Below are 72,089 nucleotides of genomic sequence, written 5' to 3' on the forward strand. Positions count from 1 at the left end.
TGAATAATTTAAAATGACAACAAAAGGCTCATTTTCCTTGACAGCAGGCAGAGAAATCATCTAGCCTGGCTTCTCAGTGTTCAGGTTCATTTTGCCAGGGCCGCTCCAACAGCTTCCTGCCCTTTGTTCTACGCAGAGACTGGTGGGCTGTGTCATGCCTCCTGGCAGGCAGGCGGGGCACTTACAATTTAGGCCACAGAGCTCTCAGCTCAAGAAAGGGCAAAAACTTGGACAAACCCAACGGTCAGATGATTACCTTTGGTTTGATTCCAAATGAGAATCAATGCGGCATGGCAGCTGATGGAAGGGGACGGCACAAAGCAGAGATAAATTGATAAGATAACTACATAATTTTGTAGTCATTTGGCGCTTGGCCAGGCCAGCAGGAGTCCCATGGTAAATTATGACTGTGAGACAGTCACTGCCTGGGAAGCATGTAAAAATTAACATTTTCACCCAAGCTCAATGAAGGTCTTCCTCTTCCCCCGCCCCACTCTCTTCCCTTCTTTTCCTCTCCTCTGCCCACTTCCACATGTAGCATGACATTTTCACAAATATGTAGAACAGCCCATGTGAAGAGACTCCGTTTTCAAATCGAAATGTATTCTACAGGAACCTCCACTGGTGTACCAATCCTAAAAATTTCATGATGCAGGAGTGTATGAGTAAGAGAGAGGTATGTGATTTACTTTTTGAATTCCTAAAGCTTTGGCAAAGGTGGAATAAAATCAAAATCTCTAAGGCTTTTAGATTCAGACTTAAAAAAATAATAAAGTTAAGACAATTTTAAATCTAACGCTGAACTTTGGCAAGTTTGCTGGCACTGAGTCAATAAATTCTTGCTTCATGATCAGAGAGTGGTTACCTACATCCAGTTAGGAAGAGTTTTATGGAAATACTCATCTCCCAGTGAACGGGTGGAGTATTTCCCACAAATCCGACCCTCAGTTGGGGAGATAGAGAGGTAGATGGACAAAAGTGGACGTGTGAAGCTATAAGAGGTTTGAAAGGAGAAAGATGAGCAAGAGATCTATGTATGGAACTCATTAGCCAACAGATTGGGTTGGATTGGAAGATTCGGTTACTGGCCTCATGTCTTGTCCATTCTTCCTATGGTGCCTTTGCAATGTGATTTTGCCCTTCCTCCCATTACTTCCCTACTGTTTGACTTTAGGCTCAAACATGAAACTTGCTTTGTCTAATGGGATGTTAGCAGATTTGATGCAAGTGGTGAACCATTGCCTGGAGGTTCACAGCGGTCTTGTGTGTTCTGTTCCCCCATTCACCACCTTTGTTTCTTTCCAGCCTCTTTTGGTGACTCCCACACCTTTAATTTCAGAGTTAATCATCTCTTTTCAGAATCTTCATGAGAAAAGTCCTTTCCCCACACTTGCTCAGTTGTTCATAACAGGACTTGAAGTCATCGAGCAACTTCAGTAGGTCCAGAACAACTTTTGGGAGCATTTTGTCACATCTTCTCACATATCCTTAAAAACACGGGTCTTAATGTTGAAGTGAAGTTACTTTAAAGAGCAGTGTGTCCCATGACAGATCCTGAGGGATCTAAAAAAGGTAAACTTTTTCTGTAAAGGGCCAGATAGTAAATATCTTATATTTTGCAGGCTCTGTGGTCTCTGTCATAACTGTTCAGCTCTGCCTTTGTTGAGCAAAAAAGCAACTATAAAGGATGCATGAATAAATGGCTGTGGTCATATTTTGAAAAACTTTTTTTTTTTAAAAGGTAGTACACAACATTTGGCAGGTGAACTACAGTTTGCCAATGCCTGATTTTTTTAATTTGGTTTAATTTTATTATGTTATGTTAGTCACCATATAATGTCTCATTAGTTTTTGATGTAGTGATCCACGATTCATTGTTTTCATATAACACCCAGTGCTCCACGCAGTACGTGTCCTCTTTAATACCCATCACCAGGCTAACCCATCCCCCCACCCCCGCCCCTCTAGAACCCTCAGTTTGTTTCTCAGAGTCCACAGTCTCTCATGGTTCATCTCCCCCTCTGATTTTCCCCGTTCATTTTTCCCTTCCTTCTCCTAATATTCTCCACACTATTCCTTATGTTCCACAAATAGGTGAAACCATATGATAATTGACTTTCTCTGCTTGACTTATTTCACTTAGCATCATCTCCTCCAGTCCCATCCATGTTGATGTAAAAGTTGGGTATTCATCCTTTCTGATGGCTGAGTAATATTCCATTGTACATATGGACCACATCTTCTTTATCCATTCATCTGTTGAAGGGCATCTCGACTCTTTCCACAATTTGCCAAAACCTGATTTAAAGCACAACCCAGTACTTTAAAAATCCTTCAAAATTCAAGTGAAGCATTTACATTTTAAATGTATACAAGAAAAGTTCTGCGGTAAAAAAATATATGTTCTAGCAACTATTTGGTCATTTCAAACTTCTCCTCTGACTGTAAGTTAATTTATGCATTTTATTCTTACATTCTTTTACTTTTAATGAATTAAAATCATCATTATTGGGGCACCTCGGTGGCTCAGTTGGTTAAGCATCCCAAGATTCTGGGATCGAACCCCACTTCAGGCTCCCTGCTCAGCGGGGAGCCTGCTTCTCCCTCTCCCTCTGCCTGATGTTTCCCCTGCTGTGCTCTCTCTTTCTCAAATAAATAACATATTTAAAATAAACAAATACATAAATAAAATCATCATTATTGAGTGCAGGTTACTATAAAAGAAAACTTGGGATCTTTGAGATTTATAAAGCAATTCATTAGTCCTAATGATCATGGCCTCCTAAAAATAAAAAATATTTTGAAAGTCATCTACTTTCAGATTTATACATTTTGTGAGTATTTGTTTCAATTTTGTCTGTTTGTTTGACAGCAAGGCATACTTAAATACTGCATCTGTTCTTAGGGATTTCACAGTCTTTCCAAGATGAAGATGGTAACTAGTTGCCATGGAGATGATTTACCAAAGCTCCACTGAGGTCTGTGGTTTCTGGTGGGAAATGAGCATCAAGAACAAATGAACTTTTTATAGCACTTTTAAATTTCAGAACTAACCTTTAAACTGACCCTATCCTATTATCACTGGGATTATCTAGTTATAATTACTTCTGCTGGTAATGAAAAGTTGTTGGGTATTAATACTACAGCTGAGCTGTATGGAACACAGAATTAGATATAGCCATAGGCCATATCCTAAATTCAAACCACAATTCTCTCTGGAGAGAGCAAGCTAGAAGAATGTCTTCTTAAGGTTTCTGAACGTTGTTAGGTATTTTTGTAAACGGAAGATAGGAAATAAAAATTTGAGAGTTTTCACCTCCTGATCTATCTGTACCAGTGATTTTCTGGGTAGACTGGTAGAAAGGAAATTGGGTTGGTAATTAAAATTAGGTTCAAGTATCTGTTACAAAGTCCCCTTAGACTAAGGTTGCCACATTAAGCAAAGGAAAATACAGGATGCCCAGTCAAATTTTAATTTAAGATAAACACTGAATGCTTTTTTAGTGTACATATGTCCCACCCAATATTATACTAAAAATTATTCTCTGTTTATCTGAAATTAAAACTTAACTGGGCACCCTGTATTTTATCTGGCAACTCTTTCTTAGAGAAATCACATACATAATCTTTCTGAGCCTAGTATTTTCCTATCATATTAATTTTTATCTAAATACCTTCTAGCTTTAATAGGATTTTTCAAGGTTAAGAAAGGCCAACCATTATAGCAAGTTCTCCCCACTTGTTAGTGGCTTAATACAACACGTGGTATCTTTTGCTCATATCACATCTAGTGAGGTTCAGCAGGCTGCCTTCCACATGGTGATTCAGGGATGTAGGTTCCTTTGTTCCTGGCTTTGTCATTTTTAAAATATGGTCTCAATAAAACTTAACGATAAAATATACCCCCCATGGTAAGATCCAGTCATGATTACCACCTGGACTCAAGGTGCTAGTGAATGTTATACTAATCATAGTGCCAGAAATAAGAAATAGGATCCATAGGTCTCTAGCCACATGCTCTCATTTTACTCTTTCATTCACTTATTCGTATCCCTGGCACTATTTTAGGCACTGGAGAGAGAGTAGTGAACAAAATGGATAAGATTTCTGCCTTTGGAAAGGTTGTTTTAGTGGAGAGAGATAGAAAACAAACAAAAATAAATATAGAATACATTAGGGATGCCTGAGTGCTCAGTCAGCTCAGGGTCTGACTCTTGGTTTCAACTCGGGTCATGATCTCATGGGTCATGGGAGAGAACCCCATGTCGAGGGCGCCTGGGTGGCTCAGTAGGTTAAGCGACTGCCTTCGGCTTAGGTCATGATCCCGGAGTCCTGGGATCGAGTCCCACATCGGGCTCCCAGCTCAGCGGGGAGCCTGCTTCTCCCTCTGACCTTCTCCCCTGTCATGCTGTTTCTCTCTCGCTCGCTCTCAAATAAATAAATAAAATCTTAAGAAAAAAAAGAACCCCATGTCGGGCTCTGCGCTAAGTGGGGAGTCTCCTTGAAGATTCTCTCCCTCTGCCCCTCCCTCTCCCTCTCTCTAGAATAAATCAATAAATCTTTAAAAAATATAGAATACGTCAGGCACATGCAGAAGAATAAAGCAGTGTACCGGGATAGAGTGTTCATGTGGGTGAGTATTAGACTTGTTAGGACCTCTCTGATAAGGTGATATTTGAGCAGAAACCTAGAGGAAGTGAAAACATGCAGGAAAAGAGGATTCCAGACAGAAGAGGCAGAAAGTGCAAGCCTTACGGCAAGCATTCACTTGTGTGAAGAACAGTAAGAAGGCTGGGGTGGCCAGAGCAGGGTGAGCAAGGCTGAAAGTACTAGGAGTACTGGTCAGAGATGTAGGCCATTATAAGAACTATGACTTTTACCCTGAGATGTGAAGCTATTGGAGTGTTTTGAGTAAAGGAGTGATAAAAAGTCAGGTGTTTGAAACTTGTGCTGCTTTGTTGAGTATATACCACAGATGGGCGAGACAAGAGCTCGATCACAGAGCTGTTGTAATATTTCAAGTGAGAGGTGATAGACTGGTGTAGACACAGTGAAGTTAGTAAGAATTGGATGTATTTTGATTGTATTTCAAAGGTAAAGGAGGGATTTACTGCAGGTTCCATGTAATAAAAAGGCAAAGACTACTCTGAAGTTTCAAGTAGACCAGCTAGGAGAATAGTCTGAACTTTATTGATATAAACAGTCTATGGGAGGAGCAAGTATAGGGCTTGTGGAGATCAGGAGGGTTGGAATTTGAATTAGTTAAATGTGAAATGTCTATTAGTCATTTGGGTGGAGAAATATATTTGGAATTCCTTGGAGAAGTTGAAGCTGGAGGTACACTGGGGTCATCACCATAGAGACTGCCTTCAAGCAATTGGACTGGATGCAAGTACCAAGAGAATGAATGTAGACAGAAAAGAAAAAAAAGAAGTCTAAAGACTGAACCCTGGCACAGTCCAACATTAAGGGGTCAAGGAGATAAGGAATAATCAGCCAAAAAATACTAAGAAGGTCAGAGAGGAAGGAGATGATTCAAGGACAAATACAGTTGGAAGCCAATGAAATCAAAGTTTCAATGCTGTTGGTTGGTTGAGGAAGTTGAGAATTCCCAAAGAGCCAGGGATTAAGCAATGTGGACGTCACTGGTGACCTTTCAAGCGCTAATTTGATGGAGAGATGTGGATGAAGTCTTAACTGAAGTTAGTTTAATAGAGAATAGGAGGAAGGTAGAAGCACATGTATAGGTGACTGCTTGAAAAGTTTTACAGTAAAGTAGAGAAGATAGCTGATTAGTTCTTTGAAGTAAGCCCAAGTTAGTCACTAATTTGTTTCCACTAATTCCACAAAAATTTACTGCATGTTAACTATACAAAAGACATGACTCTAGGTGCAATGGGTACTAAGATAAGTATAATATGATATGGGGGCGCCTGGGTGGCTCAGTCAGTTAAGCATCTGACTTCAGCTTAGGTCATGGTCTCAGGTCCTCAGATGGAGCCCCGAGTTGGGCTCCACACTCAGGGGGGAGTCTATTTGTCCCTCTCCCTCTGCTTTCCCTCCTCCAGCTCATGCACTCTCTCTCTCCCTCTCAAATAAGTAAATAAAGTCTTAAAAAAATACATATATATATAATAGGATATACTCCAATTTGCTGGGCACGTGGTTTTGAGGTCAGATCAAATGCAAATAAGAGATTACCAAGCAGTGTTAATAGAGGTCTAATTAGAGTGCTGGGAGAGCATGCTGAAGAATGGCCATGATAAGCCTTGGTGGGTCAGGAAACATTTCATAGCGGTGATGGGGGAACAGATCTTTAAAAGATGATTGGGCTTCATCATGTGATTAAGGACCTCAGGTCATTTCTGGTGGAGGATAGGCATCTGCAAAATCTGGAGAACTCGGTTCCCATCCCTAAGTGTGGAGGATATATAAATCTGTCCCCATGGTCTCCTACAGGCTGGCTGTAGACATACTCCTTAGTGTTTGGAATCCCTCCTTCTCCCCACCATGAGCATCCCCCCACACACCTGCCCAATATCTTTGTCAGTGCCGCTTGAAGTGTGGTCCTCAGAAAAATAGCATCAGTGTCACTGAGGAGCATTTTAATAGTACATATTCTTGGCCCCCATCCCTGACCTACTGAATCGGAAGTTCTGAGTATAACTCCTAGGAACTTGCATTTTAACAAGCCTTCTAAGCGATTCTTCTGGAGTTAAAGTTTGAGAAACAAACTTAGTGTCTTCCTTAACACAGTGCCTGCTGAGCCTTCTCCTATCTTCCTTGCGCCTCCCAGTACCCACCACGGCAAACACTTGGAATTAGGGCAACGTGTTCTCTAACTTTGTCTCCTCCTACCTTCCAATCAGAAATGATCTTCTTCTGAGTCCCAAAAGGATATTAGCAGATACTCCCAGAAAAACAACCAAGTCAATAACCAAGAATGATCTAGAGTGTTGTTCTTCAGGGAGTACTTGCTTTTTAACCATATTTTGAAAAAAAAAATTCTACTAAAGAAAGTTGAGGTGAGAGGTATTTGCCTGTGCATACATCTGGGAAAGGGATTTTACAGTAAGCCTAAGAACAACCCAAAATTTAGCATCCCACATCACTGACTGTTGAGTAAAACCTTGAGTCACCTGCCAGTTTAATCACTCACCTAGTGGGCCTTTACTAAGCACTTGATGGGTTCCACAGGCTGCTGGCAAGAAGAGCACAGTCACTCTCTCAAGTTATAAGGAATTCTTGCTCATTCCTATCATCTTTCCTAGGGCTCATGTATTCTACTTTCTCTTAAGATCATCTAGGTTTAAAATAAGTTTTCTTATATCTAATACTTCTGAAAAATGTCAATTCGGAGACTGAGCAAGACAAACTTGCATTCATTAAACAGGTTGATATTCTTTGGTAATTTAGAGATGATGCTGAAGGGGAATCAGGTCTGTACACTCTGAAAATATCCCCACTCAAAGTTGAGGATCATACAGAGCTGGGCTAACCTGAGCAGTCCTAGGAGGAAGGTGAACTATTTTCAGAAGCTTACATCTCCCTATGGTTATCCTCCTGTCCACTTCCTAGCTCGTCCACCCCGGACATGCCATACATCTCACAGGTATCCAGAGTCCTTATGTTTCACTCCAAATTACTCTCTGGAAAGTGACTAGCAATAACAATAGCTACTATTATCGCATTTAGTATACTCCAAGTGCTGAGTTAAGTGCTTTAGAAATGTTATTTCATTCAATCTTTGCAATGGTCCATTATTATCAGACTTATTTTAAAGTCTTAGAAAAGTTGAAAGAAACTTGCCCATACTTATCTGGATTGCATACTCAGGTCTATTGAGCTCAAAAGCCGTGATTCATTTCATTTCACAAATGCTGCTTCTATGACATGTCATTTTGCTGTTTTCCCAGGGGTATTTGTGTTTAACATAATCTCCAATGACAGAATGGTTTTGTGCTACCTTGAAGGGACTTGGACATTGATGAGCAGGTTGAGGCCATCTGATCCAGGGGCCATGGGAGCCTTCTGAGATGACACAACGGGCACATGAGTACTTGCCCTGATCCATGAAGGTAAGACTCACAGATAAATTTTTGAAGAAAACAGAGGCATCTTCCCTGCCAAATGAAACCTGCCTGTGGATCTTTCTCCTTACAAATCAAGGAATATCTGAGAGATTATTAGAAACCTCCCTTTTAGAAAGAAGGAATTCTTTGCATATATGCAAGTGTTGTAGCCATCCCAAATTTTACTGCTTATTTTAATTTTTTCCCCAAATTCTACTGTGTTTTCAAAGAAAAAATGTGTCTCTCCAAAAAAGTCCCCAAATACTCCAGCTGTGTACAGTTGTTGGGTCTGAGTGAGTCTAAGCATGTGTGAGACCCCTGGGCTTTAGCACACATGCTAGTTATACTTGGCATGTCAGATCATGGGGCACAAAGGTTAGACATTCAGGAGTCCAAATCCCAATTCTATAACTTACCAAGTATTTCTCTAAACCTTGGTTTCCTCATCTGCATATGAAGCTAATACATTTTAGGGTTGCCCTGGAATTCATACCTGTAATTCATACATGGGTTCTGTGTTGCCCAATTAATGGTAGCTGACAAGATTATGAGCATCAATGTTGACTTAATCCAGACATCTGTAAAATGTTGAAAATCACTTCTACAGACTCCTGGACCCAGAAAATGTGTACTGCTAGGCTATAGGTAATACTGTGATGTCAGTAGGTTAGCATAGAGACAAGTATGGTAAGAATTACTAGCACTTTTGCACATTTACTAACCTACCAAGTCCTGTGCTAACCACCGTACATGTGCAATATCTGATTTAAGCTTCACGATGACTCTGTGAGCTATTGTTACCCCTATTTCACAGATGAAGGGGCTGAAGTATAACAATAAGTTAATTGCTCAAGATCAGACAACTAGAAAGAGGTGGAGCTAGGGTTTGAAAAACTCTATGGATACCCATTTCCCTGATAAGGTCTAAGAGAAAGTATTTGTAGAGCACTTGCTAGAGGTAGTCTCTCTTTATTAATTTAAGGGAGATTTTTATTCTCACTTTTAGTCTTAATGTAGTTCTATAAAATAAACACTGAGTGTGAGCTGGCATCACTAAGATATTTTCTAGTGAGTAAAAAATTGTTACCTAGGCACTCAGAATAAAGTGTAGCCTCATTTCCATTAGTAATATGGGTTGTTGAAAGCTATTACTATGAAATCATTCCCAGTCCATTTAAATAGGACAGATTGTAAATGGAAGTGATCTTACTGTCTCCATTCAGATGATATCCCAGTGTTTAGTCAGGGGTAGGAGGTGAGTGGGGAAGGAGATGGTGTAGAAATGGGACCACTGTCTAACAGATAAATCTATCCTTTGCTTTAGCATTCATTGGCAGCTGAAAAATGCACCCGGAAAGCTATCTGGGATGTAAATAGGTCAGGAGTGGACAGACAGCTTTTCACAAATCTGCTATTTACCTAAGAGAGGCATCTCGTGGGTTAGCCCAGAGGAATTCACTTTCCTGCTTGGTTTACCATGGAAGGGAAGGAAGACCTTACTGAGCCCTTGCGTTTGCTCAGCTGTGAGATTCCCATGAACCAAACAGAGGTTCGCCTGGGCACACTGTGTGTTTGCACAGCCCGCAGTGGCAGCTTTTCAAGACCCACCGTCGTCTGGAAAGCCCAGCAGAGTCCTGGGTCCATAATAAAGTAAACAGTGCACATAGCCATTACTGCCGGGTTGTTTTTATAGCACAGCCTATGAATGTCATGAGTTGAATTAAATCTCAACAAGACCGAACACGATGCATTATAGCTAAAGGTGTTCTTGTACTTGTCGGCACATTAGCCACTTCCTGCAGGACACTGTCTCTCCACCAAGCAATTGGAAATTTGATTATAAAGTGCAGATGGAGAGAAATCCACTCTGAGTTTTTCTGAGGAAGTTTTCTCGACCTAGTTACCATATTTTCCCTTCAGACTTGGGATTAGAGGACATAGTAGGATGGTATCCACAGGCAGCAACTGTTTATACAGCCTGGCTTTTCAAAACCACTTGCCCACTATTTTCTCAGTTGCCTGAAACAGTATCATTATTATTATTATCCCGTTTTATTCATTAGACAACTGCTGCTCAGATGCATCAAGGATATTGTAAAATTATTCGTCTAATGAATGGTAGAAACAAGGTGCCTACAGTTTTGTCTCTAGGGCTTGCAGTCTTTTCATCTTCCTCTACAATCCTTCTAGATCTGTGTTACTCAAAGTGTGGGGCATGGAGCAACAGTGTCCCCATCAACTGGGCACTTGTCACTCAGACAGCATCTCAGGCCCTACCCAGACCTACTGAGTCCAAACCTGCATTTTTAACAAGATCTCCAGTTGACATTGAAGTTTGAGAAGCACTGTACTAGTGACTTACAAGTATGGCATCTCCTTTCTCCAACCGAAAATTATATTAACACGCGTGACATTTGAAATCATGTATGTTAAATGCCAACAGGGCAGCAGAGATCATGCCATTTCTTAAGCTATCATATGGGCCTAAGCTCTATAATTTCATCTTCACTTCTTGAAAATACCATTTTTAATACAAATACAACTGTATCCACAATTACCCCTTTGCCCACCACCTAAGCAAGGAAATGATGTTGTGTGTCTCTACCTGTGTGGGTAACAATGCCCCTTTTCATTAATGTGGTGTATTGTGGGTGTAAGCCATTTGAAGCTTGAGCCAGATATTCCATTAGGAGCTTTCCAGTTGATGCAAACTTTTAAATTAAATGTTCAATGCCAAGTCAGTGCTTGTGAAATTGCAGCCCTCCTGCCATATGGTGTGCTGCTTAACAATGGATTATATTTGATGTTCCTAAGACAAATTATCTATTGGAAATCAATGCTATGTCAAATAGCTTTGCTGATAACCAGTTAAAATGAGCTCAGATAAGTAATTTAAATGCCTTGGTTCTTATAATCCTTGCCCGTAATGTTAGATCAGGTAATCTCTATGTATCTCGTCCAAGTTTCAACACAGAATTGGAATTTTAAAAGTTGCTGAGGAGTTAGAGACGCTGGAAGAACAAAGTGAATTTGCAGCCAAATAATATCTCCCCCCACCCCACTGCATTCTTTTGTGAGTGGAATCTCCTGGGCCCTTCATTAATTACACTTAAGGTAACTATTTCTTTTCTTAACCCTAGCATGAAAGAGCTTCTAAAAGCTCAGCAACATAGTGCAACTCAGTCCCACAATGAAGTGTGCATGATGGAATGCCAAGGAGGAACAGAAGCTCTCTAAGGAATGAACAGTATAATCACAGAGCCAGATGCTGCTAAGGTAGGGCAGGTGGCCTGAGGAGGAGCTTGTTAAAAATATCACACAACAGCTGAAGCCGGGATCCTGCGAAGTAGATAAGTTTGCACTAGTCTTTTTGTAATAGTATTCCTTTAAAGTAAACTCTAGAAGAATAGCCCATTCTCAATGTTTAGATCTAGGCCATTTTATTCTGAGACCTCCCTCCCAGTTTCTTGCCCAAACATGGCCAGTTTGTGAACAGACATTTTAGACAAAACCCAGACTCCTGAGGTGAGGGGGGAGCTGTCTGGCTGGTGCTGGTATCTGAGGGCTGAGGGGTCACCTGCCTCATAACCTCAGATACCTGTACCCTGGGATTGTAATAAAGGGGTGTGTGTGTGTGTGTGTGTGTGTGTGTGTGTGTGTGTGTGTGGTGAGTAGAACTAGAGCGTGTTTTAGAAAGAGAACGCTAATCCCAAAAGTCAGGAAAACACTGGATAGGGTGAAGTCTAATAGTGTTTAACACAGGGCCTAAAGCAATTCAAAGGACATGTCTCTCAGTTGAAAAGCTGGTATAACTTTGTTTCCGTTACTGTGGTCGGTTCTGACTCTACACTCGTTTAGTGAACAAGAGTGGGGCAGGTACATGACGGCTCCAATGTAGAGAAAGAATGGGAAGAGCTCAGGAGGAGCCATGGTTGGTACAGCACCCTCAGGAAATAGGGGCAGGGTCCAGGGACCGCAGACTGGCCATGTGTCCTCAGGCCTTCTTGGGCCCTCCATTTCCCACCCTGGGATTACCTACTGAGAGTTTTTCTGGTGTATAAAGAGCCCTTAAGACTGAATGATGGTACAGCCATTTGCCCAGGTCATTCGTCTTGGAATTAAAAAAAGCACAGAAGTCTCATGATTTTACATGAATCCTAAATGTCAGCCTCCCTTCTGCTCTTTAATTTTTTTTCCAGACCCACAGTAGAAAAGGTGTTTTATCATATTACATACCAGTATGCACATGCATGCATATATACAAAACTGAACCAAAGTTTCATGAGATACTATCTCTCCTTATTATATGTGATATACTCTGATATTTTCTTCTCTACCTGGTTAGATCCTATTTTGTTATGAAGAACAGAGAGGCCAGCCCATAATTTCTTGTAGATTTGGGATGGAAGGGGGATTTTCTCATGGGTGCTCCCGGTCTGTCCACTTGGCAGTTGCTTTTGGGGATCGCATGCTCCTTCCCGCCACTGTCTCTGAAACCCTTTGCTGGCTCTGCTGCTGGCATTGCTGGAAACACTCTGAATTACAGAATGGCTCGAAGCAAAACTGCCACCACTATGCTGGTCTCATCAAAGAGATGAAGTAAACCAACCCCTGTTTCCTTATCTCTCTGTTGAGGTCCAGTCGACAAAAGAGAAACCATACCAGTCACTTTAATAAAGAGAATGTAATATAAGGAGTTGGTTAAGTATGTACAGAAGACTAAAAAGTCAAAAAGGGAAACCAGGCCATGCAGTTATAGTGACCATAGGAGGCAGCTGCCACCCCCCCGACCAGGATTGTGGGGATAAAGCAAGGGGATTGGGCTATTGGAAGCTTGGGGTTCAGAGCTCTGAAGAGTGGGCACTGTAGCCAGCACCAAGGCCTTCAGAGTTGGGAAGACGTCTCCTACAGAATCAGAACACAGTTCTCCAAGGTGGCAGCACCAGCCAGCTAATACTGATATCTTTGTTCGGGGCAGAGTGTTTCCACCATAGCTCTGATTTAGGGAAAAAGGGAAAAATTGCAGAGGGAACCCAACTGCTACTTCTTAAGCCAACCATTGCTGATGGTGAACCATTGCCCAGGTGACACAGAGAGGAGGCAGCAAAGAGAAAGAAGCAAGCCCTTCCTCCCTTCTCCAGCCTAGCACTCTCCCCGAATCCCCTATTGTCAGAGGCTAACAAGGAACTAGCTGGCAAAGTGGAAATAAGTTCTCAGCTGCAGGGCCATGGAGGGAAGGAGGGTATGAAGTCGAGAGATGATGGCCTGTTCACCAGCACACCCCTTCCTGCTTCATTCCTTAGTTCCCCACAGCACCACCATACAGGCCGTAGAAGGGTAATAGATCTAAGAGAACAGGGTAACCCACAAGAACTAAGGCACTGAGAACATTTACTGTTTACATTGGATTTGACAGTTCCCATAACTCAAGGAGAAATAATTCAGCAAAAAGTAAAATTAATTCTTCACCAGGCCCCCAGTTACCATACCTGGCCCTTGAATGGAGAACCAACCTTCACCTTTGTCCTCCTAGAATGTCTCCTCTTAAACATTTCTATAATGTGAAAGTCAGCCCTCACTTTACAGAAAACCATTGCCTGCCACCAGGAAGTCTGGCCCTACACTCTGTCTTCTTCCCTCCCAACTCCAAGCAGTATCATCTATAGATCACAGAGCTCCCCATGCCTCCCATGGTGTGGTTCTGAATGTCTGAGTGAAGTCTAGAATAACACATAGGAATGGGGCTTGAGGCAAAGGAGGCATTGCAGAAGAGAAAGCAAAGTGATCTTTGACACTCCAACCCAACAACTAGCTTTTCAAAGTCGTGAATCATGTGAAGTCAAGATATGTCTCCTCATTTTCCTGGTCAGTAAGCAGGTAGCTGTTTTACCAAACACACACACACACACACACACACACACCCCACATACATGAACACAATAATTTTCAGGGACAATAGAGTTTAGTTCAATGGTTCTCAACCAAGGGCAATTTTATCCTCCAGGGGACATTGGCAACATCCAGAGACAGTTTTGATCATCACAATTGAGGGTAAGGTGCTACTGCATCTATAGGAGAGGCCAGGGATGCTGCCAGACATCTGACAATGCACACATAGCCCAAACTACAAAGAATTAGCCAGCCCAAAATGTCACTAGTGCTGAGGTTCAGAAACCTTGGTCTAAACACATAATATAACTGACTCTGCAAAAAATTCTTACCCACAATGATGCTAATAATTTATGTCATTTTACAGAGGGAGGTGGGAGTCTCAGCATAGCAACACCAATCCTCTTTAAAGAAATGCTCCCCATCATTCTGGCTACCTCTAATCTCTTTCTAGGATGAGTTGGATGATCCCTTGTGCTTCAAGACTGGTTCTTGGGTAGCTCTTTTGCAGTCCTGCTTTAGTGGTCTACCACCATGGACATGTTCACACTCTGATACTTCACAGTCTTCAAAATAATGTGAGGCCCATCTTTGGAAGTGTTCAAGGGACTACAGGAGCATCCATCAAAGAAGAAAGTAAGGAGAGTTCTTCATGGCCTAACGATTCCCTCCAAACTCCAGGAGTTTCTGATTGCATTCACAAGACACCTATGAAACAAAATGTACATGAGCCAGTGAGTTGGAAAACCAATGGTTAGAGACCGCAACGTTGGTTGACTCTTACCAAGGGAATAGAGGCTCTCTCTTCCTTGGTCCTACCCCCACAGCACAGGATGACCCCCGAGTATAGGAGAACTTCGGCTCCTGGATCTAAAGCAGCAGCACTGTGCACCAGAGAGCGTGTTTAAGCCTTGGCAGGACTCAGAGAAAGGTCTTCTGCTAAGCCTGCCTGCCTGCTGGCCGTCCCAACATTCCTGAATGTGTCCCTTTATCCTTGCCAGTATTTCCTGGGCATTAAATCAAGAACATTTTGAGATGGTTTTGAGAAATAGCTTTGAAACCAGCTCTGAAGAAATCCAAAGCTGGTGTCTCTCTGAGTGTGACATTCACATGAATGAACATTATCTCGAAGGTATCCACCTGCCTCTAGATCAGGGGCTAATACAGTGAAACCCTGTTGGCCAGTTAGAAATCAAGAGAATCTGGGGAAGAGAGGAGCCTTGTGGCTACATTGTAGCCCTAGGTTGCTTTCTCTTATTTTATTTATCTAGAAAATAGTTGAGGTTGGGGTGTGTTTTGTATAGTTCATGTGGAATTCAGCATAGAAGGAGAAAAATGCAGCACTTTAATATGTTCCTTACGTGAAGGAATAAATTCTACTTTCTCTACATATGGGGTGGGCAGCCTGTTAATACACTGTGGGCTGACTTACCTTTGGCTTAAAACATCTAAAAGGCAATAAATTCAAGTTTCATCGAGTGACTCATGGGAAAGGCGCTTTCCCCTTCACACACTACTTCTTTGGTGTGCATCATCATCACCTGAAGGACTATTAAACAGCTAGATGGTGGGTCTGGGTGTGGCCCAGGAATTTTCATTTCAGACAAGTTCCCAGGTGATGCCAATACTGCTGGCCTGGGATCACTCTTTAAGAACCAATATCCTATATTACATGATCAGAGTTATTGTAAAACAAAGATTATTCATGTGAAAAAAAAGAAACATCCATGGACTCCAGTTACTTACTGAATAAAGTTCATCATCTTAGCACCACTTTCAAGACCGCTTAAAATCAACCCATTTACCACCACTCCTTTCAAGCTCTATTCACACTGGCTTATAGGGCCACTTCCCCTCCCCAGAGTACTGTGACCTTTCAGGGTTGTGACCCTTGTCATACAATGTCTTCTTCCACCATCCTTGCCTGCGTACTACAAACGATTGAAGAAAGAGGCCAAGCATCTTCTCTCCCCCTACCAAACAGAAACCCTGGTTTCATCACACCCATTGCTCTACCCCCTTAGCAGTTTGCTCCTAATGATAACAAAGCTCTTCTCATTTCCTTTAAACACACACACACACACACAAGCACACCCTGCCCTGAGACCTACTTTATGCAGGACAATGTGTCAGGCAGTACAGAGTCAAGAAAGCAATGTAGGGGAAAGAGCAAAAGGAGCACGCTCTGCAGTTGGCAGAGTTCTAGTTAAATAATTCAAGTGTGCAAGACATATCACATTTCTGTATTTTTTTCTAGGTTTCCAAGTTTAATTGAAGTCTAACATCAAGCCTTTACTAAAATGGATAAGGAATATAAAAGTGGGCATTTTAGAGCCTTTCCCTTCTCTCAAGCTCTCAACAGGATCCGGGAGGTTTCTGTGGTGTGTGGACAGCAAGAGCAGGATTTCTAATAGCCCAGTTCCCAAATGCACTGACATCCTTATTATCCAAGCCACAGTGGTGGATCTCTGCTTCCATGACAGGCTTGAAATATGGGAATCATCACTGAAGCTGGAAACTTCCTGCCCAGAGTCCTGCCTCCCTGAAGTCTATTTACCACCTTGTATAACTGCCACAGTGTGGTTCCTGAGTCACTGTTGCTCTTGGAGCCCCTAAACCTCCTCTGTTGAAAAACTTTCAGAAGTAAATACAGAGAGGACCTACTTTCCTGTGTAGTTTCCCTATTGCTTGCTTTATTCTCCATGAGCTCCCCCCAAGCAATAAAGAAGATAGCCAATAGGCAGCTTCAGACTTATCTTCTACCAGATTTGCAACCCAACTGGAGACTATTGGTTGCTCATTGGCTGACTGGAATCATATGTTAACCTCTGAACCAATCATCATGATTCAAGGGATTTGGTATCCTGACTGGCCAAGCCTGGTTGATACCCCAGCCCTGGAGCCAGAGGTGGGGTCTGCATCCTACAAGCGTCCTGGTGGACAATGGGGAAGATGTGGTTCCCCAAAAGGAAGGGATGAGTTGTGTTAACAGCGGAAGGAAAGCTGGTCAGACAGTAACACACATGTTTACTTACAGTGTGCCAGAACTCAAAGACTGATCAATTTATAAAATCTTGACTAGCAAAATGGTGAAAGAAGAGTCAGTTTCCTCTAGGTGCAGTGGATAAAACTGTAATGCACAGAGAACTTGAGAAACTTGCCCAAACTTACACAGTAAGTTAGAGGAAGAATGGTCCCACCTTTGTTTTTTCTCATGCTTCCTATCTGTTCTAAGTCCTCCATTTTGGGGGACTTGCCTAAGCCTGTCTTGCTTGCCCCAAAGTTCAGGACAGGTTTGTTTTACCTCTCTACAATCCTGTTCCCTTCATCAGGATTGATGCATTAGGGAGTTAATTTGGGCATTATTTGCATATATATGCTTGGATAGTCTTCTCCAAAAATGTAGTAACTAAAAATACTTGATACAAAAAATAAATAAATAAATGTATAAATAAAAAAATAAAAATACTTGATACAGTGATGGACACTTCAAATGTTGTTGGCAAAGATTGCTACTTCAAAGCAGAAGTACTCTCAATCACTACCATACACTGGTCATCTAGTCAACCTCTGCATAGCATCTGTTCTTGTCAAGGAAGATATTGGCATTTTTGAATAAGTGGAAAAACATTCATGAAACATTATTATGTAACAATAGTATTTAATAAAATAGTATGTGTCATATGATCTTATTTATATATGAGTATATACATATATACGAGTATAAACACAGAGAAGGAGATGTTTGGAAATACATTTTAAAATGATAGTACTGTTGGGACACCTGGATGGCTCAGCCAGTTAAGCGTCTTCCTTCAGCGCAGGTCATGATCCCAGGGTCCTGGTATTGGGCACCATGTCAGGCTCTGCTCTCAGTGGGGTGCCTACTTCTCCCTCTGCCTCTGCCACTCTCTCTCTCTCAAATAAATAAATAAAATCTTTAAAAATAAATATAATAATAATACTCTTTATATTTGAGTGTTGAGATTATGGCTTTTTTTCTTGATACTTTTGGGGTTTTATTTTAGGAAATTTTATAATGAGCACATATTGCTAACACAACATATGCAAGCATTTCCTGAATTTTAAAACATCATTGATTGCCACAGATCTGTACTTCTGAAACAAATAACGCAACATATTTTAAGAAAAAAGAAAAAGAAGAAGATAACAGGAGAGGAAGAAAAGGGGAGTATGTCAGAGGGGGAGACGAACCATGAGAGATGATGGACTCTGAAAAACAAACTGAGGGTTCTAGAGGGGAGGGGGTAGGGGGATGGGTTAGTCTGGTGATGGGTATTGAGGAGGGCACGTTCTGCATGGAGCACTGGGTGTTATGAACAAACAATGAATCATGGAACACTGCACCAAAAACTAATGATGTAATATAAGGTGATTAACATAACAATAAAAAATAAAAAAAAAACATCATTGATTGTAAGAGTACCATAAAGTTAACAGCTTCTTAGTTAAAAAAAATTTCACTATTATTTTATTACTATATATTATTTTTTATCTCAACCAAATATATGATTTGTTCTTGGAGGAAATAATAAAAGCGTAGGTATTTTTTTCAATAAAAGGGAGAAGTAATAATATGAGATCATACCTTGGTTACAAGCTAATGATCATTTTCTACACAATGTGGATGTGTCAACATTTTAAAATTTGAACTTTAAGATGGACATCTGCCATTAAAAATAAACAGAGATCACTTCCCAAAGTTATAAATCCACAGACACTGAAATAAATAACCAAAAATGAATATGTTTAAACACTGAAGTCTCTCAACAATGTTCATAGACCAACCCAAATGCCAAGTACAAATAATGTGACAAAAAATGACATCAGCAGCTAATTTGCACTTCATTTCTTCATAACATGGGCTGTCTGGTATTGCACATGGGAATTGCAAAAACTAATGACAAATCACTTGTAGTAGCCAAGATCATCAACAGAGAATCTTAACGATATGTACAGAGACCAAAAAATTCCCCAGTCTGATTTTGGGTGCCAGAGTTTGGGTCCCCAGAAGCAGATGTGAGGCAAGAATTCAGTGTAAGTAGTTATCTGGGAGTTGCAGGGAGCACTAGCTGGTGCTTGGGGAAGTGAGAGAGGGAAGGGGTGGTTATGGAGCCACCCATCACTTGGGCAACTGGAGCTTTAATGCCATGAGGAAACACTGGTCTGTGGAGAACAGGTACTTTGGAATTACGTTCACTCCAGAGAGTTAGGGGTTGAGAGCTGGTTCTAGGAACTGTGAATTTTCTGACATTTCTGACTTGCTACTTATGCTCTGGACAGAGCAGTCTTCTGTGGTTTGGAAAAAATAAGCCCTCGTGCACGAAGCTGCAGACACTGATGAACTTTGGCATGAACATCCGGCCGGTCCGAGGGATTGTGGCTAGAGCACGGATCACGTTTGCCACAGTAAGTCCACCTTAGCTCAGAGAATACAGCAAATTGCTTTCTCACCATTTGTAAATATTTCTTACAGCATTCACCTCTTGGCTTCCCATCTCTTTACTCCACTGATCATATTGTTAGTAGTTTTCTGGGCTATAGTCAGTATCACAAATTACCTGGTAGCCACTTCCTGGCAATAAAGATTCAAAATCTCTTTGCAGCAGCTCTGGGCACATTTGGATTTGTTGGTTCACAAATTGGCCCTCATTCACAGAGGGCAAGGAGAGATAGAGGAAAGAGGCTGGCCACTCCAGATTGGTAGGCGGTAGGTCAAACAAGTCAGGGAACTTACGTGTGAGACTTGTCTCGAGCGATCGCAAGACGGGTAAATGTCCCTACCCACTGCCGGGATCTTGAAAGTTTATGTAGAGGCTTTAACCACGTTATGTGTGCTCTGTCATGGGTACCGTGCAGGTAGTCTCAACACCACATTGTTCTTTCACAGCCGTGTCCTTGAAACAGCTCCCACCATGGAAACAGTGGGTGGAATGTACATTCCAAGGACAGGGGAGGGCGTCAGGGGTCTCCCATTCCCTGGATCCAGCCTGCGGGTCAACCAGCGGTCACGTCCTCTCGATGACCTCCAACAGGATTGCACAATCTATTCTGACATTTTAAAAATGAGTTTCTGCACCATTAATCTCTGATTGTTTTATAGAAACTTCACTGTCTTGAAGTTCATTCCCTTTTCTCCTCTGAAATGGCCATGTTAAGGTGAGTCAGACCTGTATTATTAGGCACCTGGAACTCTGAACCATAGTCCAAGTGGTCCCAGATTTTCATCAAGACATAGTGTTTGGCCATCTATGTACAGGTGCAGTGGCCACATCAGACCTTTCAGAACGGAAGACCCAGCAGTTGACAAGACTCCCATTAATAACTCTCTGAAGTAAGAAGTGACTATCCCAGCCTCTCTCCATCTCTTGGGACAGAGAAACCAGCCTGTCTCTGCTACAAAGCTCATTCGCCATTTGAGGCAGGAGGACAAGAGCAAACTTATTTTTCTTTTTGAAAAATGTTATTTGAGTCATGATCACTACCTTCTAGCCCCAGACTCACATTCTTTTGATTGTCAAAATATTTCACTCTTACTATATATACACACTCATCTGGATTTCAGAAATGCTAAAATATGAGAATTGTGCATCTTAGAATAAAAAGGGGACAAAATCTATGCAGAGAGAGAAATGTTTTTCTTTTTTCTTTTAATTTTTGCACAACAGAAGTCTTTTGGGAGAGAAGTCTCTTCATCTGGGAAATACTTGGATACGGCTGATTGAAACAGGACACTGGGTGTGATGTGGGTATGGCCAGATACCAAGACCACAGGAGTGTGACGGGGAAGGCAATTCTCCGTGTGATAGCAGATAGAATGTAAACGCCAGAGCAGTGCAGAAGGAGGGACTGAGGTAGGAAATCTGAGATGGAAAGACAGGAGCTGAACAGATGGAGAGAGGCTGGGACTTGGTGTGGCCAGTGAGATGCCACTATGGGGGAATGATGCTTACTTATTCTTTGAAAACCTGTTTTTGTTGCTGAAAAGCAAAGCCCTACTTTTGTGTTCTGAACTATGTTGTCCTTCCCCGGGAAAGTCTGTTATGCTCATGAATAGTTTGATGTGTTTGAATTCTTTTTAGAGATTAAAAAAAATGAACCGGGATTGAAGTCAAGTAAATGTGGAAGCGGGACGGAGAGAGTATATGAGGTCCAAGGACATGGAAGGCTGTTGCCCACAACAGCTGAGATTATAAACTCCACCCTCAGAGCCCACAGCAGAGATGCAGTGAGGACTCTGTACCTCCTTAACCCAGGGAACTGGAGATGGTTTAAGCCAGTTGTACCTGTTATTAAAGGTCCAAGTGACCTTCAACTGAAATTGGCCTCCATGTATGTGTGTGTGTGCGCTGCTTACCATATGTCTTAGAACATCATGGCGAACCTCTTTTCTTTAAGAAAACTCTCATAAAAACACATACTATATGTGGATGGCATTTAAAAATCAATACATATTATATACTCCTATGTAGTAAGGGTTATATTTTTGTCACTTCTCTCGAATTATCATGCATCTGCCTTCGGCTTTTATTATCTGATGTGAGGCAAACTCACTTGTCAATAGACCTGAGGAAACACTGGATGGGACGAGGAAGAAGAGAGAAGGTGTGGTCTGTTTTAATTCTTTAAACTATTATGGCTTCTTTATTACAAAATAAGTTGATTCTTATAAAGAATGAAGATCTCATAACCTTGTCAATATGAAGAGTGTAGAGAGAAACCTAGATGCCAAATATAACTCCAGTTATGATGAAAATCATATATTGCTTATGGGCAATATTTATCTTTCATCTTAATTGTAAAAATTTGTGTAGTGAAATGATACATTTCATAGTTTATGTATGAAACCCCCTTATGTATGAGTGTCACTGATTTTTGAACTATGAATAATTCAATGAGTTTTAAAAATGAAGTGGATTATCTATAATAAAGACTTAGTCTCACTTTAATGGGAACAAGGTGAATTGGTATATATTTTGTTGTATGCCTTACATTAACTAATAAGTTGCCTGTTTTTTATAAAAGCACACTGACCATGTAGAGGTGTAGAAAGTTTCTGGCATGCCACCTTGTTAACAGTAATTAGCTTAAGGTGGCGAACTTCTGTATCCCTTCATCAGTTGATGAACATTGGGGCTCTCTCCATATTTTGGCTACTGTTGATAATGCTCTAAGGCAGCAAACTTCTGGATGACGATTATTTTTCTTATTTTCCTAATTTTGTTCCAATCTACAGTAGGAGAAAATCAACTATTTGGGTTTTATCTTGGTTATGTTTCCGGCATACAGGAAAATGCCGTGGCATAAGATTTATGTTTTTTTAAGATTTTATTTATTTATTTGAGAGAGAGAATGAGAGAGAGAGAGCACATGAGAGGGGGGAGGGTCAGAGGGAGAAGCAGACTCCCTGCTGAGCAGGGAGCCCGATGCGGGACTCGATCCTGGGACTCCAGGATCATGACCTGAGCTGACGGCAGTCGCTAAACCAACTGAGCCACCCAGGAACCCTGGCATAAGATTTAGAAGATCTGTGATCTTGTCTTAGCAGGTCACCCACCTAAACTTTCTCTGCTGTAGCTTAATCTTTTTTTCAAAACGGTGAATGACCTTCTCAGCTTCCCATGGAAGAAAGGACTGTACCTAGTTTTTTTTTTTCTCACCTCTTATAGCCCTATTGCTTAACATAGAACCAGGCTTGGGTTTAATAAGTGCTTGGTGTTCAATACATAATGATCAAATGATAATCATCAAATAATGGATTGTTAATATTACTATATAATTAATAAAAATAATAAAATGATAATAATATACATGCTTAGTGTCTAATAAATATTTACTAGATTGTTGAATCAAGGAATGAGGCATGGAAGAGTGTTTTGAATTATTCAACAAAATGTCAAACTAAGGAATAATTATTGTATAGCTAGTATTGAACTTCTCCAGTAACGGGATTGCCAGGAGAATCCCTAAGTGGTCATGCCTTATTGGCAAGAGAGGATGAATCAGCTCTTCTCTGTTAGGAGTATAAGTCTTGATCCGGAAAACTCTAAAGATTTCTCAAATTTCAAGGCTTGAGGGCAGAGCAATTGACTGCTTTTATTATGTGTTTATCATTTAAATATTAGTGTACAAGTAATAATGTTCATTATTTAAAAATTTTATGAGTATAGGCATAAGGAATAAAAAATAGAATCATTCATATTTCCACCACCCAACAATAAATGCGGCAAAGATTTCTGTGTATCTCTGTAGATGTGTGTGTGTGCATGTGCATACATGCAAAGAGGAGGTAGTAGAGAAAGAGAATGAGAGAGAAGAAGAGAGAAAGGAAATATATTTGCATGTATTCATATATAATGTTTTTACTATGAAGACAGAATCACTTCGGCTATACCCCCGTTCATGTTAATTTCTCATCTAATATGTCCTAAGCATCTTTCCATGTAGACACATTTGTTTCTATCACATCATCCTTAATGACCACCCTGTATGGATATAGCTCATTATTACATTGTATTTAACTGATTCTTTTTAATAGGTGGTTAATATATTTCCCATTTCTTGCTGTTATAAGCAGTCTAAGTTGAAAACCTTTGCACATCCATCTGGGCCTTTGATTAACTATCAGACTCTCAAATCCCTTCTTTGCACATATTTCTGTCCTTAGGCAGAAGCTGTTGCCCAGCACTACTGGCAATCAGGGAATTCAACAGACCTCATGGCAGATGGTCTTCTGTGTGTCCATACGTGGGGGTCAAATGATATTTGACTAAACTGAATGGACAATTAAATACAGAATTAGATTGGCTTTTTCCTCTCATCTACTTGATTTACTATCAATCAATATGGATTAAACAAGTGATTCTCATTTTTTAAGCAGACTTTGCTTTCATTATATCTTCCCTCTTTCCTTGCTCTGCATAAAATAGGAAATGTATGTGTAAAATAAATATACTGAATATAAATTATAAATATTTTGAATTGTAAATCTATTAAATATATGACATAATCAATAAAAGTATAACTAGATTAATTTGTAAATATATATTCCAATTTTAAAAGCTCTTGAAATTTTTCAACCATTTATGGTGCATACATAACCTCTAGTAACTTTCTCAAGGTTACATAGCTAATAGTGGCAGAGCAGAAAATAAAACTCTGGATTCTAAGTCTGTTTGTTGTTTTTAAAAGCAACACTACTTACATTGCTATAAAGACAGGAGATAATGACAAAACTGTACTTAGCTTCAGAACCAAGTTCAGTTTTTATTTTGTTTGACAAAAGTACATGAGTAGGCTTACAATAAGATCTTGCTTAATTGCATATAGCCTTTGATGTCTGCAGTATGTGTGTGAATTCCCTTTGTAGGGGAAAAAGAATTTAACCACATAAAAGCCTTTGTAGCCTAAAACAATGAGACTTACCATTTAAGGCTGGTTCACATCCATCTTTACTCTGGGATGATTCTTGAGGCAACAATTAACTGTGTGGGCCCAGAAACAACCTTGCTGCCAAGAGGGATTAAAGAATTTATGAGTCACGTCTTGTATTCTAAAACAGGTGACAAAGAAATAACATTGTGATTTTAAATTGAAACCAGTGGTTGAACGGGATCCCCTAGTGGGAAATGGGAGTGGTTGGTGGCTTATACTCTACACCCTTCAAGAAAACTCTAGCTCTGGGATGAGATAACCTCGTTCATTTATTTCTCTAATTAAAAGCCAGTACAACTTTTCATGTCCTTTTTTATCTTAACTTTTCAAGTACTAATTAATAGAATTCAACAGTGTCTGAAGCATAAGGGATATTCAATAAATATTTTTGTGATTGAGGAATGAATGAATATGTGAATTTATTGAGTACCAAGTATGTTCCAGACATTGTTATATGTGCCGAGAATATAGCGGTGAAAGCAGCACAACAAAAATCTTATCAAGCTTACTTGCATTCTGGTAAAGAAAAAAAAGGCAACAATAAATAAAAAGTAAACTGTATAGCATGTGAAATATCGATAAGTGTTTTAAAGAAAAGCAAATCTAGGAAGGTAAAGAAGTGTATATGGAGGGTATGGATGATGTTGAAATTTTAAATAGAGTTGTCAAAAAGGGCACACCTATCCCTAATATTTGCAGGACCTGGAGCAAGATTACCAGTGATATCCACATGATATACAGCTAAATATTCTAAAATTATAAATCAAAGGAACAAACAATTGATTGAAATATATTCCATTCTCTTACTCTGAAACATATCTTTGTAATGACAAACTCGAAAATTATATATAAAGTTATGGTTTTTATATGACAGATAATATCAAACATTACTGGCTTTAATTATCAGTGTGTGTTTTTGTGTGTTGTATTGACCGGCCAGCCATGTTTAAGTGAATGATAGAAATAAAGATATATGTAATTCATAACATTTGATATGTTTATTTCATTAAATTTATTATATTTTTTTCATTTTAGCAAAATCTCTATGTAAATAATCAAATTTTGACATAATTTTTTAGAGATTTATTTGAGAGGGAGAGAGAGGGGAAAAAGAGAGCACTCACTCAAGCAGAGGGGAGGGGTAGAGGGAGAGGGAGAGAGAGAATCTCAAGTAGACTCCCCGCTGAGACCGGAGCCAGACGTGGGGCTCCATCTGACCACCCATGAGATCATAACCTGAGCCAAAATCACGAGTCAGAGGCTAAACTGACTGAGCCATCCAGGCGTCCAAACACAATTTTGTTTTAAGCATCTACAGGATCAAAAATTAAATGTAATTGTATTCCAAATAAACAAATTTAAATATTATTTCATAAAAAAAGTAAAGTAAAATAAATGTAAAACCCTTAAAAATAAAATTATTATGCACATGCTTTTAAAAAGATATTTTATTCTAAAATATTAAAAATTATATACTAATTTAACAAGCAAAATACAATTAGAAATCATGAATATTGATTTTACACTGAAATTTATTTAAAGCTGAATTTTAAAAATGTTATCAAATACAGAAGAAAATCTTTTAAAATGTTTTTTAAAAAGTAAAATTCCCTAATTCTAACATTTAGTATCTGTCTAGTCTACAGTGAAAAGAAGCTTATCACATTTCATATATGTTTCACCTAAAGCCACATACATACAAATTTAAGAACAATGCAAATTCTTTAATATTATGAGTTGTTCAGCAACTACTAAGGGCAAACGTGGGTATTATGCTTATTCATGAGTATCCCAGAGCCCTGTATCAGAACATAAAGAGAAACAAGGAAATGGATTTTCAGCAGTATCAGGAAATGGTATTTCATTAAACAAGACAATATTCCTTCTACGCTATCTGAGAAGAAGGATTTAACAAGTTGATTAAATTATCTTTATCTTTCCCCAATATATTAATCATCTATTAGTAAATAACAAATTGCTCGACAACCTAGCTACTCCAAACAGCATTTATAATCTCACAATTTCTGTGGCTCAGGAATCTGGGTGTGGTTTAGCTGGATGCCTATGGCTCAGGTCTTGCACAAGTTTGGATGATGAAGGTGTTTGTCAGGCTGCATCTCAAGGCTCACAGAGGGGGAACAATTCCATGCCAAGCATACTTACATGGTTGCTGTTGGCAGGCCTCAGGTGCAATCTGTCTATGAGCCAGAGACATCAGGTCTTGGCTATTGTGCATCTCTCCATAGGGCTGATCACATGTCAGCAGCTTCCTTCAGAGAGAGAGACACCCAATAGAAAAGTATAGTCTTGTTTTCTTTTTATAATGTAAATTCCAAAGTGACATCCCATCACTTTTGTCCAAGCTTATTTGTTAGAAGTTGGTCTCCAAGTCCAAGCCACATTCAGGAGAAATCAATTCCATAGGAACATCAGTACCGGGCGACTAGGACCTTTCAGGGGCCATTTGGATGCTGTTAATCATACCCTACTTCTTTTAGGCTCCAAACTTCCACACATGCTGAAGCTTATGCAGTTTGGAGGCCCTTTTAAAGTAAAAGAACACAAAATCACCAACACAAATTAGGAACAAAAATAAATATTTAGAATAAGAAAATAAATTACAACAACCTACAAACCTAATCAAATGGGCAGCTATAATAATGACCAAATCTAGAAAAATTAAATATTTTTACTAATTAACTGCTTGACACTGTGTAATACTTTTTCCTTACATTTTTGACAGTAAAATCTTTGATCATTTCTTTTTATGACAGCAAAATTATTATTTATCTTTTTATAGATAGAATATAAAAATAATGTAGTCTTTCATCTGGCCTGGTTGATCAAGATTTATTTTTTACTTTTGATATTTGGAAAAGTTTTTCTCAACTTTATACAACTTTTTATTGGCAAAGTCATCAAATTTGGGACATCAAATTTGAGAAAATATATATGAAGTTTCTTTCTTGTATGAGCTGTAAGACTTGGAAGATTTTTCTTTTTTTGTTCTCTTTTTTTTTCTTTAAGATTTTATTTATTTATTTGACAGAGAGAGAAAAGAGAGCACAAGCCGGTGAAGCGGCAGGTAGAGGGAGAGGGAGAAGCAGGCTCCCCACTGAGCAGGAAGCCCAATGTGGGGCTTGAACTCAGGACCCCGGGATCATGACCTGAGTCGAAGGCAGACACCTAACTGAGCCACCCAGGTGCCCCAAGATTTTTCTTTATATAGACTCGTTTCTAGCACTGGACATTTTAAGCCTTGTTTCTGCTCCACAACCTACATATTTCTTGTGCCAGGTGCCACGAGATACCCTCACTTCAAAATACAACCTCCGGATCCTGTGCACCTGTGTGGCACAGCTCTGGGTAAGTTGACACAGTTGAACTGGGAGTATTTCCAGAAGCCATTCCTACAACGGTACAACTACCAATAAATACACAACCCTGTCAGCAAATTATATGAGTTTCTGAACATCCTTTTAGTTGGAACCCCAATCTGTGGCCACTTGATATAAGGGAGAGTATGATGGAGATGTTGTCAGAGTGGAAAGAGACAGTGGCCTAGTTTTAGTTAAAACAGAGCATTTTTAGAGTCATGTTACAAAAATATGACTAAAGACCTGGCCTTTCCGAAACCTTTCCCATCGTTTTGGAAAAGCCTTGAAGTTTAAGCTTCATTAGTTTCTTCATAAATCCACCTCTGTTCTTGACAAAAACAAGCCAAGGGGGAGAAGAAATCCGTATGGTAGTATACAGAACAGATCTTCTAATTTTCAGAATTCAATAGAATTGAAGTTAGTCTTGATTTAAAAATGTAGTCACTCTGTGGCCCCCCTCTTTCCTGAGGGCAAGAACAAGGATATGGACCAGCATTTCCCTCCAGCCCCCTCCAGTTTCTATGATTCTGTGATTCTTTTTCTAGTGCGTTCGATATCCTTAGTGCATTCAACTGCTGAGGAAGACTCAAAGTTATCCACTTGAACTTGAACTAGAGGAAGGTTCCCACTGTCAGAAGAGCCTTGATAGTGAAGAGGAAGTTGGCTACAGTGCTAAGATCTAAAAAATGCTCATGATGGTGGCTCTGGGAGGGGGTGACTGTTGGGAAAGCTGGAGCACCCATCCAGCCTGGGGCCTCTGACACAGGGAAACTCCTACGTCACAAGTTGGACTTAGTTTTACCTCTAAATCATAGTGAGGCTCAGTTCTTCCTGTTTAATTTTATTTTCATTATTTTTCTCTGTTTAACCTGGTATTAATGGATTATTTCCACTCAGATGGTACCATACACCAAAAATGAAGCCTTAACTACAAGGGGTAAAAGAATTCAGCAAGGACATCTGTCATCCTTTAATTAGAGAGGCTCTAATAAGACCCAGAAGAAGGAATAATATCACATCTGAACACAATTACATTGTATCTGCATGCTGTCCAGCACTTAGCAGTCCTGGGCTTCCTGTTTCTCCATATGTTACAGAAATATAGACAAATCAGAGCATGCCACAAATCTAATCCCTGTTAGATTATAGGAACCAAACCTAAAGATGGGCTTTGGAATTCAATTTTACAAATACTCAGTGGAGGGATTTTTTGCTGTTCACAGAGGTTAAAATGTCTCAGTGGAAACTGAAGTGAAGTGATGAGGTATAGGTCAGGGAATTGTTTCAATGTTTTGTAACATGATCATTTTTACTAAGTCCCAGATTAGCGTAAAATGTCCAGATTTTTTTTGGAACAGTCCACATTTCAAATTTACTGTCTTATTCCTCACCCCCCAACCCCTAGGGAGGTTGATGTTTGTCACATCACTGTGACCGAATCTTTGGTTTAGAAAATACGAACATACAAAAGTTTGCCAAAAGAGAATGCATTCTTTACTTCCTGGAATGATTTTCTTAATTGCTAAAGCTGCAAAGATAGAAGAAGAATCTAGAAAAGTTGACATAAATTCTGCAAATTAACATGCAATCCGAATATACCTCTGTGGTATAAAGATATGGCTTCCTCATTAATAGTGAAATTCGGGAAGAATCTTTAAATCAGCTTTTAAGAAATTCATCATAGGTTGAGCCAAATGTGTGAGTAACATTCAGTACAGGTTGATTTCTGCCGTTACTTTTACTGGCAAACAATGGCCCCCTGCCAAAGCATGGTCAACCCACACAGCTGTTTTCAATGATTCATTTCCCTTGATTTCCCAGATGACCCATTGGGAAGGAGAATAGCAGGTTTCAAGCCCCAGTTGCTAGCCTCGTTGCTGCTAGGAGTCCTCCCCTTCAATTGTGGGAGCATTTTAAAGGCTAAAGTGAGGGACAGTTGCCCTCGGGAACAAAGTTGTTTCCGTGACTAGAGTGTAAGCAGGCAAGAAAGGTCAAGAAAAAAATGAAATGTTGATTTTATGGTGAGGTCCTCACCATAGCTCTGAATCATTACATGCCTACCTCCCCAAGGTTTCTGTCACACCACACCCTGACTTCAGCCCAACATTCCAACCACTCTAGCAGTTTCCAAAATACAGAAGGTTTTTTGAGCCTTTGGTACCATTTCTATTCCCACTGGCTGGAATTTTCTTCCTTCTTCTTTGTTTGAGAACCTCCTGCTACCTCCAAGATGCAACCCAAGTATTATAGTCTCTTGAGGCTTCTTGTGAACCTTCTAAGGTAGCTTAGACCCCACATTTTTTAATGGGGGGATGTTGCCCACGATGGGGTGAAAATTTGTTCTCGGTAGGCAAAAGACTCCTACTATTTTCATATATAAAGCCCAGACATACATATAGTACATAAACAGACATACATATCTGTGGTATGAGATTTTCATTTTGGGAATGCATTAGAAAAAAATAACTAAAAAGATTCCTTAAGTGCGCATTAATGAAAAAAAATTGAGAAACTCTGGGTTACATGCTCCTTTATCTCCCTAGTACATACTTTTTACCCTAAGTCTTTGATTTTGGATGGTTTGCTACTCATCGTTACTGCAGCAGAACCTGACTGATACCCGCCTTTTAAAGGCCTCTCTCCTCCCACCCAGTCATGGTCATAATGTTCTTGAGAGCTGGGACACGATCCTGTGTACCACTGCCCTTCAGAACCAGGCACAGGGCTGGAATGTAGCAGATACTGAGAATACTGTTCATTCAACAATTGTGCCAAGATCATGGCTTCTCAGTCCTGCTCACAACCCACTGTGCTCTAGAAACGAAGTTTCAATCTCTCTATCTGCAACAGCCAAAGAAGTGGTGACTGAAAGTTGAGCTTACAGTGTGGATGTGTCCCGTTCAAACACCCAACAAGTGCTTTGGCTCAGCCATTGTTCGACATGCTCTATTTATGAAAGTGATGGCGTACCCCAGGTAACCTATGTCTCTGTCAAAACATTTCCATTGCAACACCAGTTGAATCAGAAGTACTGGGTACCAGTTTGCTGCCATATTTGCAGCTTTATATCATGACACAGATCCCTATGACTGCTTTAAGTCACTTAAAAGTCAAAACTCTCCTTACAATGATCTGTGCATATTATTCTTTTATTTTGTATAATTCTTTTTTCAATATCCTACATTAAAATGATGAAGAAGAAGAAGATAGTGATGGAGAATAGCTAACTCTATGCAGCACATACTATGTTCCATTCATTTTGCTAGGTATTTTCCATCCATAGGGTCATTTAAATTTCCCATAGTTCTATGAGAACTGTATTACTCTTTCCTGATTTACAGACGAGGAAATTGATGATTAAGGTAATTAAACAATTAGCCCAAGGACTCACACCTAGAAGTGGGAAAGCTAGAATTCAAATCCAGGAAAATCAGACTCCAGAGCCTAAGTTTTTAAAACACTATGCTAATTAAAAAAAAAAAATCTGTCTCAAAAATATATGAAGAAAATTCTACATTCTTAAGGCATCTAAATAACGGTGATGATGATTGCTGTTAACAAGATTAAATACATGGAAAGGGCATTTCAATTTGCAAAGGAGGATGAAATCTTGCCTTGGGATATGGGCATAACATTCCAGTTATAGGTCTATCTGCGGAAAACTGCCTGTCCCCAGAGGAAGGAGTTGAAACAGATTCTAAGGAAAATATTGAGATACTGTGGAGAATTTGCATAATCCAATTTGTTGTTAGTTATCAATTACAGAAAAGTATGAGTATGTGTATGGGGGGAGAGGGGTTGGTCAAAGAAGACAGAGGGAAGGAAGAGGGAGGGCAAAGAGCTAGAAGACCAAGCTCTAGTTCTTTGCTTTGAAGAGTTCCCCCAACCCTCCTCCACTCCAGGTTCTTGTGTGCAGGAATTTTTTTCAAAGAAGTTGGCATAACAATAGAACATCAGGTCCCAAAAAAATAAAAAGAAAAAGAACAACCCACATGTGGAAAGTGAGTGCATGGTTCAGAGACAGTGAAATAAAAACAGACCTTTGCCCTTTCTAGAAGAAATCACCTTCTCCCTGTGGCAGCATTTCACTTGGCCCTTTTGAAAGATTCAGCCACATTTTGTAGCATTTCAAAATGCTACAAATCAGAGTGATATTCCTTCAACTTACATGGAATTAATTTTTTTTATGAATGGCCTTAAAACAGAGGGGAAGTGTGATAAGAGTAAAATAGAATTTAACTCTTTAGCTAAGAAAGTTCTCCCAAATGAAATTTCAGATTTTATTTTTATCCTGAAAAGTCCTACTCTCCAAGAAGCCCCTTTGTGAGCAAAAACTCTTTTCCTAAAACTTATCACTAAGGTTGGTTTACTCCTACTCATCAGCTCTTTTGTTACTGGAAAAAAACACAGCCTAGGTGAAGGGCAGGTCTCTGGAGTAAGACTCGCCATTGCTGTGTTCTCGGGCAGATGACTTCCCTTCTCTGACCCTGTGTCCACACCTACCAAATCAGGTAATAATATTTACTTCTCATGATGAGGAGTTGAATGAGGAAGCATATATAAAGCTTCGGCTCAGTGTTTTCTCCCGTTCTTTCTTTTATTGTAAAATGACTGAATATTGGTTCGCTGTCATTTCTCTTAAGATTTTTTCCAACTTTATAGACTTTATAGTTCTATGGTAGTTGATTCATATTGTCAGAAATGTGTTTTCTACTCAATTGGCTTTCCTGGTTGAGTTTGGGTAAAATTTTCATGGGTAATGGGAGAACGGGGCAGATAGGAAAGATGGCAAGGGGGAAATACGGCGGTGTGGTCTCACGGGCAGAGCTGACTTCTGTTGCTTGTGGTCTGAATCAAGGAAAGCTGCATGGTCACCCCTGGCACAGAAACTTTCAAAGTCACTCTGTACCTTCTAGCTAAACAGATGTTTCTCAAGAACGCCAGTTGGAAAGGATGATGGAAAGCTGTGAGGGACACAGAAAAAAAGATACTGAAGGTTATAGAAGAAAAAAAGGATCGTTGCATTAAACTATTTGTTTAATCAGTGAGCACTTTATCGAATATACCATGTACATTACATTGTGCAATCTTTTCAATAACATAGGATAGAAACATTTTAACCCCTTTTGCAGATGAGAAAACTGAGACCCCAAGATGTTAAGTTTAGTCAGCTAGTAAACACTCAGCCCAGGATTCCAACCCAGTGTGGGGGTCCAAATGCTGCCCATTTTACAAGCTGAACGCCAATGATATAAGAACCAGGATGTATAATTTAAATCATTTTAAGCAAATATAGGGAATGTATTCATTTCATAAGCAAGTCATGGGAAGGAGTAGGAAGAACTGGCTCTATTGGATATACACATTGTTGGGTTGCCCTATGCCTTCCTCCTGCCATCCTTCCACCCCCACTCCCACCTGTGCTCTCACTTCTGCCTCTTGTCTATTTCTCAGGGAATGTTAATTTCTTCTCTGCATAATCTTTTCCCTGGTCTGAACCCACAGCCACAAGCAGATTCAGTGTTGTATCTTACAACCATGTGTCAAGGGAAATAGAAGTCTCCTCTGCCTTCTTGAAGAAAAACTACTTAGGAAAGAACCCTTATTGTTTTGGTTCAGTTCCACATCCATGTCCGAAACACTAGGAGTGCACCTGGAGATGGTTACAATGACCAGGTCATGTACCTACTCACCTCGCCAGAGGTCTGCAGCTTGGGAATTGGAAACCCCTTGCAGAATCACAACCTTGGAGGAGAAGCAGCTGCCTTAAAAAGGAAAGGAATTGTTTGGGCCAGATAAAACAACAAATGACCACTCTCTAGGTAAAGAAACACCTCAGACTTTGGAGGTGGGTAGAAGTAAGTTTTAACTCCAACCTGCTACTTCCTGAATGTATGACATTGAACATTAGTTACAGTGGTAAGTGAGATACGAAGTAACAAATCCAAGAACTGTCAGTGCTAAATGACTAATTGCTAGATGAAAGAATGATAAAGTGCTAAGTAAATGCAGGTCCTCATCTCAATATAACTTTGATCTGTAATGTAAAATTTTCCTTATCAGGGTTTATGATTTTAGAACTGCCCTCCCTCCATCCCCACACTGTGGCCATTTTCCCCAGACACTGTGTTCAAATAGATTGTAAGCTCCTAGAAAGCAAGAATGGTATTTTCTGCATCTTTTGTATTCTCAGAACATCTGGCAAAGGGCTAGGCATAGCCCTGTGTTAATAACACTTTCTAAAGAAGTACTTTTTAACGTAGATCATTGAAAAGATTTACAGACTTATCACATTAGGAGTCCATACTCACCTTGAGCACTGCTTTTGCTCCAGATGTTCTAGGTCCTGGGGGAAAAAGCATTTCTGAGAATAGGCAGTCAGAGTGTTAATATTCACTTTTATCTAAAATGTGCAAATGAGTGACATTTTATCAATTTTTCTGGCCTACAGTTGCAAGGTTATGTTAAATCATTTTCATATTTGATAATAGTGTTGCCTTGAAAATGAGGAATATTATGTATGTTAAGCCCTTGCCACATGCTCTGCATTATGAATTCCCAATATTTAATTCTGTTCTTCTCATGATCATTTTTCATGCATTTCCATGTATTAATTATGTTCACACTGATGTTCTGAAATCACCTTAGCCAAACTCATTATATACTTTGATGGAAAAACACTTAAATCTAAATGACAATTTACATTTACCTTTCTAAAATAGATTTGTAATGATGTTAAAGACTTTCCCCTAAATAGGCGCTGATTTTGAAATTCTAATTGAATTTTATATTTTGCCCCACGAAAAATAAGCACAGCATTATTTTGGCTGAAATTACTGGGTATCTTGCCCAATTATTCATGGCTTTGAAACATGAGTTGCTATTTCTTGTCCTTTTGTTATGGGGTTGAAAACTTTCTTCCACAAATACCATGACCTGTGGGTGAATACCGAAGAGACAAAGGCAATCTGAGGATACAAAGGCTCGTCCGTATTGTGTGTGGAGAAAGTTCAAGTGCAGAGGGTGCTCGAACATTAATTTGGATGTCAACATTTATTTTGTATGGTAATGGAAGGCATGAATCTGCTAACTTGGGTTACTGATCATGCTCCAATTGGCCTGAGTCCCTTTTCTTCTGATTACTTTTCAGTAAAGCCTTTGAAGAGCATTCCGTTATTCTAGAATACAGTCTAAATTGATAAAGGTTGCCCGGAAGGGTTTTAGCCTCCCCCTAACTCCAGGGCCTCATCATGCCAGTCACTCTCGCCACGGCCCAGCCACGCCCCAGCCACGCCTTCCTTCAGTTGCTCTGAGGAATGCACCATGCTTCCCACTACTTCATAAAATGTGTTCCTGTATCTATTCCTCCTCCCTTCAATGTTGTCCCCTTGCTCTCCCTTACCTAACTCTCACCAGCTCATAAGTTCGTGCTTAAATAGTATTTCCTCCGGACCTCCCAGACCATATGAGAATTTTCAAAGAGCCAGTGCTTTAGGTTTAAATTTCTAAACTTAACCATTGTCTCCTTAGTAATGGACAGTTTTGTCTTAAGACTAGCGGGAACCGAGAAGAAAGAGCAGAAGAGCAGGGGCATGTGGATTCCTTAAATGCTTTTTGTGTCCTTTTCCCAGTTCTAGTTTCCCAGAGAACAAAGTCAAGGAAATAGGAACTGAAAAGGCAAAAGCTCGAAGGATGGATCCTGCCACCGATAAGCCAACAAATCCAACAGCTTTCTTGGGCTATTCTGTGAGTGAGATGACAAAGGTGCTCAGGAAAGCACAGCGGGGAAGTGGTCCATGAAAGGACTCCATCCGGGCAAATGATCAGTCCCGCCTGTCTGTGGGGTCTCCCCAGGCAGCTCTGAGCACTGGGCTCCTTACTGTCAGTGATGGTGCCTCTGGGGACACTCTCAGTCCTACTTCCACTGAGCATTTTTAGCCAATGCCCTTGTCTGTCTTTAAATAGTTTACAGAAGTTAAGAGTGTGTATGCACGTGTGTGTATATTCTGATGACTACAAACATATTTCAAATTTATAATTTTCCTACACAGTATTCCATATTCACAAATGACATTTTCCTACTGCTTCTGAAACATAACTGGTGATATTCCCAGAGCCATGTGAGTAGGTAAGAGAGGAGACCTCTGCTCTGTGGAAGACTGACCTCAAGCTACAATTTCCTGTCTAACATATATCCCATACTTTCCTTATTCGCAGCGCCCCGGCAATTAATTATTTTTTTAACATTATTTGATGTCTCCTCCCAATAGTCTCTATACGTTATAAGGTTTGGTACTGTCTTTCTTGTTCATTGCTTGAAGAAAATTCAGTTCATTCATTGAACATAGCAGATAGTTGGTAAATATTTACCAAATGAGCAAATGAGAGACTCAGGTGGGGAGAGGGGAAGGAGACAACAAAGCGAATTCTAATTTTGTGTTTCCATGCTAGCTCTGGGCCTCAACGTTATGTGCTCTTGAAAGGCCTCCTTCTTTCTTCTCTTGCTTCTCATCCTCCAGTGTGAACTTTAATTCCCTTATCATTTATTTATTTAAATGCTCTATAACTGAAGGAAAAAAGTCACTCATTTTTGTGACTGTGGAGGAACCACTTTAAATTGTTCCAAGTTTTCACATTTGGTTAAATCTTACTGAAACCTGTGGGGATACATGATCTTTTAGAGTAAGTTCTAAAATCTTTGTTGTTGATGTTGTTGTTCACATCCAGGCAAGAATAGGTGAGTGTGAGCAGTCATTATTCTATTTGCATATAGTGAAAGAGTCATTCCATATATATTTCAAATAACACAGTGGCCAGGTGCTTCTTTGAAATGCAGAGTAAAAAGCAAATAATGTCTTGGACTAGAAAAATTATTTGTAGTGATACATATGACCACGGAGATTCACTTATGAGACCGCAGACTGCACAACTGGGCTTCCTTTCGAGATGAGGAAAAGCAACGCATGGATTGAGCAAACAGCAAATTACAGCAGCCTTCTGATTAGCTGGAGACAGAGAATAATGTTATATCACTGGGCTCATTCTGAGTTAAGCTAGCCTGAAACTTCTATGGTCAGTTAAAAACATAAGAATGAGTTGCCACAAAACATTCTAATAGAGGTCTAAAAATTAAGCGGAAGAGATGGGTGAGGTGTGTGAGGGGCAGTTTGTTCTAGTTGACTGCTCCGTATCAGAAGAAGTGTTCCATGTGAGTGGACAAGGAAGGATCCAGAGAGGGGCCAAGCAAGACCTGCGGGTCAGCTCCTACTCTCCTCTTTGGGCAGGCACCTTTGTGCAGTGCACAAACCATACAACCATAAGCTGCAGCCCTGCTTCCAGTTTTAGCAAGATATGGAATAAAGGGACAGAGTTTGATGGGAAAGACCCTTGTTGTATCTTGATACTTTCTTGACACATTCATTTTCTTTTAATTAGCATGAGAAGCACAGGCTTCTCATGACATTCATGGAGCATGAACAAAGACTCGGGCTTTGACATGAGAGAGAACTACAAGATAAATCCCGAGTTTATCACCTACGAGTTCAGTGACCTTCTGCTCTCCTCTCTGAGCCTGATCACTTCAACTACAATACTGAAAGGATAGTGTCTTCATTAGTAATTTGTTTAAGGAGTAAATAAAATGAGGTCTGTATTGTGCCTAGAACACTCTTTGGTATATAGTAGGTGCTCCGTAAATCATGTTGCTGCTCTATTATTTAGGGTTTTGTTTTTTGTTTTTAGGGTAGGATTTCATCAGGAGCCTTGTTTAAAGGAAGGATGCTTATCTTGATCTGAGTAAAACCACACAGATTGTCTTGCTCCATGAAATTATAACAATTGCTGGCAATATATCAACATGTCAAATTAATTAAATGAAAACATTTTCTTGAATATTTAACTATGAACAAATAATAATGACAATTGAATGAATTGGAGCTCTTGGCTGATCTCTGACAATACCAAAACATGTAACAAATTGTCCTTATTCATGAAGCGACCTGAATACCAATGGATCATAAAAATACAAAATATGCTCATTCTAGGAAAGGATATAGACTCTGACCATAGAGATGTCTGCCTGATTTACACAACTGAGCCAGTATGATGACTGCTTTTATTTAAAAATGTATATCATAAAAATAAATAAGTAAATATAAAAATGTATTTCATCATATCCTCATTTTTCTCCATGACTTGAAGAAGTTTGTTTCACACACACACACACACACACACACACACACACACACACACACTGCTTCTGTGAAGATAGCAGAGCACGCAGAATGCAGAGGTGAGGGGGTGTGGGGCTGGTACTTTATATTTCAGTCCTAGCTTCGCAAGCAGTTATTTTGCACATGGATTTCAAAAAATAATTACATTAATCAAAACTCTATTTATTCTTCTGCATCAGTATTGATTTCACCTACACTCACCAAATTTATATTCTGCCTCTTTAATTGCCTGCCTCTTAACTGCTTCTCACTTCCCTGGGCTAAGGGGCACCTATGGATCTGCATAACACATATACGCTCAGCTCAGCTCTGCCTTCTCCTCTGAAATAAGATGTCTTCGAAACTCAGATACAAATAAACAGGAATTATGTTCATTTTTTTTTCCTACCTTTGTTTCTCATCAGATCACCTCCTGACATTCTTTGGTTTACCCTAGTGTTTTATTTACATTTGCTGGATGAGAAAGTGATGACTGCATTCTATTTAGTGCTCTGAAAATGGATAAATTACCTCATTCTTGGCATGACATTTTAGACTACAAAAATTCAATGGCAACTCAGATCTTTAGCAGCAACTTAAAAAGCTAATATTAAGATGGTATGAGATATCCATGTAGAGTATCTCATTCAAAGAGAGAAAAAGAAAAAAATAAATAATGAATGTAATAAAGGTTAACATTTGCAGGAGCCTGAGTAGAAAGTAAACAGTAATTCTTGCACTGTTATTGAAATGTTTTTGTTAGTCTGAAATTATTACAAAATTTAAAAAGGTTTAAAAGACAATGCCAGATAAAGATTTGAAATAATGATGACCCGTGACTATGTCAGGTGGGGACTACGGGGTGTGATTTTGCAGAATGGGTATAATTAATGAGACCCACAGGTAAAATACACAGTATGAGCCCATTAGATAACATCCTGCACCAAAGCTCAGTCACCTTTAAGACATATTCATCTCAGCTTAGTAAATCCTGGTAAAGATCTTCATCATTTCAAAAATCCAACACACACACACACACACACACACACACACGCACACACACACAAATCCAACACTAGTCTTCCAAGTCACCACCAGCAAAATGAAATAAGATAAAACACAAAATAAAATAAAATGTGAAGGCTTTCAAATAGTTTGCTTCGAACACAATTCCAGCCAATATTAAATATCATTGCTTCTCAGTACCAAAGAAGAGACCAAAGAAAAGCAACCCAATTTGCAAGTCATACAGTGGCAACCTCATCCATATCATACTTGTGATTAAAGTTTTTTGTGTTTTGTTTGTTTGTTTGTTTCTAGGTACTGGGTCTTTTAATTATCTCAGTGGTCTCTAGGAAACCCGCCAGGCATCTAGCACCCGCAGCACTGACATCCATTCACCCCTCTCCCTGCAGAACAAAGCCATCTACACAGAAAACATGGCATTGCACAGTAAAGTGCTGGGGAAATGGGTGTGCCCTCTGCAGAGTCTCTTAATCCTTCATTCACTTCAACATCATGGCATTTTATGGCCTCCCTCAAGAGACAACTCCAATTATTTTCACAGTTTATCTAGGTTTCTGGAAAAACATGTTTGAAAGTTGCCTTCCTACCCCATTTCCCCTGACAGTAGGCTTACTAAGGAATGCCTATTGCCTTTACATTTTTATTTCTGAGGAAAAAGTGCTCACTCGACATTTGTTTTCCATGTGGTTCCCTGTGAGAGACACACACAAGCAGGAAGACTACAAAATAGGAGAGGATAAATTGGGACGATAAGATAAACATGTACTTCAGTTCTGAAGTCCTGACCTATTTTTTAAAAGTTAAGGAAAGAACAAGATCTGTTCCTCCTCCTAAGAAATTCCATGGGCATTCTCTCAGTGCTGTGGTAATGTAGAGCATAAAGTAGCTCTCCCTATTCCTGGAAGGAAAGTTCAGCTTTTTAAATTTCCGAAAGAAATGACTGTCATCATTCTTTATCTCTCAGCAACTATTTCTTTTTGGTAGCTCGGTGATGGCAGCTATCAGAGTTTGGACTCAAGCACTAGGGTAAGCACTAAATTTCCAAGATTCCTTAATTTTCAGAGTTTTCGATTCAGAATGTTTTGGAAAACAAAACAAAAAAAACAAGGAGTTTGAAGGTCAAATGTCCATTGCCTGATTATATAGAATGGCGTCTTTCTGGGAACAGAAACTGGGAATCATTTGGAACATGATTTTATTATCCTGATGGGAATGCAACAAAATTTATTCCAAGAACACGTTGAAACAGAAATCTGTCAATTGTAGCCAATTCCAGATTACTCATGAACCCTGGGGACAGAGGACAGAGCCAGTGAGATTCCAGGGTTACGTGAATTCTCCTTTTGCTCCTTTCTTCTTGCTCCCCATGTTCCTTCATGCCACAGGATCTTGGAACATGCTGTTCCCTACTGCACACAATAAGGCTGTATCCAGCTTTGCCTTTTCCTTATTTCTGTTCTCATACCTATATGTAAGTCTTACTGATGATCCAAAGGATTGAATCAGCAGAAGGGACATTTACTAATTCAACAACTATTTGTGTGGTCAGTAATGGGCAGTACTTTCTTGGCATTGGTATAGGAATGAAATAAGGTAAAGGCTTTGCAGTCAGCAAAGGAGACACAACCATGAACTGTATTCTAGCAGGGTCAATGCTCTGGCAGAGACATGAATGGAATGGAAAGCGACATAACATGGGGATTAAGAACTGGTGTTCTGGAGCGACACTGCCCGAGTTTAGTGCAACTCTGTCACTTCCTAGCTGTGTGACCTTGGACAAGTTATCTACCCTCTCTGGGCCTCTGTGTCCTCATCTGAAAAAGACAGTTGATGATAATATCGTATCTACCTCAAAAGGTTGCTTTAGTGATGAAATGAAGTAATATATATATATAGTGCTTAGAAGAGCACTTGCATGAAATAGGGTTTGTTCTTATGACGAATGCTATAGGAGTTCAGAGGAGTACATGACTAAATCTACACAGACACTTTACAGGAGACCTAGCATTAGAACTGCATTTTAAAGACCACATCAGCATAGAAAGCATAGACTTCTCTTTCAAACATCTTGACAACACCAGAAGGCATTTCCAGATTGCAGAGCACCAACTCATGATGGCTATGTAGGTTCTAAGTCTCAACCTAATACTCTTTGCCTCGAGTTCTTTTCCTTACTCTTTAAGGAAATCATTCTTTTCTATTTTGAACAAATGCCACAAAATCATCTCAGAATTCCCTCATGAATGATCCCAGTTTTGGAGAGAGTATATTTAACCACAATAACCAAAAGTATTTCAGTGTGAGACATCTGGAACATGTGTCCTAAATTTCCCTGGACTGTAACTGGGCTTCAAAGGAAAGGAAGTTGGTGATCTATCTCTGCTTGGGAGATTCTGGAAGAGGCCACATGGTCAAACTACCTGGAGACACTTGCTGAGAACGAAATGGATCTGGCTGAACTTACTTACCATTAACTATTACTCCCTCTGTATACTCAAGTATCTCAGACCATCAACAAATAATTGTAAGCGACTTCTGGTCACATCCAACCAAAAAGTCATACCTTGTATATCAAAAAGAAGACAAACTTCAAATTGATGAGTTCTTTTTTCCTGGACAGTGTCTGTGCCATAGTATATATGAAAGATGAAAAGAAAACATACTGAAGGTTGGAGCTGCCTTAAGTTTCTGTAGAATGTAAACACGACAAAATAAACTGAAAACTCCAAATATTTAAAGCATTAGGTTTACATTGAGAGTTAAAGAAATTGAAACTATATGTATGCTTTATTTGGCATAAAAAGCAGCCTTGATAGGGGGAGGATGGCATAAAGTGATTAGGCCTGGGATGATAGAATAAATGGGAACCCAATGTATTTCCCTATAGAAATATTCAAAATCAAAGCAATACCATGCACTTTTTATATTCCTATAAACTGATAGCCTTTGAAATTATTTCTGTATATTTATGAACTCTCTCAAATGTCACTTAAAATGTTTAAAAAGAATAATTAAAATGTGTCCCTGGGAATGGCAGCATAAAAGTGCATTAATTGTTTTATGATTAAAAAAAATAAAAGGAATTTGAGTTAGTGTCAAGTGAATGAAGACCTTTGACAAAATAGAAAGTGGTCAACCCAGGGATCCATTTATTTTTCTTTCACTCAAGAAGCACACTTATTCAGGGCCCACTATGTGGCCCTGACTGTAAGGTAGATTTTTTAAAAAGATTTTATTTACCTTAGAGAGAGAGAAAGAGTGTGAGCACAAATGGGGAGGAGCAGAGGGGGAGGGGGAGGGGCAGAAAGGGAGGGACAGAGGGAGAGGGGAAGAATCTCAAGCAGACTTCCCACTGAGCACGAAGCAGGACACAGGGCTCGATCTCATAATCCTGAGATCATGACCTGAGCTGAAACCAAGTCAGATGCTTAACCGACTGAGCCACCCAGGCGCTGGGTAAGGAAAATTTGTTTTAGTCCTCAGGGAATGTGCCAGGAGGCAGATGACTAATAAGTGGATGTGACCCAGCTTTGGAAAGCCAAGATGGAGGCACTTATCAGGTGCTATGGGGACGTCAGAGGGATCTAACTCAACTCAGGTGAGGCAGAAAGGTAGTATGAAAAAGAGTCCCAGAGAAGGCAATTCTGAGCCCTACTCAGCTTGCAGGATGAAGCAGCATCAGCAAAGGGGGGGTCTTGGGAAAGGTCTCTGGGCATGAGGAAAAGCAACGGAGCAAAATCCCAGAGCAGTGATTCCAGGATACGTTCTGGAAAGAAAAATTATTTCTACTGAGAGTACAGTATGGAAATGCAATATTAAATGCAAGTCTTGGCCAGGAGGTGGAATTCTAGACCTAGCCTGGGGCCAGGTCTTTAAACACATTAAGGAATGCAGATTTCATCCTTCAGGGCAATAGGGGATGTGGAAGAACCAGGGAAATGACGGAAGGAAATCAGAAAGATCCCTCTGGCCACAGTGAGAAAAGAATTGGAGCACAGGACATGGAGATGAAAAACAGAAAGACTTTTTTTTTCTTTTACTTTAATTAAAAAAGACTTTTTTTTTTTACTTTGAAATAATTATATATTCACAATAAGCGGTAAAAGTACTAGAGAGATCCCATGTATCCTTAACCCAGCTTCTCCTAACAGTAAAAAGTTACTGAACTATATAATACAGTATCAAAACCAGGAAAATGACATTGCACAATACTATTAACTAGACTACAGACCTTACTCAAATTTTATCAACTTTTGCATATCTATAGTTTTATGAAATTTTATCACATATATAGATTCATATAATGGCCACCACAATTAAGACCGAATTCAAGTGAGTTTTGATAAGGACTTGAGCAAAGAAAAAGGGAGAAAAGATGAGAGATTCAAAAAATAGTTAGAACATAAACTCTAAGAGTTAAGAGGGTGGATTCTGGAGCCAGACTGCCTGAAGGCAGCATCCCAGATCTAGCACTTTCTAGCTTTGTGACTTGGGGTGCTGTGTTTTAGTTCTCTTGTCGGCAAAACAAAGATAATCATCATAGTTTCTAGAAATGTAATGAGAAGTAAATAAGTTAATGTTTGTAACAAGCGTAGAACCCTAGTTGGCATATGGTAAATGCTATGAATGTGTTATCCATTACTGTTAAGTAGAATCTAGAGATGAATGGAATGTGGAGGTGAAGAAAAAGTAAAGAAAAAAAAAAAAACAGAACTTAGGTTTCCTGGTAAATGGCACCGGTATCCACAGAGATAAAAGAATAGGTTTGGGAAGGGTGGAGTGAGTAAAATTTGAGGCGAGTTCAGTATTCATAATGGAGTTGAGGTTTAGTAATGTTTGTGTCAAATTTTTATCCCCTACGAAGTGTAGCATGAAGATCATCTAGAAAGAAATGCCTTTCATTCTGTAAGAGGCACTTTTTCTCTAGTCCACAAGGTTAATTCAGAGTATACCATTAGCGTGACCGCATGCAGGAGACTACACAGAATACAGAATGTGATTTGCGGAACCCCTAACAGGTGTGACTCAGGGAAATTTGGTCACCTTCCTTTACCCTTCAGCTTCCACATTATTGGCTGATATTCTCAGGAATCTTGATGTCATTCTTTATCTTCTCAGGTGATTCACACTCTAAGAAGTGAATGTCTCATAGCTCTGTTTCTGCAGATTTAGCTCCAGTTACTTTGGTCTTGGAATGGACCACTGGAAGACTGGACACAAAGTAGAATTCATCCCACAGATGGCCTCTCTTTGATGTGCACACTGTGGAGGTCTGCTATTTCTTCATTCTTCTAGCCTATGGTGGGAAATGGCCCATCAAAATATAATACCGCATTGCCCTGCAGTGATTGGTCCAGTGAGTGAGCATGGGGCCAAGCTCTGGAAATCCAATTTTACCTTCTGGGAATTTGAATCACAAAGAAATAAAAGGGGAATGGATCAGCATCCCCTTCTGGAAGAACTCTAGGGAGAAGAATAGTCCTCTTTTTGGCCATTCAGTCTTTTCTTTGTTTCTGTGAGCCACCTTAGCTCCCTTTTACTACATCCTTTTTCTCCATTAGTTAGCATTCTTTTTTGTTGCTTGCAACCACAGAACCTTAATTTTTAAAATTTTTTAAAAGATTTTATTTATTTATTAGAGAGAGAGAGTGAGAGAGAGAGCATGAGCAGAGTGAAGGGCAGAGGGAGAAGCAGACTCCCCGCTGAGCAGGGAGCCCGACGCAGGGCTCCATCCCAGGACTCCCAGATGATGACTTGAGCTGAGGGCAGATGCTTAACCGACTGAGCCATGCAGGTGCCCCAAACCTTAATTTTTAAATCACTATTGGCAAGGCTGTACTGTTGTTTGGGGAATAAAGTGGTACAAACCTGGAAATACTAATGTGACACTATGCATCAGTATTACAAACATATATAAATATATTTAAAATATTTAAATTTAAATATTTTGTATAACATTTAATATTATATAAATATATAAATATATTTAATATGTATTATAATTATATTATAACATATAAAGTATAGATTATAATGTTATATATTAAGTATATATTATAATATATAATAATATATGAATATATAAATATTTAAATAATATATTTAAAAATATATTTTATATATATTTATGTGTATATATATATATATATATTTATTTGACTCAGCGGTGTTGCTTCTAGCAATTTGTACCAGAAAAAAATGTTTAGACCAGTTCAGAGAAATATATGCAGAGGAGTCTTATCAAAATAAAAACTGGAAACTAAATGTCCAAGAAATTGATCATTTGCTGAAAAAAAAAATAGGGTACAGCAATGTACTAGAATATTATACAACCATTAAAAATGATGATGACATATGTATATTTACTAACTGGAAATGAATCCCATAAAATAATCAGTAGAAAACACAAGTATAAAATATATAGTATTAAATACTATACTATACTATATATATATAAAATATATAGTATTGATCCAATTTTCATAATGTAGCATGATTATATAAATGTGAGTAGGTGTGCAAACATGTGTATGTGGGTGTATGTGTAGCTGGAGAAAGAAGTTTGAAAGGATATGTGTCACATTCCAAAAAATGGAGATTATTTATGGATGATGGGACCATGCCTCCTTTTTACCTTCATCTTTATTTTATATTGTCTATATAACCTCCCATACATGTTATTTATAATCAGATTTTTTTTTGAAACATGAAGTATCTCCTCTTATGCAAAAGTCAATAAGTATTTTCTTCTGCTGCATGGGCACACTTTGCCTACAGTTGTTTTATAGATAGGAAGAGACATTTTAATATATAAGAGGTTGAACCCAAGGCCTTAAATTGTGTCAAAATTAGAGAAATAGCATGTGTATTAGGTTTCTATAGTTGCTGTAATAAGTAACCACAAACCTAGTGGCTTAAAACAACAGAAATTTATTCTCTCATAGTTTCAGAAGTCCAGTCACTGTCCCTGGGCTGAATTCAAGGTGCCCACAGAGCTGCACTCCCTCCTAAAGTTCTAGAGGGGGATTCATTTCTTGCCTTGCCAGCTTCTGGTGGCCGCCAGCATTCCTTGGCTTGTGGCCACCTTCCTGCTTTCAAGGTCACATCACCTACTCCTCTTCTGTCTATAGTAAAAATCTTCCCTCCCTCCCTCTCTCTCAATCATATGGATATTTGTGATTACATTTAGAGTCCGCCAAGATAATCTGGGATACTCTCCCCATCTCAAGATCATTAACTTAATCCCAGCTGCAAAGACCCTTTTTCAATATAAAGTAACATTTACAGATATCAAAGATTAGAACTGGGATGCCTGGGTGGCTCAGTTAGTTAAACCTCTGCCTTTGGCTCAGGTCATGATCCCAGGGTCCTAGGATCAAGCCCCACGTTGGGCTGCCTGCTCAGCAGGGATTCTGCTTCTCCCTCTGTCTGCCACTCCCCCTGCTTGTGCGTTCTCTCTCTCTGACATATAAATAAATAAAATCTTAAAAAAAAAAAAAGATTAGAACCTGATATCTCAGGGACACATTTTTTTATCCTACCACAATATGCTATCCTAAAAATAAGAATCCCACCCTGAATTTGACAAGATTACTGATTACTATTAACCAAAATGAGATGCTGTTGCCACCACCATGCTGATATGCATATGGCCTATGAGCTAGCCTAAATGTTTAATGCAAGAGGACAGATCTGATACCTGATTTATAAACCCAGTGCTTCTCATGTCCAAGAGAAGCCTCAGCCTCTTCCCTTTTCTGAGGTCCCTAGTATATTAAAAAATTAAGAAATCCCAAACAGTGGTACTTGGATGACTCAACTGGTTAAGTGTCCACCTTCAGCTCAGGTCATGATCCCAGGGTCCTGGGATCGAGTCCCACATTGGGCTCCCTGCTCCAAAGGGAGTCTGCTCTCCCTCTGCCCTTCCTCCCTCTCATTCTCTCAATCTTTCTCTCTCTCTAGAATAAATAAATAAAATCTTTAAAAAAAGACAGAAAGAAAGGAAATCCTGGAACACCTGGGTAGCTCAGTTAATTAAATGTCTGACTCCTAGTTTCAGCTCAGGTCATGATCTCAGGGTCATGACATCGAGCCCCACACCGGGCTCCACACTCAGTGGGCAGTCTGCTTGGGGTTCTTTCTCCCCCTCCCTCTGCCCCTCCCCCTGCTCTCTCTCTCAAATAAATAAATAAATCTTAAAAAAAAAAAAAAAAGGAAATCCCAAACAGCATTAGAAAACTTGGCATATAGTACACACACTCCATGATCCTCCTAAGAAGTTCTGCTAGGAACTCTATACTTTTGGAATTGACCATCCAGCTTTCAAACCATCATCTTGCTCACAACCCTGTGCAGTGAGTGTTTTCTTTTGGTCCAGTTAATGTCATCCATAGCCAAGGCTGTCATGCTGCCATATCAGACCATAACTAACCTGGCCATTGTGCATCTCCAAGATGCCACAGCTGTCTAGAATCTGGGAGATGAAACCATAAACAGGTGAAATTGTGTCCAAAGAATTCTAAATATAGAGCTGAATGAGTACAACAGGAAGCTGAGGGTAAGCAAGACCTAGGACAGATGAAGGGACAGAGTATGTACGAGGTCTAGGTTGTCACAGAAATGAAGTTCAAATCAACAGAAAGAACCTAGACATTTGAGCAGAGCTGTCAGCTCAGGATGTGAGGATAAGAGGCAGAATATGGAGAAAGTTCCCAGAGCTGGAATATTGAGCACTATTTACCTTGTATCCATCACTGTGGCTCAGTGCTTTATACTCATTCTTTCATGCAACCTTAAACACCCTTGCAGGATAGATAGGATGATCTTCACATTATAGATGATAAAACTGAGGCTGAGAGAGGTAAAGTAAACTTTTCAAAGTCACCTTGGGACAGAGACTAACCCATGAGTGGAGAGGGAGATATTCGGGGGTGCCAAGTTGGCTCCAGTAACTGGAACACTCTTAACTCCTTTCCTTAGGCCTCCCTAAATTTATGTTCAAATTACTACCCAGTCATGCAAAATGGGTGATAATTGGCCATCGCATGGTTGGGAGAAAAGCAAATAAATGACAAATTAGCTAATTCTGTAGCTGAGAATAGAAACAGGTTCTAATTGTGAGCTGTCTAGGTTTGTCCTGGCTCTTTGTCTCCATAGGCCACAAACTATACTTTCTGACTCTTAACCCAAAGGAATCCTGTGTACCACTGCCCTGTGGTTTCCCTGCCAGTAAAGCTGCAGATACTCCTAGACTGTGTCCCCTCCTCTGAATATTTCTGTTTGATCTCCCCAAGGCTCTACCCTCTTTGGTGTTTCTCAAGTGTCTCACCTGAAATGGTTCTCTCAACCATGCCAGCCTCAACCCTCCCAGGTAAGATTCCACCCTCTCCTCTTAGGCCTCAGGACCCCATGTTCGGCTCTGCCCTTTTGTAATCACCCAAACCAGCAACCTAGTCCTAGAACTCTCCAAGAACTATAGTCCAAGAACTATCATGGTAGAAAATAGCCCCCACCTCGTTTCCAAAGCAATAGGAATCTTAGCGCTCGCCAGGCTGTCTCCATCAGTGCCACAGGAGCTAATTTCTACAACCCTGTTGATGGACAGCAAAAGCAAGGGGGATTTTAAAAGGTCATGTCTAAATTTAAATGGGCTGAATACAAGAATGATTCCAAAACCCAGACCAATAGCACAGGACACATAAGAAATGGCAGGTGGGTCTCGAGGCAGCACCTGGGACATAGACAGAAGGCTTTGTGCGCAATGTTGGAGAACAAGCGTGTGCGTAGGGATGGGGGGTAGTTAAGGTCACTGTGCTGATTTGGACAATGAGAAATCTAGGGCCAAGACTAATGCAAACTTCTTGAATGACTTCATTCGGAGGTCTGCGGTCTGAGTCACCAAGTAGCCTTTCTGGACACCTCCCTACTGTTCATCTCTTCTTGGAGGTGAACGCAATAAGGTTACAGAAATTCTTTACAGAAGCAGAATTGCTACTCCAGGCAAGTACCTGATGAAGTAACACTTCCAGGAGGTGTATATTGTAGGCTTTTTACCAATCCCTGAAGTATTTTAGCTATAGAACATTCACTGGGGCCACAAGAATGTGTCTGGCTAAGGCCCATTAAAATAGTAAAAAACAAAACAAAACAAAACACCAAAAACAACTTAGAATACCTGATCCTCTGAAGAATGTATTCAACAGACAGAACAGTCTATTGGAAGGAGAGTAGATCCATTCAAAGCCACCTTTGGTAAATTCTTTTGCAGTGTCCTTGTTTCTAATCTAGCCAATGGACGGCATCACGTCTTGTTTTTTATGTTTGTTGGCTTATTAAAAAGCACACCGGCTCACTGACTGCATGTCTAGTGGATATAATTTTGACCAGCCTGTCTTCTTTCTTCCTGAACACAAATCTGAAGGTTGACTTTTTGCCTTTCAAGCCCAGACATTTTTTAAGATCCTGTCATGCCCCTTGAGAAAGTCCAGAGGAAACAGGTCCCCTGGGAAGTGTGCCTGTCCTCCAGGTGGGGAGGCAGAGGGGTCTCCGTGGAGCATTTGTCCTCTTTGATCGGCTGAGCACTTCTCTGTGGTCAGGAAGAGAGGGCAGAGGTCTGCGACCATGGGGACCCCCCCACTCACTCAGAGCGGGAAAGGGAAATGGTTTTCTCACTGAGATTTGGCTGAGAAGTCCCAATCCAAGTCAGGTCGACGGCTGCTGCTTTTTTATCCTCTAACTGTTTCTTCAAAGAAGACATAAAAAGGTCTTATGTTTCTGCTTGTAATTTCAAATTTAAAAGAACACCTGGCCCTTCTGCCGAGGTTGATTCAGACATCTGGTACAGCCATCAAGAAGCTGGGCCAGGGGCTGGCAGGACTCCAGTGCTTGCCTCTTTCTCGGCTTACTCCACACTTTGCCGGGGTTATCAGAGTATTCCTACGAGTGAAGAACAGTCTGCACTTTCTTCACCCTGCTCAAGTGCTCACTGGGCTTTCTACAAATGGCAAATAAAGGAGTGAGTACTTTAAAAAGTATTCTGTGTTTGAAAATATCTTAGGAGAAAGCCTCGAATCTGGTAACATCGTGATGGCAGCACGGCTCACCTGGGGCGGCCACCCCTCTGTCTCATAGTCACCGGCGTGATTTGAGAAAGAACTGTCATTCCTGGGTGTTGTCACTGAAACCTAACCCCTGAGCACTGACGGGAATTCTGTTTGGAAAATGTTTCTTGATTCCTTTCACTTCCTGTTTTTCTAAGCTCAGAAACAACCAGTAATTAAAAGGGGGAAAAAAAAGGGTTTCAGTTTCTGCTCAAGACGGAAATGATGGCTTCCTCAAATTCCTGCTTCAGAGAGTATACTGTGAGATCAGCAGTCTGATGCATGTCAGTTTTTCCGGGAGGTTTGAAGAGTGGAATAAACTCTCTAGGACAGTACCCAGGTTCCTGAATTTTGAGAAAAAAAGATTTTATTATAGAGCTTCTTGTACCAAGTTGAATTTTTTTTAAGATTTTTATTTATTTATTTATGAGAGACAGAGAGAGGGAGGCAGAGGGAGAAGCAGACTCCCCGTGGAGCAGGGAGTGCAATGCAGGACTCGGTCTCAGGACCCTGGGATCATGACCAGAGCTGAAGGCAGACACTTAACCAACTGAGCCACCCGGGTGACCCATACCAAGTTGAATTGTTATCTGTATTTCCATCTCAGTCCTCCGGAGGGGTGAAGAGACCCCAGAGGGCAGGACTGTTGGTTACTTGACTCATAGATCAGAAAATTACACAGAGCTTAGGGTACAGCAGATGGATACTTAAGTTGTTAAATAAAAATGGTGGGGAGTTGAAGAAAATATCTCTGGAAATGTTTTAAATGTACACGTTCTCTGGTAAGAGGCAATTGGAATGGCTTAAATCAGGAGTCATCCAATGACAATCTGAGAATCAAATCCAGGAGCTGCCTTTATTTTCAATAGAGTTTTATTGGGTGCCTGGGTGGCTCGGTTGGTTGGGCGGCTGCCTTTGGCTTGGGTCATGATCCCAGGGTGCTAGGATCGGGCCCCACCTGGGGCTTCCTGCTCAGCGGGGAGTCTGCTTCTCCCTCTCCCTCTGCCCCTCCCCCTGCTTGTGCTCTCTTGCTCTCTCAAATAAAATCTTAAAAAAACATTTTAAAAAAATAAAGTTTTATTGACACACAGCCGTGCTCATTTGTTTACATAATGTCTATGGCCACTTTCACACCACAACAGCGATTGAGTGGTTGTGACAGGGACTGTATGGGCCACAAAGCCAAAAATATTTAACATCTGGCCCTTAATTTAAAAAAAAAAATTGCTAACCCCTGACTTAAGTGAATAAACAAATGTAGCACTCAAGTAAGTAAGCAACAAGTAGTTACTGAATCTTTGTCTTGTGCTTAATATTATTGCAGGATTTGCAATAGACAGGGCAAGATGTATCTTACTTCTCTGAATAACAGGTACTTTAACCATTTGAAGGCATTGACATTAGGAGCTGAGTCAGTAAAGAAGAGAAGGTATCTTCCATGTGTTGGAGTGAAAGGGAACTCAACTCATTGAGATGGAACAGCTGGTAAATCAAAGAGGGTGTGAGCAAGTGGGAAAGTGGAAATTACTTTGAAGGCAGCATTGACAACAGCAACCAAAAGAATGCAACCATCCTCCAATCTTTCCCATTCCTATTTTCCTGGAAGAATACTGGGGAAGGCATTGCATTCTGCATTCACTGTATAAAGTTCCATAGTATAAAGACTGGAACTATTTTCCTTGGATATTGAATGAAAACATGATTTCAGAAGGGTGAAAAACCTGGTAACAGTCTGCAGATATTTGATCTCTACTGTATGTAGTTATTATCTTTTTAAATTTTACTGAAGACCTACTATGAATCAAAGGATCATGCTAAGTGCTTTATACATGTTATTTAATTTAATTATAGTTTGTGTGGGAAGCCTTACTGTTTCTTTTGTATAGTGTCAATATCTTCATAGAAACCTCCTAAGCCACACAGTGTATGAGTCAGAGCAGGCCAGATTATGCTTCAGTAACAAACAGTTCCCACACCTCAATGGCTTAACATGACATTTACTTATTTCCTGTTTGTGTTACATGTTTACTGCAGGTCAGCAGGGGTCACTGCCTTCTATAGTAACTCAAGGAACCAAGGCGGCAGAGGGTCCATTTTGACCACCATGCTTTGGCAAAAGGGTATTACAGCATCTCCTACTGTCTATAATATGCTTCATCCAGAAGTGACACAAATCGTTTTCACTCACATTTCATCAGCAGGATTGAAACCCACTTCTGTCTGACTCCAGTACCCATTATTTCTCTACCAGCACTCAGAGTTATATAATATGTCCATATTAATGTAATACTGTGCCTCCTAGACCTTTTTTACCCAAACTCTAAATTTACACAAGCATGTGCGGACATTTACTAGTTTAAGGAATATTTATCAATGCCTCCTGTGAGCCATACACTATCTTAGCTACTAAGAATACAGGATAAAGGGCGCCTGGGTGGCTCAGTTGGTTAAGCGACTGCCTTCGGCTCAGGTCATGATCCTGGAGTCCCTGGATCGAGTCCCGCATCGGGCTCCCCGCTCGGCGGGGAGTCTGCTTCTCCCTCTGACCCTCCCCCCTCTCATGTGCTCTCTCTCTCTCATTCTCTCTGTCTCAAATAAATAAATAAAATCTTTAAAAAAAAAAGAATACAGGATAAAACAAAATGGATATAGCAATCTTCTTATATTATACCAGGGAGAGAAAATAAACACATTAAACAGATGACTTAGTAAATAAAACAGTAAAACATGTGTGATGGTTGGTGATAAGTGCTACGGAGAAAGTAAGACCTAGCAAGAGGTAAACAATGCTGGAGGTTGGGAGCTGAGACGCTCCCCCACCCCACACAGCCCTTTAGCATTTATGCCTGAGCATGGCACATGCCCTGGGATCCTGGAAATTGGCTGCTTGACGGAAACTGGTATAAGAAGCAGATCTGTATTATTTCTGGCAGGCTGCAGTCAGATACACATCCTGAGGCCATAAGTGGTAGAGAAGTGGGGTGGAGGGTAGAGGTCTTGCTGGGACATCATCTTGCTGGGACACCTCCTCTTTCAGATGGATGTGAAGAGGTTGTAGGAGGGACAGTTGTAGACAATATTCAAAACTTGGACTCTTCTGTGCCTCCTAAATATATAATATAATTGTGGCCAAGAAAATAAGGATCCATAAAGCAAGTCTTCATGTGATATGCCAAAGAGAGGAGGAGGGGTCAGTTTGGCATTAAAAAAAAAAAAAATTCTGAGCGTGTGCCTTAGGTGCGTGTGAACAGAGGTTAGATCTATGCCTGCTTTGGGCTTGGCTGGTAGAGGATTGCAATGTTTCTCTACATTTGCAATGAGTGACATATTTATAATGAATTTTCCTAGACCAAATTTGGGTCCCTGTTTCCCTTTTCCTAAAATAACGCTTCTATTTGCTCTGTTCCACTACAGCGCCCTCTGGCCTGTTCAGTAGGTCCCATTGATTGCTCATGAGGTGTTTTAAAACCAAATTTACTTCTTATATTCAGCAATGCCTTTCTCTTTTCCCCTGCAATTTTTCCAACTTACTATCAATCTTCATGTTAAGGTTTCCAGCAAAGTGTGTGGATAAAGAATCTCCCCTTTATAAGTGGCTTTTTCTATTAACCTGGCTCATCCCACCTTGTCAAAACACTTAGCTGCGAGATAGTAACTCCTTCAAAGTCCTGGCTCAGATTTCAATTTACCAGTGACCTTGGGTGGATGAATCACTTTGCCATTGTGACAAAGAAGGCCCCTTGGGGAATATAGGATTATTCATTTTCTGCTCAGCTACAGAGACAGAATTTGAGGATTTCTTAATATTTGAACAGTGCCCTGTAGTTGGAAAGAATGATACAGACATCCTATTTGATTACCTTGATCAGTTAGAGATATGGAGGAAGCTCGTGTTCAGCACACCCTCAGAATTCAGAATTGCTTCCAAAGACCAGAGCACAACTCTGGTTTCTCAACCACACCCTATTCTTAAGCCAGCACCCCCCCCAACACCCCCAGACTACCTCCCTCACTCTCTACCCTCTCTAATCTACTCCACAATAAAAATCCGAGTCCTCTCTTATTGAATGTTTATGGTATGGCAACCACTGTGCCATGTTGCATAAATAATCACAATTATTCACACCTCTAGGTTTCTATGGTTTCCATGATCTTTGCCACATGACTTTGTGGTTCCTCTCTTGGAGGTATAATGTCCTTCCTCCATTGATTTTGGATTTGATCATATGATTTGCTTTGATGGATATAATATGGTGTAAGTAATGTACCATTTCTAGGCTTCGGTCTCAAGAAGCCCTGAATATATTCACTTTATCTCTGAAACCTCTGTCTCTGCTATGAGAACAAGCCTGAGCCAAGCACCTGGAAGAGGAGAGGTAGGTGGCCCAGTTACCTGACTCACTTCAATAGCCAGCCAACATCTAGTAGGCCTCCCGGCTTGTGAATGAGGCCATCTAGACCAGCCAACTGCAAGCTGACTACAGATATGTGGGTGAACCAAGTGTCATCAACCAAGCTTGGTATAAGCAGCATCGTCAAGCTCACCCACAGTCTCAGGAGAAATAAGAACTAGTTTTTCTTTTAATCTATGAGTGTTGGGATGTTTGTCATGCAGTAATAGCTAACTGGCAAGCATTTTATAAAGATTAGTTTATTTAATCCTAATAATGATCTTATACAGTAGAGCCTATTACTATTTCCATTTTATAGAAGAGGAAATTGAGACTCAGAAAATTCTAAGGTCACACAGCCATGAAGTAGCAGAGTTAAGACTGCAGACCCAAATGTCTAATAATTCAAAATCTGACATGTTTCACCATATACCTCTGTGGACACCCCTCTCCTTGCTGCTTTTGTTCCTGCTCATTTTGGAAGGGAAGGGCTCAATTCTAACCAACAGAAGTTTGCTAAAACTCAGGCTTTTCAAGATGAAGAATTCCTTTTCCTTAGACTCAAAATGAAAGTTTCAGGTAACTGACTTTTCTTGGAGTCTCTGTTGTCTTGTGAAGTTTCTCTGAAGCAGGTACTGGTAAAGAAAAAGACACAAGGCATTTCGGAACATGTATGGAAACATTTTTTATGGTAATAACTTGTTTATGCAAATTAACACCAGGGTGTACTCTAAAACTTCCCAATGTCCTTTCCTCATAAGTTAACATAATTGGTGAATCCTATCACTCAGTCAGAAATATGTTTTTTCCTGTGCTGAATAACTAATTAAACAGGTCAGCACATACATGATTATCAGGGACAGTTTTATGAAATGGGAGAAATTAAGGCTTGCTGGAAATTGTTTAAATTTCATGGAGGTTGTGGCATAAATCTTGGCACATTGCTTGGGACTAACTTCTCTGGTTCTCTATGAAGTTGCCCTCAATCCATGCACCTTTCCTAGAATAGAATAAAGAAATGATTACTCTTTATTCTTGTATGATGCATGTCATTTAAGAAATGCTTTCACTCTCCAGAAACATGAATTGGTTTTATTCCTTAGGAGATTTCAATAAATAACCTGTTCTCTCAAGCACTCATCCGTTGTTAATTTGCTTTTCTTATTTGCAAAGTTCAGTATGAAGACTTCTTTTATTGCAAGCAGTTTTTTGTTTTAAACACGTCTTAGTTGCTATACCATCTTGTTTGAACATTTTGTAGAAGTGCAGACAAGAAGTTTCAACATATCTAGTGTGTCATGTAGCTTCTCTATGGCTTAAAGAGAATGAGGAAAACAGCTACTGTCTTTCTGCTACAGCCAGTAAATCTGTTCTATTACACATTGCTATAATTACGTTCCACACACACAGCTGAGAGTGCGAAAAGTTGAATACTTGTGACTCAGAATCATTCAGAGCCTTCGTGTTTGTTCCGTTGGCAATGACAATTGCATGACATTTTTCTGATTTTCCATTCTATGCAAAAGTTGGGTAAGTTGACATTCTTCTTTTTTTTTTTCTTGACATTCTTCTTTTGACTCATTCTCATAAAATGGGAACAATTCCTCAATAGGACTTCTTGACAGACTTAGGGTCTAAGTATAATTAAATACGTGAAAATTAAATACAATTCTTTTTTAAAAAAATACAATTATTAAAAGCTATCTTATTTAATGTTGTGACTACTAATATGCCAGATAATCCTAAAGGATTAGAAGCATGATGTAATTTAGATCTTATTTTTCTGCCTCACATTATTACTTAATTTTAAAAATATATTTAATTTGAAAAGAATATAAAATTCTTTCTAAGCTATTTAGCTAACATAGTCCCTTGTAGTGGTAGTATTTTTGTCAATCATTTTCCATTCATTTAATCATTTATAAGTTCTTAATAATATTTGGCATGTGACATTAAAATTTCCAAAATCATTATTAATTTTTATAGCATTTTATGCCTGAAATAATAAATATATGTAAATGACTGCTATGTTTTATCATATGTAAAGCACATGAGAAGATTTTTCACTTCAAGGTACATCTGAAATATGTACTTATATTTGAAAGTGAATATTCATATATGAATAGTGAATTGGAATGCAATTCCTTGCTCGTTTTCCTGTTCTGGTTATGCTGTTTAGGGATGATGGGAATCTTGTCATCACATGGGTCTACCACATGTTTGGGATACCAGAAAAGGTATGAAATTGCACATGAATCTTCAGCCTGAATTTTTCAAAGGCCAATGCTGAGGCTGAAGCTAATGAGCACATTTTGGCTAAATATCTAGGTCAGAGCTAAATACTGATGCATGCCTAAATAGTTTCCATTGAGAGATGGATAAATTTTAAGGCATAAGAAGGTATATTTTCCCAGAACATTTTGGATTTCTATTTTGTATTTGGGTGCAGTTCAGAAAACATCAGAATCTTTTTCCACTCACTTCCACCAAATTTAGAAGGCAGCAGTTAACAAATACCTACCATGAATTGGTCTAGTAAATCACACCCTTTGCCTATGGGTAAAATGACTGACATTCAGAGAAAGAACAAAAAGAATGACATAGAATGGAGCATGAAAAACACCGAGAAATGAGGTCATTAAGGACAGAATGAAACAGTTAAGCAAGGCCAAGACAGTTCCAGTCCTTCAGGTTCTAACGTCTAGAGTTTGGGCAATCAGACATTTGCAGTCTAGGGCCACACTGGATCTTAAGATGGATGTTGTCTGTGCCAAAGGTTGGCAAATGAAAACAGACCAGATTTGACCACAATTCTGCCTCCTTGGGCTTGAGTTCTTGCACAGTGATAGGTAAAAGGTACTATCTGGAACTAAACACTGTAGAAATACAAAAAGAGGTGTGTAGTACCATTTTGAAGAGTTAGAAGGATTAATTGAGATACCACCTTACACCAGTTAGAATGGCAACAACTGACAAGGCAAGAAACAGCAAATGTTGGAGAGGTTGTAGAGAAAGGGGAACCCTCTTACACTGTTGGTTGGGATGCAAGTTGGTACAGCCACTTTGGAAAACAGTGTGGAGGTGCCTCAAAAAATTAAAAACAGAGCTACCCTATGACCCAGCAATTGTACTACTGGGTATTTACCTCAAAGACACAGATGTAGTGAAAAGAAGGGCCATATGCACCCCAATGTTCATAGCAGCAATGTCCGCAATAGCCAAACTGTGGAAAGAGTTAAGATGCTCTTCAACAGATGAATGGATAAAGAAGATGTGGTCCATATATACAATGGAATATTACTCAGCCATCAGAAAGGATGAATACCCAACTTTTACATCAACATGGATGGGACTGGAGGAGATTATGTTAAGTGAAATAAGTCAAGCAAAGAAAGTCAATTATCATATGGTTTCACTTATTTGTGGAACATAAGGAATAGCCTGGAGGACATTAGGAGAAGGAAGGGAAAAATGAAGGGGGGGAAATTGGAGGGGGAGATGAACCATGAGAGACTATGGACTCCAGGAAACAAACTGAGGGTTTTAGAGGGGCGGGGGTGGGGGGATGGGTTAGCCTGGTGATGGGTATTAAGGAGGGCACGTACTGCATGGAGCACTGGGTGTTATATGAAAACAATGAATCGTGGATCACTACATCAAAAACAAATGATGTATTGTATGGTGGCTAATGTAATATAATAAAATAAAATTTAAAAAAAAGAGTTAGAAGGATTCTGAAGAAAGCATCTTTACTGTAACCTGACTTGTTTGTCTGCAGGCAGGACCAATAACTAAGTCCTGATATGGACATAGATATAAAGAAAACCAACTGGCAGTTCAATATGCTCCTTTATGCTTTAAAAATTAATATATCTTGTGAATATCCGGGAGAGCAAATGACAAATTCATATACCAACTCCAGAACTGAAGCCCATATTGATGTCACTCAAATTGTCACTGAAATAATATGTACCCTATATTATAAATCAAGATGATTAAGATAGGCAGCTTTGGGGTTACACGGAACCTCACATCTCTGACTTAATAGTGTTTTGATATTGCCAGAATTATCAAGATTCCTTTAATTTCAGTATTGTCTTCTCTGAAATGAGAATAGTAATAGTTTCTGGATGGTTAAATGAGATAATGTATGAAGAGGAGGGCCACAGTTCAGTGCAATACAACCTGGAAGGTACATGGAATTTAGATGCTCTATTTCTATAACAAATACATTTTTTTTGCCATTCTTATTTCCACTGATGGCAGAAATAATGGCAAACTTTCCAATTACAAGTTTCTCCTATTATAAACAGTCTCATTGGGGGGTAAAATAAGGTTTGCATGTCTTTCTGAAAGAGCGCTTCCTCTCCCACCTTCTTCCAAAGATGGCATCTAGACAAGGAGAAAGTTCACATAGCCTCAGGGAGTCTTCTCTCTCTGTGCTGTTTCCCCATGGCTTCTATTGACCAACAGGTGAAGTGTAGCTCCTTGTGCCTGTTCTCTAAGCATTGGGCCCTGCCTTCCCTGCATCCACTTCAGAAGTGTTCCCAGATGCTGTAACTCATGGGCTGGCCTCTGGGCACAATAAAGACATGGTTTCCCCACATCACTGCCTTGGTGCCAGTTCAGCTCTTTCTTATGGTACAGACTGTCAGGGATTCAGCAGTCACCTCACTTCTCACCATGGCCATCCTCTGAGCCACTGCGCATCTTGTCCTTGGTTTACTTCTCAATGTATCCAGAGCCCACGAGAGGGAGCACTCTATTACTGAGACTCAGGCTTTATCTTTACTTCATAGGGATCTTTCCAAATCTCTTTTCTCCTCCCATCTGAACAGGTGCTATTTGCTTTTCCTCTCTGAGAGTTCTCCCTACATCATGCCTTCCTTGGGATTCTTTATTCTAAGGTGAACCCCCTTTTCTTCTCTTCATGACTAAGGTGTAAATTTGCCAAGGGGTGCAGAAGGAGGAAATAAAAGGGATTATAAAAAATCCATCAAGAGGTATTGCATAAATATTACTCCATTATATGCAAAAAGTACTGAGAACATTAAAATATAGCAAATAATAAATAGAAGCGGTTATTTACTTAAGATTAAAATAGCACAGTATAGCCAAACCTCAGAATCTTCCTTTTCTTATAGCCCAAGAGGAAAAACAAGCAAGCAAACAAATAAAAAAATCCAGCTAAAATAGACTAGGGGCAATCATAAGAATATAGAATAAGTTGGTTGCCAGTAAGAAAGATTGACCGTATTAATAATTGGCAAGGCTGAGTATGATAGACAGGATTATAAAAGGGCCCCCCAAATTCCCAGCCCCTGATGTACACACATGCCTTATCTAATGATCCCCGCCCCCTTAAGTAAGTATGGGTAGAACTTATAAATATCGTGGACTATCACACTTGTGATTAGGTTACTAACCAGTTGACTTAGAGTTAATCAAAAGACAGATTATCCTGGACTGACCTGATTGATTGATTGATTGATTAAAGATTTTATTTATTTATTTGACAGAGAGAGACACAGCAAGAGAAGGAACACAAGCAGGGGGAGTGGGAGAGGGAGAAGCAGGCTTCCCACTGAGCAGGGAGCCCGATGTAGGGCTCTATCCCAGGACCCTGGGATCATGACCTGAGCTGAAGGCAGATGCTTAACGACTGAGCCACCCAGGTGCCCCTGGACTGACGTGATTTAATCAAGTGGAAGAAGGAGAAATATCAGAAACAAGAGCTCCTGCTGGCTTGATGAAAAGGAGCAGCCATATTGCAAACTGTCTACAGAGCTTGGGGGCAGAGGGCCTGAGAATGGCTTCTGGGTCCCTAAGAGTGGTCCCTGGCTGGGAGCTAGTAAAAAAGGGGGAGGTCAGTCACACAACCACAAAGAAATTAAGGGCGCCCGGGTGGCTCAGTTGGTTAAGTGACTGCCTTCGGCTCAGGTCATGATCCTGGAGTCCCGGGATCGAGTCCCACATCGGGCTCCCTGCTCAGCAGGGAGTCTGCTTCTCCCTCTGACCCTCTTCCCTCTCGTGCTCTCTATCTCTCATTCTCTCTCTCTCAAATAAATAAATAAAATCTTAAAAAAAATTAAGTCTGCCAATTTATTTATAAAATGAACATTTTCCAAGCTCTCCGGTGATGAGTGGTGGATCCAACAAAGCCCTGTTTCCTGCCTCATGGACACTGTAAGATAACAAACATGAATGTTTGTAGTACTGTCTTATTTGGTAATAGAAAGCTAATATACTGGACCTGGCAAGCATCCAAGCAACTCCAAAGCCTGCCTTCCACAGAAGCCATGCAAGGGGCAATGCAAGAAGAAAGGAAGGCAAATATGTCCCTCCCTCTTCCCCAACACACACATCCACACTCACACAAACACATGAAACTCTTAAAACACATATCCAACTCGGAAAGAAGTGGAAGGACAGTTACTATCGTCAGCTCCAGAAGGAGAAGTAACAATTTCCACAAAAACTCCACCCTGACCACCTCTGAGTCCAAGCAGAGGTACAGACAAGCTTTGGAGGTTTTAACTTTAGAAGAAAGAGAGGAAAATAGAAAGGCAAAAGAATTATTTTGCCTTTTGGACAAATTGGGAATAATTTCCCACTCTAGTTGTCTCTGGCAATTATATAGAGATTTAGACAGAGATGACAAGAAGGAGAAAGAGAAGGAGAGAAGAGGAAGAAGGAAGAGGAGAAGGGGAAGGAGGAGAGGACTGCAGTAAAATCTTCAGAGGAGCAGGCAGCCGGGGAGGAGATGCTCATGAAGTTCTTCCTGTTTCATGGCGAGAGCAGGGCAAGGAGAGAGAGTGGTAATGATTACTGAGGACAGAGTATTGAAAATGGGATAAAAGAATAACCTGGCTGACTCACTAACTGAATGGAAAGCTCCAGGGCCTCAGAGTAAATTGGAAAAAAAAAAATTTCAGTCCTAAAAGTACCCTTCTATGGGAGCAGGATGCTATGGCTAATATCCAGTGGTTCTGTTTTGATTAGTGAGTGCTTGTCTTTCAGGTTGTTCAATATTTTGAATATTACCCCAGGATACAGTCCAACAGAGGCAAATAAACTTGGTTATGAGAAGCAAGATCAACACTTAGGTTCACTAATAAAGGTGCATCTAACCCCATAAATACATATATGTAAAATATATATATATATATATATTTCTATAATATATAACACATACATGTTTATAAAATTTGTATTGATATGAAGGATATATAACATATTAAAAATGATAAATTGATGGGGCGCCTGGTGGCTCAGTCAGGTAAGCATCCTCTTGATTTCAGCTCAGGTCATGATCTCAGGGTCATGAGATGGAGCCCCCCCAGGCTCCATGCTCAGTGGGGAGTCTGCTTGAGATTCTCTCTCTCTCCCTCTGCCCCTCCCCTCCACTTGTGTGTGCCCTCTCTCCCTCTAAAATAAAGAAATAAATCTTTAAAAAAATTAAAATAATATATTTACAATTATTATTTACAAGTAATAATAAATTACGCCATATATTCCAGAGTCAATTGATTCTCATATTATATTTTTGCTGAATTTTGCTGAACTCTTGTACCCATGACCAGACTAAGGTTGCAATTAATAAATGAATATATTTCCCACAGGACTGTTCATTGATATTTTTCTTTATTTTATTAAATAGGAATAAAGTGAAACCACAAAGATATTTTTCATTTGTAAATAAAGTGAACAACTTCTCTCTGAATGAGATAGTAGTTTCTAAATACTGAAATATATTTTCTCTATTAATTGTGCTAATCATAATGTAATGGCAAAAGACACAACACATTTAAATTTCACCTGCATTATTAATATTCTCTTCATCACCTCACTGAGTCTAGATTGTCAGAAAATAAAAAAATAAAAAAATAAGTCAGGGCCTGATGTGTAACATTTGCCAATTTCCCTCATGTAAAAACTCTGATCATGGCCAATTTCAAGCAATAAATGTGAGGTCGTTGAATGCAAAATAACCTCAATAGCATGGGTAATAGTAAAATAAAGTCATAAGGAAAGATGAGTTTTGAGGATGTGTACTTGTGTTTTTAATGTAATATATTTGTATGTAAACTAACATAATTTAATTTTTAGCAATTGCCATATTTTCTTAACAACTGTCTCATAAATGAAAATTTAATAACCTATTCTCATGGTTGGTATGAGCAGGCTCCAGCACCCCACTGCTTCCCACACTATTCCACCCCTCATGCTACATAAACAATATGTTTAAATTTTAAATTATAAAAAAATAAAAACAGTTTTCAACTGGATTGGAAAGGGAGTCACTGATAATTCACCCACTCTGCTTTAAACCCAGACACTACTATCCAGTATAAGAGAGAAAAAAAAAAAAAGAGAAGGGGGTATAATGCATCTCTCCAAGCATGTGCAATAAAATAATGAGGAATAGACCTACAATATGGCAAAGATAGACGAATACTCTCCTGGAAGAAAACATAAGCCTTCATAAAAAAGGAAAAGTTCCTAGAAGTTGCTTTGGGCTATAAATAAACTAAATAAGACCATGAAGTTAAGAAATAAGGGTTTGAAGATAAGAGGAAAATACAGAGAAAGAAAAAATGAACAAGATGAGATTAAGATGGAGATTTCAGTGTTGAAGAAAAAAATTGAGGACAAAAATTTCACAGTTACAAATAAATTAGATACATATTTTTAGACAAACAAATAAATAAGCATGGATGACAACCAAACTGCTGACAAAGAGAAAAAAACTAAAGATAAAATATAGAATGCAGAGGAAAAAAGACTGATATATTAATAATAATTACAGAAAAGAAAATAGATATCATAGTGGATAAAGGTGTCCACCAAAAATATGATGTCCTTAAAAAAGAAAACCCAAAAAAATGAAAGGGAAAATATCATGATGTAATAATAGAATATATTCCTGAAATGAGTGGAAAACTAAATAAGTAAATTAAAAAGAAAACTGAGGGGCGCCTGGGTGGCTCCATTGGTTAAGCATCTGCCTTCAGCTCAGGTCATGATCCCGGGGTCCTGGGATCGAGCTCCATGTTGGACTCCCTTCTCAGCAGAGAATCTACTTCTCCCTCTCCCTCTCTCTCTCTGCCCTTCCCCCTGTTTGTGCTCTCTTGCTTGCTCTTTCTCTCTGTCAAATAAATAAATAAAATCTTTAAAAAACGTTAATTAAGAAAAAGGAAAACTGATATGAACAACTGACATGAAGACATATTCTAGACAAGTACTGACAACACCAAATGCTCGTGAGGATATGGAGCAACTGGAACTTTCATTCCTTGCTGGTGAGAATACCAAATGGTATAGTCACTTTGAAGACAGTTTGGTAGTTTCTTACAAAACTAAAGATATTCTTACACAATCCAGCAATTTCATTCCTTGGTATTTACCCAAATGACCTGAAAAACTTATGTCCATACAAAAACCTGCACCTGGATATTTATAAAAGCTTTATTCATAGTTGCCAAAATTTGGAAGCAACAAAGATGTCCTTCAGGAGGTGAGCTGATAAATAAACTGTGGAATGTCCAAACAATGAAATATTTTTCAGCACTAAAAAGAAATGAGCTGTCAAGACAGGAAAAGACATGGAAGAAACTTAAATACATATTACTAAGTGAAAAAAGTGAAACTGAAAAGGCTACTTACTATATAATTCCAACCCTATGATATTCTGGAAAAGGTACACTGTTGACTGTGAAAATATAGTTATTGCCAAGAGTTAGAGGGGAGGGAGGGATAACTGGGGAGAACACTGGGGATTTTTAGAGCAGTGAGACGTGATACCACAATAGTGGATACATATCATTACGCATTTGTCAAAACCCACTGTTTATACACCAACAGTGAACACTAATTTAACTATGGACTTCGGGTGATAATGATTTGTCAGTGTAGGTTCATAGATTGTACAGATGTAGCATTGTAGAACACAGTGTTGATAATGGGGCAGACTATACTTTCTGCTCAATGTTGCTATGAACCTAAAACTGCTCTAAAAATAGTCTACTTAAAACAAAACAAAACACAGTTATAAGGCTAGATATATTATTGAAATATTCATTCTCTCAGATCATGAACTGATCTGTGCCGAAAGAGAGAATAAGATGTTTTTATGAATTGTAGAAAATACTGTCTTACATAGTTCACCAAAAGACAAATTGATTCTAATGAGTGATAATGGATGTATGAATGAACCTTCTCTTAATAAAGGCATTTCAAGAGTAGAGGACACAATGTTTGCCTTTGGAACTGGATGCTATCTCCATTGTCTTCCTCACTGGACCTTTAATTTCCCTTTATGATTTAACAACACAAAGGTTTCCCCTCCTCGATACTGAACACATTACAGACTTGCACATTTAGGAATGATTCTAAAGAGTTTCGTTCTATATAGAAATACCTATTTCCAGATAACATTAAGAATTCTGTGTCCTTACTCAAACAAGAGATTCTTAATGAGACGATGCCAAATTAAGAAGTAAATGTAAGTCCAGGGGCCCCTGGGTGGCTCAGTCAGTTAAGCATCTGACTCTTGATTTTGGCTTGGGTCATGATCTCAGGGTCCTGGCATCGAGCCCCACATCGGGCTCCATGCTCAGATTTCTGCCCCCCTTCATCTCTCTCCCCTCATTGTTCCTGCTCTCTCTCTCTCAAAACAAACAAACAAACAAACAAACAAAAAAAAACCCACAAACACAAACAAAAAAGAAGGAAATGTAATTCCAAGGAGTCAATGGGGTAAACACTGAGCAAGGGTTTTGAATACTGTGTCTCGGGTTCTAGCATCATCCTTAAGGAATGTTCTCAGATTGTGATAAATCATTATATTTCTATATAAGAATTTCATTTAATGTAATATGAAAATATTAGTATCCCCTCTCCACTTGTGTGAATAATGTCATAGCAGCTAAAGTCTAATGTAAATAACAAAAACTGCTTTTTATTGATTTTTTTCCTAAGTGTGAGGCATTGGCTAAGAACTTTATAGGCATTCATACTATTTAATTCTCTTAACCTACAAAATTAGTAATTAATCCCAATCTTTTTTTCTAAATGAGTATACCATAGATCAGAGATGGTAAGTAACCTGTCCAAGGTTGCACAGCAAGTATATGGAAGATCCATGAGTTTTGATAACCCGTTGTGCCTAAATAAAAAATATCTGTTCCTCAATTTATTACTCTTCTACTTCCTTGGATATTGCTTCCTTATGTTATTTCATTAAAGATAGAGAGAGATGAAATCGACATTTCTAGAATGTCCGTTTGATGCTTTAGATTTTTTCTGTTTTTTTTTTTAATTTAATCCCCACAATAATTCTGCAAGAAAATTGAATTATATCTGATTTACAGCTGAAAAAAATAAATCTGTTAGGCTTAGGTGCTGACTAAATGCAATTTGTCTGAGATAATTTTCCATGTGATTTGAACTGGGCCTTGCTTGACTCCAAATCTCTTGTTTATTCTCACTTTCAAATATTGTTTCACATCATATTAAAAAGGGTGATGGGGGGCGCCTGGGTGGCTCAGTTGGTTAAGTGACTGCCTTTGGCTCAGGTCATGATCCTGGAGTCCCGGGATCGAGTCCCACATCCCTGCTCAGCAGGGAGTCTACTTCTCCCTCTGACCCTCTTCCCTCTCGTGCTCTCTATCTCTCATTCTCTCTCTCTCAAATAAATAAATAAAATCTTTAAAAAAAAAAGGGTGACAGTAAATTTCAAGCTATGATATGTAATTTCCAAAGCCAAGGTGCTAATATGGGACTTACTAAATAATTTGTTTTCTTGTTATCCCAGAAACCATACTTTTCCTCTTCTGCCTCTAAAATGCAGGGACAAATGAACGATCTTAATATAAAATGCCCCCAGGAACCAGCGCAAAATCTCCTATTTAAGAACTGTCACAAGTTCGGTTATAGGGCGGAGCAAGATGGCGGAGGAGTAGGAGACCTGGATTTTGTCTGGTCTCAGGAATTCAGCTGGATAGGGATCAAACCATTCTGAACACCTACGAACTCAACAGGAGATCGAAGATAAGAAGGGTAACAACACTCTGAACAGAAAAGCGACCACTTTCTGGAAGGTAGGACGTGTGGAGAAGTGAATCCAAGGCAATATTCGGGAGGATAGACGGCGGAGGAGGGGGCCTCCGTCGGCTGCTTCTGGCAAGTGCTAGAGCCGCAGAGCACAAAATCGGAACTTTTAGAAGCCAGCTCCACTGAAGGACGTTGCTCCAGTGGCTAAGTGGGGGGTGGAACCCTCGCGGGACAGTGTGGTCTCAGGACCCTCGGGGTCACAGAAAGACCGGGGATGCCTGAGTGCGGCAGAGCTCCCAGGTATCGGAGCGGGGGAAGCCGGCTGCAGAGACGGAGCCGAGGCGCGGGCTCTCAGCTCGGGGTTGCCATAAACTGTGATCCGCGGCCCAGTCAGGCCACTGCTCCTCCAGCAGGGACCCAACAAGCGGCAGAGCCGGGGAGACTCCCCTTCCTCCCCTGGGAGGAGCGGCGCGGAAGCGCACCGCAGGGATCTGCTGGGTTTGGAGACTCCACACGGGGTCGGGTGCCAGACATAGAAACGCTTGGTCACAGGCTGGGTGAGCACGGAGTGCGGCCAGAGACCGGAGAGACGGGAGTGACCGCTTTTCTCTGGGGGCACACTGAGGAGCGGGGCCCCGAGTTCTCAGCTCCTCCGGGTGGAGATTGGGAGGCCACCATTTTCACCCTGGTCCTCCAAAGCTGTACCGAGAGCTTGCAGGGAACAAAAACTCCTGAGAGCAAACCGGAGCAACTTGCTTAGCCCAGACTCACAAGGGCAGGGCAATTCCGCCTCCGGCAAAGACATTTGGGAACCACGGCAACAGGAACCTCCCCCAGAAGATCACCACGAACAGCCAGCAAGCCAAGACCAAGTTTACCGATCAAGGGGAACGGGAGAACTCCAGCGCTAGGGGAATACTGCACGGAGAATTCATGGCTTTTTTACAATAATTCATTAGTTTTTCAAAGTTAATTTTTTAACTGTTTTTTTTTTATTTTTCTTTTTCCCTTTTTCAAACAACATCTTATCAATCCCTTTTTTAAAAAAAACATTTTTTATTTTTCATTTTTAGGGTCATATTTTTATCCCTTCATAGTAGTTACCCTTATTTTTGGCATATATACATAAGTTGTTCTCTCTTTAAAATTTTGAGATACAATTTCTTCTAACAGATCAAAATACACCCTAAATCACTAGTGTATGGCTTTGTTCTATTCTCCTGCCTGATCACATTCTCTCCCTTTTTTTTTTCTTTTTTCTTTTTCATTTTAAATCTTCTTCTTTCGTTTTAAAAACAACTTCTTATCTTATCAATTCCTTTTATAAAATCTTTTATAATTTTCATCTTTACAGTCATCTGCCATCCCTTCATTGTATCAACCCTTATTTTGGACTTATATAAGTCTTTCTTCCTTTAAAATTTTAGCAGGCACTTTCTTCTAACAGACCAAAATATGCCCAAAAGCTAGTGTGTGGCACTGATCTATGCACTAGCCTGATCATATTTGATCATATTCTGGTTTTTTTTTTGTTTTGTTCTGTTTTTGTTTGTTTTTATCTTTTTCTTTTTCCTCTTCTTTCTTTCCCTTTCTTGTCCCCTGGTTTCAGGTCTTTTCTGATTTGTATAGAGTATATCTGCTGGAGATGTTGTTAACCTGTTAGCATTCTGTTCTCTCATTCATCTGTTCTCCTCTGGACAAAATGACAAGAAGAAAAAAAATCACCTCAGCAAAAAGAACAAGAGGTAGTACCGTCTTCCAGGGACCTACTCAATACTGACATTAGTACGATGTCGGACCTAGAGTTCAGAATCATGACTTTAAAGATACTAGCTGGGCTTGAGAAAAGCGTGGAAGTTATTAGAGAAACCCTTTCTGGAGAAATAAAAGAACTAAAATCTAACCAAGTCAAAATCAAAAAGGCTATTAATGAGGTGCAATCAAAAGTGGGGGCACTAACTGCTAGGATAAATGAGGCAGAAGAGAGAATCAGCGATATAGAAGACCAAATGATGGAAAATAAAGAGGCTGAGAAAAAGAGAGAGAAACAACTACTGGATCATGAGGGCAGAATTCGAGAGATAAGTGATACGGTAAGACGAGACAACATTAGAAGAATTGGGATCCCAGAAGAAGAAGAGAGAAAGAGAGGGGCAGAAGGTATATTGGAGCAAATTATAGCAGAGAACTTCCCTAATGTGGGGAAGGAAACAGGCATCAAAATCCAGGAGGCACAGAGAACCCCTCTCAAAATCAATAAAAATAGGTCAACACCCCGACATCTAATAGTAAAACTTAGGAGTCTCAGAGACAAAGAGAAAATCCTGAAAGCAGCTCGGGAGAAGAGATATGTAACCTACAATGGTAGAAACATTAGACTGGCAACAGAACTATCCACAGAGACCTGGCAGGCCAGAAAGGACTGGCATGAGATCTTCAGAGAACTAAACGAGAAAAATATGCAGCCAAGAATACTATAGCTAGCTAGGCTGTCATTGAAAATAGAAGGAGAGATAAAAAACTTCCAGGACAAACAAAAACTAAAGGAATTTGCAAACACAAAACCAGCCCTCCAAGAAATATTGAAAGAGGTCCTCCAAGCAAAAAGAGAGCCTAAAAGCAGCATAGATCAGAAAGGAACACAGACAATATACAGTCACAGTCACCTTACAGGCAATACAATGGCACTAAATTCATACCTTTCAATAGCTACCTTGAATGTAAATGGGCTCAATGCCCCAATCAAAAGACACAGGCTATCAGATCGGATTAAAAAACAAGACCCATCAATATGCTGTCTGCAAGGGACTCATTATAGACCCAAAGACACCCCCAGATTGAAAGTGAGGGGGTAGAAAACCATTTACCATGCTAATGGACACCAAAAGAAAGCTGGGGTGGCAATCCTTATATCAGACAAACTAGATTTTAAAAAAAGACTGCAATAAGAGATGAAGAAGGACACTATATCCTACTTGAAGGGTCTATCCAACAAGAAGATCTAACAATTGTAAATATCTATGCCCCTAACGTGGGAGCAGCCAATTATATAAGGCAATTAATAACAAAAGCAAAGAAACACATTGACAACAATACAATAATAGTGGGGGACTTTAACACCCCCCTGACTGAAATGGACAGATCATCTAAGCAAAAGATCAACAAGGAAATAAAGACTTTAAATGATACACTAGACCAAATGGACTTTACAGACATATTCAGAACATTCCATCCCAAAGCAACAGAATACACATTCTTCTCTAGTGCCCATGGAACATTCTCCAGAATGGATCACATCCTAGGTCAGAAATCAGGTCTCAACTGGTACCAAAAGATTGGGATCATTCCCTGCATATTTTCAGACCACAATGCTTTGAAACTAGAACTCAATCAGAAGAGGAAAGTCGGAAAGAACTCAAATACATGGAGGCTAAAGAGCATCCTACTAAAGAATGAATGGGTCAACCAGGAAATTGAAGAAGAATTAAAAAAATTCATGGAAACCAATGAAAATGAAAACACAACTGTTCAAAATCTTTGGGACACAGCAAAGGCAGTCCTGAGAGGAAAGTATATAGCAATACAAGCCTTTCTCAAGAAACAAGAAAGGTCTCAAATACACAACCTAACCCTACACCTAAAGGAGCTGGAGAAAGAACAGCAAATAAAGCCAAAACCCAGCAGGAGAAGAGAAATAATAAAGATCAGAGCAGAAATCAATGAACTAGAAACCAAAAGAACAGTAGAACAGATCAACAAAACTAGGAGCTGGTTCTTTGAAAGAATTAAGAAGATTGATAAACCCCAGGCCAGACTTATCAAAAAGAAAATAGAAATGACCCAAATCAACAAAATCATGAATGAAAGAGGAGAGATCACAACCAACACCAAAGAAATACAAACAATTATAAGAACCTATTATGAACAACTCTATGCCAGAAAATTAGATAACCTGGAAGAAATGGGTGCATTCCTAGAGATGTATCAACTACCAAAATTGAACCAGGAAGAAATGGAAAACCTGAACAGACCTATAACCACTAAGGAAATTGAAGCAGTCATCAAAAATCTCCCAACAAACAAAAGCCCAGGGCCAGATGGCTTCCCACAGGAATTCTATCAGACATTTAAAGAAGAATGAATACGTATTCTCCTGAAACTGTTCCAAAAAATAGAAATGGAAGGAAAACTTCCAAACTCATTTTAGGAGGCCACTATTACCTTGATCCCAAAACCAGACAAAGACCCCATCAAAAAGGAGAATTACAAACCAATATCCTTGATGAACATGGGTGCAAAAATTCTCACCAAAATACTAGCCAACATGATCCAACAGTACATTAAAAGGATTATTCACCATGACCCAGATTTATCCCTGGGCTGCAAGGTTGGTTCAACATCCACAAATCAATCAATGTGATACAATACATTAACAAAAGAAAGAACAAGAATCATATGATCTCTCAATAGATGCAGAAAAAGCATTTGACAAAGTACAGCATCCTTTCTTGATCAAAACTCTTCAGAGTATAGGGATAGAGGGTACATACCTCAATATCATAAAAGCCATGTATGAAAAACCTACAGCGAGTATCATTCTCAATGGGGAAAAGCTGAGAGCTTTTCCCCTAAGGTCAGGAACGCGGCAAGGATGTCCACTCTCACCACTGCTATTCAACATAGTATTAGAAGTCCTAGCCACAGCAATCAGACAACAAAAAGAAATCAAAGGCATCCAAATAGGCAAAGAGGAAGTCAAACTCTCACTCTTTGCAGATGATATGATACTGTATGTGGAAAACCCAAAAGACTCCACCCCAAAACTGCTAGAACTCATATAGGAATTCAGTCAAGTAGCAGGATATAAAATCAATGCACAGAAATCAGTGGCATTCCTATACACCAACAACAAGACAGAAGAGAGACAAATCAAGGAGTCGATCCCATTTACAATTGCACCCAAAACCATAAGATACCTAGGAATAAATTTAACCAAAGAGGCAAAGGATCTGTACTCAGAAAACTATAAAATGCTCATGAAAGAAATTGAAGAAGACACAAAGAAAAGGAAAAACGTTCCATGCTCATGAATTGGAAGAACAAACATTGTGAAGATGTCAGTGCTACCTAGAGCAATCTACACATTCAATGCAATCCCCATCAAAATACCATCCACCTTTTTCAAAGAAATGGAACAAATAATCCTATAATTTGTATGGAACCAGAAGAGACCCCGAATAGCCAGAGGAATATTGAAAAAGAAAAGCAAAGCTGGCGGCATCACAATTCTGGACTTCCAGCTCTATTACAAAGCTGTAATCATCAAGACAGTATGGTACTGGCACAAAAACAGACACATAGATCAATGGAACAGAATAGAGAGCCCAGAAATGGACCCTCAACTCTAAAGTCAACTCATCTTTGACAAAGCAAGAAAGAATGTCCAATGGAAAAAAGACAGTCTCTTCAACAAATGGTGTTGGGAAAATTGGACAGCCACATGCAGAAGAATGAA

The 72,089-nt window shown here is 39.7% G+C and overlaps 1 long non-coding RNA gene across 1 annotated transcript; it reads right to left on the minus strand.

The window, feature by feature from the left end:
• Positions 1 to 25,930: 25,930 nt before the first annotated feature.
• Positions 25,931 to 50,205, minus strand: LOC141371273 (uncharacterized). Its single transcript, XR_012376092.1, has 3 exons — positions 49,205 to 50,205; positions 34,105 to 34,157; positions 25,931 to 26,959 (listed from the first exon to the last, which is right to left on the minus strand). It is a non-coding gene; the product is annotated as an uncharacterized lncRNA (long non-coding RNA).
• Between the last annotated feature and the right edge of the window lie 21,884 nt (positions 50,206 to 72,089).

Source organism: Callorhinus ursinus, unplaced genomic scaffold, assembly GCF_003265705.2.
Source record: "Callorhinus ursinus isolate GAN/ISIS: 27379988/994484 unplaced genomic scaffold, GSC_fseal_2.0 scaffold1, whole genome shotgun sequence".
Classification (NCBI taxonomy): Eukaryota; Metazoa; Chordata; class Mammalia; order Carnivora; family Otariidae; genus Callorhinus; species Callorhinus ursinus.